At 41.6% G+C, this 68,088-nt stretch overlaps 1 long non-coding RNA gene and 1 other non-coding gene across 2 annotated transcripts in view; both read left to right on the top strand.

Annotated features, from left to right (window-relative positions):
* Positions 1-51,069: 51,069 nt before the first annotated feature.
* Positions 51,070-51,152, top strand: trnal-uaa (transfer RNA leucine (anticodon UAA)). Its single transcript has one exon. It is a non-coding gene; the product is annotated as a tRNA-Leu (tRNA).
* A 13,879-nt stretch (positions 51,153-65,031) lies between these two features.
* The window catches only part of LOC143104314 (uncharacterized), a 4,657-nt gene continuing 1,600 nt past the window's right edge, over positions 65,032-68,088 (top strand). Inside the window, exons 1-3 of the long non-coding RNA XR_012983054.1 lie at positions 65,032-65,116; positions 65,936-66,065; positions 66,230-68,088. The exon at positions 66,230-68,088 is cut by the window's right edge and continues 1,600 nt beyond it. This is a non-coding gene — a long non-coding RNA (uncharacterized LOC143104314). The remainder of the gene's footprint in view (positions 65,117-65,935; positions 66,066-66,229) is intronic.

The following is a 68,088-nucleotide window of genomic DNA, read 5'->3' on the forward strand; positions in this document are numbered from 1 at the left end:
TTAGGCATAACAGTATACAACACATTAATAGCCTAAACAAACTATGCAAGCCATTTGGAAATCTTGTTTTATTTAAACTACTCAATGCAATCTCAAATCCTTACCAGAAACACCAACAGTCAATATATTCATCCAAATCCTAGTTTCGTTTGTTTTATGGACTACTAGGTGGTTGTGGAAGAGATCGTTAAAACATTATTTGTCTTGTAAGCGGAACCAAAGTTTCACAGGCACCGTTGTGGTAGAACAAAGGACCTACAAACTCGTCCTTTCATTGGAGAGTCGCCTGGCGTTCAACGGATTCATTTGCATAAAGCTGGGCATCGGCCAGCTTTTTGACGCGCGACATTATTTCAAATGCAGCGCTGCCTTCCCGGAATGCTTTGCGGGCGCGTTAAAGTCGCTTGACGTCACCCATAGGACTAGAGTGGAATGCGACACGACAAAAAGAAGTGTCGTGCAAGTGGATCGGTACCGTGAGCGTGTCAGTGACAAAGTTGACGGCAGGCGGCATTTGTGCAGGCAGCTACAGACACTGTTTCTGACGTGATTCAACTAGGGGTGGGCGATATATATCGTCTGCGATAATATCGTGATTGTTGTTTTAACGATGTGCAAATTGACATTATCGAGTATTTAAATTACTTAGAAAAAACACTCGAAATCACGCTGAAGACTCATACATTCCCAGGAGGTAGGCTATGCGGGAGAAGTGCAGCAGAGCAAGTGTCACATGATCACTAGTGGGTCACAACGTTGTCCCAAGCACGCCTAATGTTTATTTTGTGCAGCAAGAGTAGCCTACTTGAGATTTTATGTGGCTACTTCTGTTCAAGTAGCATTGACGAGACAGTCACGTTTAGTCCTACACGGTATTATTTGGAGAGAAAACATTAGCCTTTGAGTATTTTAATATTCAGTTGTAAACAAATAACTATTCTCATGTAACACTTTTGTAAATGGACTGAAGTTCGCTCTAAATATCTACGTTTACTGATTATGCTAACCGTTAGCATCTCTATGGGATTTCTCATATACATTAGCCATAAGCTAACGCATTAGTTTCTATTCTGTAACTTGGAATGCTAACCTACGTGATTGCTCTAAAACAAAACATATAAGGAAATAACTGAGATGTAGGCTACTCTGTTGGTCTGCTCTTAGTTTTACAGTGAATCCTATGTAAAGGTTTGAAAGGAACTTCAGCTTCAGACTTTCTCTTGGGAAACTGTTGGACCATGTCATTGCCACACACACAAGTGGGGGCAGAATTGGAAATGTGTCATAGAGTGACAATGCATTGGTTGATTTGGTTAAAAAGTCACAGGTTAGGTTATTGGTTATTATTGTAATGATGCTATTCATAAATAATGAGCTGTAAAGTAACTCAGACTTTAACAAGAAATTTTTTTTAAAGGATATCGACTAATTATCGTTATCGTCAAAATCACAAAAAATATCGAGATATTATTTTTTGTCCATATCGCCCACCCCTAGATTCAACATAATATTTTGATTGAACGGGTTGCACAAATCTGCATATGATTAGGGAAGTGCGGACTGCCTTTGTAACGTGATCAAACATAACATTTTGACTGTGCCCAGTTGCCCTAAGGGTTTATCCGGCCCTGTTTGTGTGTATGTGGCATGTCACAATTATAGATTTGTGTGTTAGGTGTTAGATAATGTTAGCCTGGCTCTGCCTTCCTACGTACTTCCGCTCAATTTCTATTTCCCTTCAGTACGTCGTTTGGGCCTTCGGTATATTCGCGGGTTTTCTCCTGCAAAAATCCGCAGGTATAATCAGCGAACCAGCAGCGAACAGAGGGAGGGCTGAAGGTTATCCCTACTTTCTCCAGTTGGTTGAATAACACAGTGTAGCGCCCTCTAGCGTGTAAACGAATGCCAATTCAGAAGTTCCAGACTCTCTGTACATTATGAATGTACGAGAGGAAGGCAGAGCCAGGCTAAGATAATGTTGAGAACCTTGTTCTTTGTGAACTGGTGAAATGCTTTCTTCAAAATAACTTGCACATGTCTTGATGGACCCTACCTTATGCCCTGTGTACAGTTATGCTGTACCAAGTTTTGCTTGGACTAAAAATCGTAATGCTTTAGTATACTGAGACATTATGAATGGTTTTGTACCATTCTAATCTTTTTTTCTTTCTTCCTCAGGTAATCTTGTATTTTCTGTTCTATTTAAATACACTACTCAAAGGTAAGAATGGCTGATCAAATACATTCTTTCAAATCTAATTAGAGACGCAAAGCAGTCAAATCAGTGTCTAATTTTCTGCAAGGTATTGAGAAAGACGGTAAGCTTGGTGACGATCTGACCGATGACCACACTGTACATGACTTAGACGTTGTTGTAAACTGTGATGACAGTGATGACTTGATGCGTGACTGGAACTTTGACAGTGACTGTGATGATAGAGAGGGCCCTTCTCAGCATAGACCTGACCTTGCTGATGATTTAGTTAATTGGGCTTTGGAGTTTAATATCACCATGGTTGCACTTACTGCCTTGTTGTCTATCCTACATTTTCACCACCCCAATTTGCCAAGAGATGGGAGGACACTCCTCAAAACAGTCACCGACTACAAAATCCTACCTGTAGCAGGAGGTGCCTTCTTTTACTTTGGTGTTTTGAATGCTATAACAGGCCTTCTTGAAAATGTATGGATGAAACTCCCTAGCAGGCATTGCCTGCAGTTACAGTTAAACTTTGACGGGCTCCCATTGTTTAAGAGTAATAATCAGCAGCTGTGGCCCATTCTAGGTTTATTGAAGGAAGTAGGTAAATGTCCTGTCGTGATTGGCATTTTTGGAGGGGTTTGCAAACCAAAATCCCTCACTGAGTACTTGAGGGACCTGGTGAGTGAGTTGATTAGTCTTCAGTCTGGGTTTTGGTTCAAAGGAAAGCAGTTTTTTCTGCGGGTCTGTTCTGTTGTGTGTAATGCTCCAGCCCGGGCTTTTGTTAAAGGCATAAAGAGTCATTCAGGCTATTCAGCATGTGATAAATGTGTACAGACAGGTGTGTATTTAGGAAATCGCATGACTTTTCCACAAACTGACTCCACCTTACGAACGGATGCTAGTTTCAGGCAAATGTTGGATGAAGATCATCATGTAGCACAGTCTCCTCTGACTGGACTTGGTATCGACATGGTACTTGATTTTCCTCATGATTACATGCATTTGGTGTGTCTTGGGGTTGTACGTCGGTTGTTTGACCTGTGGTGTAGTGGGCCTTTACCAACTCGCTTGTCTGGTCAGCTGGTTAAAGCACTATCTCGGAACCTACAGGAATTGAAGAATAACATTCCGTGCGAGTTTGCTAGAAAGCCTAGAGCTTTTGAGGAAAGAGGCAGATGGAAGGCTACGGAGCTACGACAGTTCTTGTTGTATACAGGCCCTGTCGTTCTCTTAGATGTTCTGGCTGTTCCAGTCTACCACAACTTTATGCTGCTGTCAGTTGCTATCTTTATGCTGGCTAATCCTGAGGTGGATGTAGGGATATGTGACTGTGCAAAGACACTACTTGTGTCATTTGTTGAACATTTTGGCGGACTTTATGGTGAGGGCTTTCTGGTGTACAATTTGCATGGCCTTGTTCATTTAAGCGATGATGTTAAGAGACATGGATGTGTTGATGTGATATCTGGGTTCCCTTTCGAAAATTTTCTCGGTGAGATAAAGCGCATGGTGAGGGGGCCAAATTTCCCAGTTGCCCAGGTTGTCCGTCGCTTGTCTGAGCGCACCAATAGCAGAAGGGTCCATGATGGCCATGTGAAAGCTGGAACTGTGTTAAGGAAAGAGCATGTTGGGGGCCCCTTACCACAGGGTGTTAGAGGAGGAATACAGGAGTTTAAGGAGTTGCACATGGATCAATTTTGTGTTAAAATTACAGAGGGGGATAACTGTATTAAAATAGGTAATGACATTGGTTTGCTTCAGAATATCCTCTTGCTTGAAGGTAATATGCACTTGGTGTACTATCAGTTCCATGCTGTTGAGCCATTCTACACATATCCCCTCAGTTCATCTAGCCTGGGTGTCTTTCTTCTCTCACAGTTGTCAGAGAGCTTGAAGTGCGTAAAAGTTGATGATGGCCTTCGAAAATATGTCCTCCTCCCCTTCAAAGACAAACATGTGGGAATGCCTTTGTTGCATTTACATTAGGCTTAAAGTGTAACTCTGGCGAAAATTAACCGACAATTATGTGATATGTGTCCTTCGTAAGTCCAGTTGGTAAGTGTTCTTAACACTCTTCTGAACTCCAGGTTCGCAAACTACATTGTTGGTGCTTCGTTTTATGTGTTTGGACCCAGAGCAAGCTACTGACAAGGTTTGATGCTGTTTTGAGCAAAATTACTGGTTAAAAATTATATTTTGAAAGCGTTTAGCTCACCGCCCTTAGCTAATCCACTGTTTGCAATTTTGGGCTGTAGCTTATGCCGGTGGTAGCTCTGTAGTGCTTGATCAACTAAAAATACTGCCTTCACGGCTTATTTGATGTATTTAAATTCAGAAAAACACCCTTTGGTCAATTTTTGCCGGAGTTACACTTTAATTGCGGTCTTGAGATATATTAAGTGAAATTTGTAGAGTTCTGGCTCATTACTTCTGCCACTGATTACCACTTAGTTAGGAAGGTTTTTCACCTGATTTGTTACTTTGCATTTTGTGTTGCGTATCTTTTGTTTTAAATTGTTGCTGTATATTAATATGTTGTTGTTCTAGAGTTGGTGACTTACATTTCTTCTTCTTTATAGAATGTATCATGTTGTCGAGTTTATCAACTCAAAGGAGGTTGAAGTTGTTCACTCCCATTGGCTGAAAGGAGGCCATAGTTTCTGGCCCCCTTTTGTATCTCTTGCAAAGCTGCATAGGGCAACTAAAGATGGGGTGCTGCCAGGTGCTGACTGGACTCGATTCCCAGTCCGCGTGATGTATTCACATGGTATAGTAATGCTTAATTTTCAAATTACGCAATTCCACATTTGAATTGAAACCTTACTGAACAAGTAACATAATAAAGAGTCCTTCCATTGACACCTATTCTACATTTGTGTTGACAGATGTGTATGAGATTGCCTGTGCGAAGCTGCAAGAGGCTACAGTTACCTCTGATCTAAACACTGAAGATGAGGACAACAGGCCAGAGTACATGAAGAGAAAGAATAGGTACTACGAGTGGCCAATAATTTCCTTCAAAGCATTTGAATGGTTACAATACATCTAGGAAAACAACTAGGCCGCAAGCTAGAGGGCCTTGCAGTGCACAACTTGTTAAAAATGTATTGAATATTATTTATTATTATTCACTTTAATGACAAACTGACACCCCAATGTAATCAATGATAGAGGCTGTAGAAGAATAGCAAGCAGCAGTGAAGAGGAGGTGGAAGTGGAGCAGGGCAGGACTGCTGCACCTCGTGGCCCAACCAAAAAAAAAACGTACACTCCACTTACACCAGCCCCCTGCATCCCATCTCTTGGTGGTAGGCCTGTTACAGTTGTTACAGTGGTTTCCATTCATCTTTTATTAAATATCTGGGTGAAGCTAACATAACTGCAACTTGCACCTTTGTGACAGGTCTAGGTGAAGGGAGTCAGCCAGCTGGTCAAGGTTTTTGGTCCAATGGCTATATTTCAGAGACCACATTTGATGATCCCCCTGCCTTTGCAAACAGCTCCGCAGCAGGTCCGTGGGCTTCTACCCATTCAGCGAACATCACAGCGACTACTACACCACTGTGGTCTTCAGTATCTACTACAAACAGCCCTGTAGCTGGTCATAGTCAATGGGCTACACCTCCTACTGACACCCCAACCCATGCAGCAGCTGGCAGAAGTCAGTCATCAGGCCAAACTGGATATCAAGTACGAACGCTTGAAAATTCTATAGCTTATTGGGAAGAAATCACTTTGGTATTATGTGTGATATTAAAACATATTTTTCTTTTCTTTTAGCACACCCCACCAGGACATGGCACACAAAACAGGTCTTGTGAGGAGGCTGTGCCTACAGGTAGGAATTCTGTAGGTCCGTGGGCTTCTACCCATTCAGCGAACATCACAGCGGCTAGTCCACCACTGTGGTCTCCAGTATCTACTACCAATAGCCCGGTAGCTGGTCATAGTCAATGGGCTACACCTCCTACTGACACCCCAACCCATGCAGCAGCTGGCAGAAGACAGTCATCAGGCCAAACTGGATATCAAGTAAGAACGCTTGAAAATTCTATCGCTCATGGGGAAAAAATCGCTTTGGTATTAAGTGTGATAAAAATGAATCTTCTTTATTCTTTACTTTTAGAACACCCCACATGACACACCAACCAGGTCTTCTCGGGAGGCTGTGCCTACAGGTAGGAATTCTAGTGATCTCTTGGTTTACTCTGACATATCTACGTACCATGTTTTGCTACTAATCTGCTATGCCTGCTTTTTCTTATGTGTTACAGCAATTGCCAAGGAGATCCTCATCCAACTGGATTCTATCAGAGAGCAGCAGTTGCTCATCCTGGTGCAGCTTCAAAAAATCTCCAGCAGTCAAACAATTCCAGACGTCACGCCAGACCCAGCACATTTCGGGCTCCCACTTTCAACTGTTGAGGAGCTAAAACGTTTGGAGGAGAAATTGAAGAATCCAGAGGAGGAGAAGAATTTGGTGAGTTAAATGATGCATTAATCAGATCAATCCTAAAAGTCAGTCCCCACTCTCACTCGTGCTTTATTCCTTAAATAACTAATGAGATACATGTCTTGTTTCAGACTGTTCTCCTTGGAATGGTCGGAGGCATGACTTTGAAAGATACTGTGGGGCGGGTCCTGAAAAGAGCCATGAACACCTCGCTGGCGAGACTAATTAATTGGAGTGGGGCCAACCAAAAGCCTGCATTCAAAAGACTAATTTTGAAAAGTGTGGTCGTGGGTAAGTGTCAGTACTGGATAACTGCAATGTGGTGATTGCAGTGACACAAGTGTTAACTGCAAGGTGGTGTGGTTGCAGTGACATAAGTGCTACACTGAGTATACATCACATGATCATGCTGCCCTCTTCTTGTTTTTTTCTCAGATGCAGTCCGCCGGAATGTCCTAACCAAAGATTCCTCCGAAAAGGAGATAGAGCTCCTCATCACCAGATGGCTGCAGCTGGCCTGTGACCGGGATGGTGGCCGAAGCCAGAGGGCAAACCGGCAGACATCATAGATAAGGGTGTCAAACTCAAATGCTGTAAATGTTCAAAATAGTTTAAATCCTTGTTGATTTTACATTAATGCTGTGACATTTCACGCAGTATCTGTTATTAAAAACTATTTGTTTTGTATGTGTGTGTGTGGGGGGGGGGGGGAGTTGTTGGAAATGTTTGTTAAACAGTGGACCTAATTTACCTCAACATGGATGTACTTTATTCAATATGAACGTGAGCGGGAGGGGGGGGCTAACGGCCTGAGTGTGCAACGTTACCGTGGCAATCAAGTTTGTTTAGATAGTCTGAATCACGAGCCCTGTCGAGCCGCGTTTGATAAGTTAAGGACACTACCAGAGTGGAAGGGGAGAGTGAAGTGTGCTCCAATAATAATAAAAAAAATGTTTTAAACATGAAAACGGTCTACTTATGATTTATTTTCAGTTTATCTTGTAGCCTATAAAGAACGGCTGTTTAGCGATTCTGGTATTATCTTGACAGGAATGAAAATCAATAAAATTAAAATAAACCCAAACAAGGAACTGGATTGGGAGGGGGCTTTACGTCCTGTCACTCGGGGTTCCGCAATAGGGCCTAGATTCATGCCGAGGATCGGCCGAGTGTATTCGCCTTAATCGGGCCGCTTTCGGCCCGCACAATTTTTGCTACCTGGGCTCTTAATGGAGCTGCTTTGTATACCCGGGTTAGTCGGATCGCTGGGCCGGGCGGTTACGTTATGAGTGCGAGTCAGCCGAATCAGCCGGCTACGTTGTCATGAGTGGATCAGTAGACGAGCGAGTAACTCCTCGTCAAGGTGAAAAGCAAATCCACAACAAAAGCCATTCTTTCACTTCTGAAATAACATACAATGTTCTACACGTAGACATAGCCTACTTTTAAATGCAATTAGGTCGCGAAGACAGTACGAAACATTGCAAGCTCTGTATGGAGCTGCTCAGGCTAGCCGGGTCAGTTGGATCTGCAGGGCGGGCCGGTTACGTTGTTATGAGTGCGAGTCAGCCGAATCAGCCGGCTACGTTGTCATGAGTGGATCTGTAGACGAGCGAGTAACTCCTCGTCAAGGTGAAAAGCAAATCCACAACAAAAGCCATTCTTTCACTTCTGAAATAGCATACAGTGTTCTACACGTAGGCATAGCCTACTTTTAAATGCAATTAGGTCGCGAAGACAGTCCGAAACATTGCAAGCTCTGTATGGAGCTGCTCAGGCTAGCCGGGTCAGTTGGATCTGCAGGGCGGGCCGGTTACGTTGTTATGAGTGCGAATCAGCCGGCTACGTTGTCATGAGTGGATCTTTAGAGGAGCGAGTAACTCCTCGTCAAGGTTAAAAGAAAATCTACAACAAAAGCCATGCGTTCACTTCTGAAATAACATATATTCTGCACGCATAGCCTACTTTAAAATGCAATTAGGTCGCGAAGACAAGCTCTGTATGGAGAGTAGGCTAGCCAGTCGGATCAGCCAAGCGGGCCGGTTACGGTTACACCACTAACCACTCAGTGAGTTGCACAGTTTTGAAAACGAATGTTAAGGGTTGTTTTAGGACATGTTTCAGCATGCTTGTAGGCAGCCACTCTGCTAAATACCGGAATTTTCCTTTAAAGGACACGCTCGTAAAGGTTCTACATTGTTAATTAAATTGTTTTTATCTTAACATATAAATACTGTACTTTAATAATATATTTTTTTTCATGCAGAAGAATGAATTTCAGACTGTGGCCAAGAAGTTTCTATCCGATTTTTCAGAATATAAGGAGGTTTGTGACTATTTCCAGAAGCATTGGGAACCAATCAGTCATGCATGGGCTGACTACGGACGCCGCTATGACCATGGAGACTCTGAGACAAATAATCTAGTAGAAAGGTAGCATTCCAAAGTAAATTATAAGTATAAACACCATATGTCCATGTTAAAAATAACACCCTTAGCAAACAGATGATGGCTACAAATGATCCTAATAGAATGCACCATATATTAGTTCAGCCAGTATAGGAGTATTGTTGAATGAAAAACAATTTAAAAAAAAATTTTCAAGATGTAACATAACAAAATATTGAAAACTTGGAAGGGTCTTCAAAATATTCAATTTGCACTGTATGCTCTAATATTAGGACCATTTCTTTTTTTTCAGGTTCTTTCACCGACTGAAATATCAGTTTTTATCTGGCATAAGAAATCGACGTTTGGATGACCTACTCCATGTTCTTCTTCAGAAGACAGAGGCTTACTTCCAGGTTATAAAGAACCTGCAATCAGCCGGAAGGATAGTCAACAAGCTTCAGTCAAAGACTGAAGAAACATTCAATAGAGCAACTGGATTGCTGGAAAAAGGTTGGATTGACAAAGTAATGTTAACATCATCTCAACCTTACATCTACAAAGTGCCTTCTGAGCAGAACCCAAGGCTATCCTATACAACATGCCCTGCTGAGTGCTTTTGTAGTTGTCCTGTGGGTATGAGGGGTAAAATCTGCAAGCATCTAACTTTACTGGATTTAGCTCAGGATAAAGACAGTAGATTTGTTGACCTTGCTCTTCAAATGGAGGTTCATGCAAGAGCTATACAAGATACCAGCCAGTTTTCTGTGTCTTCTGAAGTGAACAAGGAAGTTTGTGTGCAAAGTCTGTGTGGGAGAGAAACATACCATGCAAATGTGGTAACACATTACTGCACTTGTTGCACATTTTCTTATTATGGTATATGCCCCTGCCTCATTTTGTGTGGACAGCTGTTTGACATAAAGGACAGTGGAGAAAATGAAAGTTCTGATGGTCTTATGTGTAGGCCTAGTGCTGAATTCATTTCTGAGGAAAAGGATGGAAGTGCAGAGATTGTAAAGATGCAACATGTTCTTGAAATGGTTAAGACATGGCAGAGTATTCCAGAGACCATCAAGAAGCAAATAGACAGTCTGCATGTTAATGTATGCAAAGAAGATAGCAGCCTTCTTCTGTCAAGAAGTGACACAAACACCTCAAGGAAGATAAAGCCTCTGTTCAAACACACAAAACAAAGTAGAAGGACTTCAGTTTCCAAGAAGAGGACTGTGAAACAGGTCAGCCCAGAGGAAGGGTTTCTCCCAAAATCAACACCTCCCAAGAAAACAAAATATAGGGCCAAGCAACATTCACATAAGCTCTAATGACTTCAGGCTACTTGTGATCATGTAGCATCAGTTCACCGTTAATGTATTGTTATAATGTTAATTTGAAGTAAATATATTGTTAGAATGGTATAAAATATACCTATAAAAGAAATGTCATTTTAGAGAATGTTCGATTTGTTGTACAGTATTTTTTCTTTTAATGAATTCTCTGTAAAATCTTTACATTTGATATAGACTACTCTTGGAATCCTGTACTTTTAGGCTACTTTGTGTTTATTAAACAAATGTATTCAACCATTTATGTGAATCTCCCATCATCACATTAACACATGAACAGGCTCACCTGAACCTAAGTTAAACATGATTCTAGCCTATTGAAATGATTTGACCATGATTTCTCCAAAATGATGAAGGTTTGGACTGAAACATTAAAAACAAATGTCGCTTGTGGTTATACAAATCCTGGAGTCAGTGTTGCAGAGTATAGTTTAACACAGTATAGGCTACAGGACACTGGCACAATAGGCTAACTGAAATGCATATATTTTTATATTTATATTTATTATTATTTTTTATATTATTTTTTATTATTTATATTTATTATTATTTTTATATTTATATTTATTATTATTATTTAGACCCATAGTAACATACCATTGTTTTCTCCAGACAATGACAACAAAATAGGTAGGCCATTAATGAACAAGTGAGGGGTCATATCTTGAAAATGCACATTATCAGCATTGGTCCTCTCTTAACAAAAGCATATTAAGAGGCTAACTAACCACATAGGGCCTAAATGCCACCTTAAGCAGTTTTAAGCAGTCATTAGGCTTAGTTCGATCAGTGCAGTGCTTGATGGTCTAAACTCATGGGTAGCCTACTAAATCTGGACTAATGACACCATTGTAGCTTTCAGAAATGTTTTTATGAGCCTTCCTGTGGCCTTTGACATGGAGGATGTAGGCAGGGTTTAATGGATTACATGTTATCTGGATTACATTAATGGAAAAATGTGTTCACTTGGCAATATCACCACAACTTTAAATTAAAGACTGTAGAAAATAATAATGTGTATCTTGTGCAAGTTGTGTAAAATCCTAGTAATCAGATTATGTAACATGTTTTGGATAACCCTATTGATTAGGCTATTTTACTGATTCCTAAAATTGCCATGTTATCAGTAGCTATGGATTAAATTTCACATCTTAATCTGACCCAACCCTGGATCATGTAGGCCAGTGGTCCCCAAACTTTTTCTTCCGAGGGCCAGCTCACTATGCCTGGCTCTAAGAGAGGGCCAGAAACTCGGAGTATATCAGTAACCATAAATAGCTCAGTGCTGTGAACAGCAGTCTACCTTAGTTGAATATTCCATTACATTTAATCATAGGCTATTGCAATTTAATACCATTGTTAGCTGTGTTTATATTGCCATCATTGCCATATCAGTGTAAAATGTAGCTCAAATTAAATAATAGGCCTACTAATAAAAATACTTTTGCATTCCCAAAAGTATTAGCAGGGAGTCCCAAAAGTATATTTTATTAAATGTGTGAACTCTGAACTCTGTGTCTTTGAATACAAAGCACATGCTGTGAATATCCTACAAATAATTTAAAGTTCTCAAACTCTGAGAATTTTAGGAAGTGCTGAAGTGGTCGGAAATTACCACCATTCTAACTTTCACTCACCTTATGAGAACTTTGTGAACTCTTTGTATGAACATTTGAACGAGTGAATAAAAAATAGAAATAATTATCCCAGAAAGTTCCAGAAATATGACTTGAATAGACGTTAGTTAGTTATTAACAATTAATGGATAAACTTTTAGAATACTTTGAGCACTGATGCAGTCAGCATAGGCCTCTTACATTGTTTGCAGGTAGGCCTGTACATTTCATTCCGTTTTCGATGGCAAACGCGAAACAGCGCCAAAACAACCACCAGTGGACAAAAAGAGTATTACATGTGTACTGTTAAGACTCGCCATAGAGAATGAATGGGGGAAATTGCGGAGGTTATAGTTTGACGATGCCGTACTCCCGTGCGGGCCGGATGCTACATACCACAGACATGTTTTGGGGGGCCACCCAAAATGAGGTGGCGGGCCGCATCCGGCCCGCGGGCCGTAGTTTGGTGACCACTGATGTAGGCTATGAATTTAAGTAATACACAGTAGGCTATTAAACCAGAAACAAGTTCAACATGTTATAAAATAGCTTAATAGTATGACAATAAAATAGCTTAGTATGACAACATTGTTTAATGCCATTTGCTCAATCTACCTTAAATTTTACGTCACTATTATTTTAGTAAAAATACTATGATTTTAGCTTGTCACTTGCCGCCAATCCATTCACCTGATCTGCAACTGACCAATAACGTTATTGGCCTCCCCTGGGGAGGGTAGGGGGAGTCAAGATGTTGTGCATAGACCTCTCCAGAATATATCCCGCCTCCTAACTTCCGTATCCATCCAACTTCCGGGCGTGGATTGTCTATGGGAAATAACATGGCGTTTTGAAAGATCGTACCTGTCAAACTCTGTAGGTGACAAAGTAGAAAAAGCTGCTGGGCAGATTGGCCTACACACTTCTGCCATCTAGTTTCCACTGGATTTTTTGATTTTCGGTGCCGTTTAAGTAGTATAGTCTATAGTATACTACTTAAACGGCACCGACAATCAAAAAATCCAGTGGAAACTATATGGCAGAAATGTGTAGGCCAATTTGCCCACCAGCTTTTTCAACTTCGCTACCTACAGATGTTTTACCGATATGATATTTCGAAACGCCATGTTATTTCTCATAGACAATCCACGCCCGGAAGTTGGATGGATACGGAAGTTACGGAGGCGGGACTTATTCTGGAGAGGTCAATTGTCTATGTTTGCTTGCAAGTCGACGATTTTGCTGAAGACACGGTGTTGATCGTTCACTCACGTAAGCATTAAATAGCCTGTTTAAAGCAATATATGACATCTGAATTTGAATAGCTAACATTGAACTATGCATTGAAAGTTAATCATGTCGACGTGGCCATGCCTTGAAGTGGTTTGCATTATGCCCAAATTGTTAATAAGAGTTAAGTGGTAGCCCGTATTCTACTAGTGCAATGCCTTTTGTGTATGGAGTTCGCCACTGCCTAACCTTGGTGGTGAGGACACAGGGCGTGAAACTTTCGAAGTTCTGTCCAGGTTATCGACAAATAGACAAATAGATGCGAGGTGTCTGCCAGTCAGTTAATGTAGGCTATGTTAGCAAGCAAACTTCATACAACTGCATAGCCTAGGCCTACAAAATCGGCCTAGGCTACTGCTTGCAGGTGCTAGTGCTGATTTCAAATTGTTACTGATACTGTAAAAAGACACGTTGTAAACGGATAATGTCATATTTGAAAACATGTAGGCCTAGCCTTGTGTCTTTCCTATATGTCCTCTCTCATTGTCCCTGCCTGAATGTACTGTCAGTGACCATGGATGTGATTGCATGTGTTATGTACTTCCTTGCCTATACCTATTTGTACAGTATCCTTGGGTACCTTAAAGGGGTGGTTTTAGGATTTTGGACATAGGACCTCATTTCCAAGTAAGCAAGTGTGATATTTATCAGTGGAGACCGTTTTCAACACGTTTCATCCAGTCCTTCTAATTGCAGAGTTCACAGGTGCTAGGCTAGCGCAAGTCAACGGTATGTGCTAGCCTGCCACTAAAAACAGTCTTACCCACTCCAAAGTACACCCGAGGCAAATAAATTATAACGCCAGACTATCGATGTAAATGTCTGTATTGATAGTGTTATTTCTAACGTTATTCTATCCTTGCATTTCAACGATCGCATTACATTTTGAGGGACTAGTTTCTTAGCAGCGGCGGAATTATACTTGCTCCGGTTAGTAGTACTGCGCCGAAAAGTAAACAGTAAAGCGCACTCCAATGGGGATACCTAGTAGTAGCCTTGGTAATAGCAGTCCGCCGCTGAGTTGCAAAATGACTACTAACAACTTCAGGGACCAAAGTATAACTATTGCAACGCGATGCAAGGGTAGTTGTATTTCTTACACTATTCTATCAACATAGACATTTACATCGATTGTCTGGAATTTGCCTCAGGTGTACTTTGGAGTGGGTAAGACTGTCTTTAGTGGCAGGCTAGCACATACCGTTGACTTGCGCTAGCCTAGCACCTGCGAACTCTGCAATTAGAAGGACTGGATGAAACGTGTTGAAAACGGTCTCCACTGATAAATATCACACTTGCTTACTTGGAAATGAGGTCTTATGTCCAAAATCCTGAACCACCCCTTTAAAAAGGCACTTTTCTAAATAAAATGGATTAATGGAAGCGTCAGCGTTAAATTCTGTCAGGAAGACTCAATGCTACGTCACTCATTCATTCATTACTCCTAACCAATCAGCGGCGTACAACTGTCTTTAAAACTTCTTCACTCACGTACCTGTTTGCTGTCTCCAGGTAGCGGCTTTCGATAGTCAGTCATATTCCGCTTCACAGCTCACTATGTCCTCCTACAACTTGCTCGACTTTCAAGTATCTGACTCCGACGATGATGACCCTGTTCCACTCGCCAATGTACGCCGGAGCTCTCGCGTCCTCGCACGGGACTCCCCATGGTTAAACCATCCGTCTGAGCAGATTCTGGAGTTACTGGAGAAACAAGGGATCCCCGTCAAAAGCGGGACTCCGAGAGAAGACCTGCTCTCTATTGCCCTGAGTATTCTGGGTACTCCCTCCATATCCGACCAGGAGGATATCGCTTCCCCGGAGGCCCCAGCTCAGCCGAAAAAGGCAAGCAGAAAGCGCCCGGCTAAGCCTCCTCCATCTCAGCCAGGAAAAAGGGCGTACAAAGCTCCGACGCGCCCCCAGCCTTCGGCCTCCCAAATCCAAACTTCGCGGGCGTCCGATCAATCCATCGTGGAAGCTATCCTGTCTCTCACATCGACAGTGAAAGGCCTCGAAGCAAGAATGGAAGCCTTCGAGAGACCATCAACTTCCACACCGGCAGCCTCTCTCAACATCTCAGCGTTTTCCCACGCGCCGCTCCCCTCCACTTCCTCCTTCTTGCCAGCGGCGTTTCGCCCTCCCGCTCACTCCGCGGGCGCACCCCTTACAGAAGCCTCCGCCCTAGCAGGTCTACATACCTTCAACCTCGCTTCAGCGCTCCCAGCTCAAGATCCGGGTAGGAGGTTTGTTTCTCCCGCCGCAGCTGCTCTCTCTCCCATTATGAGATCTCACATCATCCAAGGTAAGGACGTTAATCTTGCCTCTCTCTTACTGCCATCGCCCGCCATCGATCGTCAGTTCATAGACTGTGGGGACGTATCTGTTTTACTCAAAACATCCAACCCTAGGCTGCTCCGCAATCTCTCCTTCGGGGAATTTGTTATTGTGTTCAGTGTCTATAGAGATATCATGTGCCAAAGTTACCCTGAGCGCATAGCCGTGGGAAGTGGGGGTGCTGGGGGTGCGGCAGCACCCCCTGCAAGAAAAGCATGCGTATTTATGTGTCATACCACTCACGATCAGAAAAAAAGAAGCTCTCCGTCCCCCTGTCTATTATTCTATTATGCACTAAAAAATGTTACATTAGACCTGGGAGATCTAAACAAAAACTAAACAAATTAACAAAACAAACCGGAGGGAGATATCCTATGACGCTAGCTTTATGGTATAAGTAGCTGAATATTACCGTGAGTTTCCCAAGGAGCTCAATCTTCAGCTTAAAATGATGCATAGTGTTATCGGGGAGACTCGGTGCACCACGGTGAAAGGTGGCATGGATATTGAGTAAGCTCCATCCACAAACAAGAGCTCTCTTCAGCGAGGTAGATGAATTTATTCATCTGTGTCTTTGCGTGCCTGTTTCAGTGGCCTCCTCAGAGCGTTCTTTCTCTTCTTTTTGAAAGTGTAGGTTAAAGGCTACACTGTGCGTTTATGATGTTAGCATTTGTTGTAGGCTATATTTGTGATATGTGGATCAATTTAATGTAGGCCTAGGCTAGCCTATGAATATTGCGTTGTGTAGGCCTATGTTATGCATATGTTTTGAGTCTATGTGTTCTGTCTAATAATATGCTGTGCGATAGGGTCTTTAGCCTGTTTTGACACCCATGTCAGAAGCGTCAATAATTATTACGTTTTATTAATGTTGGTGTTCAACAGTTTTATATTTCAAGTGTTCACCGTCGTTTTCGGTGCAAGGCTACAGCAACTTTGTTACCTTACTAGTGTAGTGTCAGATAGCAGACGGTTACTTTGTTTGCGTTATTTCAATCTGTGGTTTGCGACATTTTGTTGCATTTTTTCTATAGTGTAGCCATAATGTTCTTGACAGTGATGTATGCCCGTTCTGTCTGTCATGCAATGCCAGTATGCTGTTGTCCATTAACAGAGAAAGGCGTTTAAATAAAATACAATAACTTTTTTACCATTTCAATAAAGCCTATTTTTCCTGGCAAACTACCCCCCCACCCCCCCACCCCCCCGACTACAGCACCCCGAACCAAAACTCACTTCCCACGGCCCTGCCTGAGCGGAGGGAAGAACTGGACCTCTACATGGCAATGATGGCCGACTTCAGCCAACGCTACGGCGGAACCTTGTTCTATGAATACCATTTAGCTTTTGCAGATAAATCTGCCGCCTTTATCACACTCCACAACACCCGAGTGGACTGGGCAGTCACCGACACTGAGCTTCTGGTTCGGCATTTTGGCGGGCATCGAGTGCTCGCGTGCTCCATCTGTAGCTCTCATGGCCATCCCGCCACTTTTTGCCCTAAAAGCGTCAACAGGAATCCGACGTCTGCTGCTATCCATGGTGCTGATCTAGTAAGCCCTAATCTCGACAGAAGAGGGCGCCCCCTGGTCGTGTTTAATGGTGCAACTGTGTGTAATAATTTCAATGAATCTGTCTGTACTTTCCCTAATTGCCGTTTTTCACATGTTTGTTGCTTTTGCAAAGATCCCCACCCAAAGTCGGTCTGCCCCCGGCAAATGAGGCCTCCTACGAGAGGGAAGCCTGCAACAACATCAAAACAATTCTAAGCGGGCATCCCTCCACACCAATTAATGTGCCTGCCCTCTCTCACTTTCTGTCCTCTCACCCCGATCCTTCTTTTGTTAATTTTCTAATCACAGGGCTTTCTCAAGGATTTCGGGTTGGCGTCCTCTCCCCTTTGAGGACTTCCTATGTGCCTAGGAATTTATTATCTGCTCTGTCCGAACCACTTACTGTGTCGAGCCTGCTGGCCAGAGAAGTCAATAAAGGCTACGTGGTTGGACCGTTCTCTTCTCCTCCTTTCTCTCCTTTTAGAGTAAATTCAATAGGAGTCGCGACCCGCAAATATTCAGGGAAAAAGCGCCTCATCTTTGACATGTCATCTCCCCACTCTGAACGCGTAGCCAGCGTTAATGAGTGCATCCCCCTTTACCCTTTTTCCCTCTACTATGCTTCTGTCGACAATGCTGCCCACTTAATCAAGATAGCAGGCCAAGGTGCATGGCTTTCGAAGGCCGATATCACAGACGCTTTCAAAGTCATGCCCATTCATCCCTCTGAATGGCCCCTTTTCGGGGTTAAGTGGGAGTCAAAATTTTACTTCGCAGTTAGGCTGACATTTGGCTGTAGGAGTAGTCCACACATTTTCAACTGCTTGTCAGAAGCATTGTGTTGGATCCTGCTTAACGTTTACAAATTACCGTTCGTTCTCCATCTCCTCGATGATTTTTTGCTCATCGACTTCCCGTCCGCCGAGACTTCCGTGCTAGACACGCTTAGACAAACTTTCAGCACCATAGGCGTCCCGCTCTCTGAGGAGAAAACCGTGGGTCCTCTTACGTCACTCGAATTTCTAGGCATTATGCTGGACTCCGTCAAAATGCAAGCTTCTCTTCCAGAAGAGAAACTCCTCAGAATAAGGGCCATTACCGCTTCGTTTGTGTCTTCTAGCGCGGTTTCTAAACGCGAACTTCTTTCGCTACTAGGCCATCTAAATTTCGCCATGAGGATAATTCCAGCTCCTTATCAATTGGAACGGCATTTCGTTTTTCTACAACGAAGTCCCTGAATCTTCCGCTTCCCTCGATTTGTTTACGGACGCGGCTCCTTCAGTGGGCTTTGGGGGGTCTTCCAAGGGCAATGGTTCGCAGAGAAATGGCCAGCCGAGTTCTCTACCTTTGCCCTTGGATCTGCCTTTTCTGCTCTTCATGAGCTCTATCCCGTCGTGGTTGCGAGTGTTTTATGGGGTGGCTCTTGGTCTCGCAAATGCATAACTCTTCATTGCGATAACACGGCAGTCGTCGGCATGATAAATAAAGGAAGGTCTTCATCTGCCATTATCATGCCACTACTTAGACGTCTAACATGGCAATCTGTGATGCATAATTTCATCATTAACGCAGAACATATTCCTGGTTATTGCAATGTACTTGCTGATGCGCTGTCTCGTTCTCGTTTTCAGGAGTTCAGGCGGCGATGCCCAACAGCCAACCCGGAGCAGACACCATGCCCAGCGTTCACAGACCTAATTCTGGACTGAACGTCGATTTGGATTCTCTCCTAGCGTCAGCTAGAGTTTACATGGAAAAAGGGGTAGCCCCAAATACACTAAAAGCTTATAAATCGGCATGGTCTTGGTTCACTATTTTCTGCGGCTCACTCCAATTACCCTTGTTTCCTGTTCTTATTACTACTATTTGCGCTTTCATCGTCTACAGTTCCGAATCACGTCGTCTTAAAATTCCTACAATTAGAGGAATGTTAGCAGGGATACAATTCTATGCCAAATGCCATGACCCTAACTTTTCTAGTTTATTTTCTGTACCTTCCGTTCGCTGGCTTCTCAAAGGTCTCGCTAAATCCACTCTCTCAGTCCCTGATAAACGCCTGCCTTTAACCCCTCACTTATTACGTCTTTGGGTGTCTAAATTACGGGAAGGCTCTCTTTTCACTCCCTATATCAATTCACTCCTCGAAGCCGTATTCCTCATGGCTTTCTATGGGTTCATGCGCCCTGGGGAATTTTGCTCTGACAGCCAGGTTTTTAACCCTTCTCAGGATCTGGCTTTCTCAGCCATCCTCTTCTCCTCCCACTTCTATAGCGTATTTCTGAAACATTCTAAAACGGACACCTCAGGTTCTGGTGTCAGTTTAAGAGTTTCTAAAGTAAATAACTCTTTCTGTCCCTATACTTCCATGTCCTACTATCTTAAACTTCGCCCTCACACTTCTCCCAATTCACCACTCTTTCTTCTACCTTCTGGGTCATCTATGTCTAAGCAATGGTTCAGGATCCACTTGTCTACAGTGGTCGGTAGCTGCGGGCTCTCAACCTCCCAATATACTGGCCATTCCTTTCGCATCGGTGCTGCAACGTCAGCAGCCGCTTTAGGATTACCTGCATCCTCTATCAAGTTGCTCGGAAGATGGTCTTCGTCGGCTTATGAGTCCTATATAAGACCTCAGGATCAAGCCTTCTAGATGCGCAAATAGCTCTCGCAAGTGTCAAATAAGGTAAGCTACCTTTCAAAGGTCTGGTGGTGGTTATTCGGCTCAGCTAAAGCATTATATTAATTACGATGGACCCGAGCCACTCTTCTCCAGTCACTACGCACAGCCGGCACTTTAGGCACAGAATAAAGCGTTCACTACGCACCTTGGTCTAGCTTCTGCAAGCAAAACCTCGGGTAATCTCACGTCACAACAGTTAATTTCCTTTAGCCTTCCATCACCCCACTTCACTCATCATATACATACGCAACTCGACTCGACAGTCGACTCGAATCGCATCATCAAATCGCAATCAATCGTTATCGAACCGAACGATCATTAAGCACTTACCACGGGGATTTGCACCACATTGCATTACATCTTACGAAAGCTCTGAGCTCGTGCAGCTCCCCGACTCGCTGCAGACCATGCTGGTTATGTCTTCTGTACCCGCAAGAGAGTACACTTTTCTATCATCTGTTCTTGGTTTCATTTCCTTTCATGAATCACTTTACTATTAACGAAGGATTTGTCTCATATTAATGTTCTCTTTGATTATGCTCTATTCCAGGAAGTGTCCCAGCCTCACGTCTACCCTCGGGTAAGCCTTTCCCATCTTTCTCTTTGGGATTAGGCTCCGCCCCTGCCGTATTCACCCGGCAGGATCTGCGAGGGTCTCCACGCTTCGGGTCCTGGACTGAGGACGGGGCCTACGCCAAAGACTTTTAATAATTTCCATTTATTATCTCTAAGTTATCTATTCCTTTAAGGATATAACATTGTTAACTTCAATTAAATATTGTAAACCTCATGTCATGCTTCCCGAGTCTTTCTGATAGAAATGGAAGCATCAGCGTTAAATTCTGTCAGGAAGACTCAATGCTACGTCACTCATTCATTCATTACTCCTAACCAATCAGCGGTGTACAACTGTCTTTAAAACTTCTTCACTCACGTACCTGTTTGCTGTCTCCAGGTATCGGCTTTCGAATACCATCCCTCCTTCCCCAACCACCACCAGTTCGGTCCCTGTTCTACTGTCCAGGGGGTAGGCTCCGCCCCTGCCGTATTCACCCGGCAGGATCTGCGAGGGTCTCCACGCTTCGGGTCCTGGACTGAGGACGGGGCCTACGCCAAAGACTCTTAATAATTTCCATTTATTATCTCTAAGTTATCTATTCCTTTAAGGATATTACATTGTTAACTTCAATTAAATATTATAAACCTCATGTCATGCTTCCCGAGTCTTTCTGATAGAATTATTATTATTAGTGAAGTTGAACTCAATTATCAATTACATTTGTTTAGTTGGTTAATTAAATATCCAAGGGAACAATTAACTTTGAATTGTTTTTTTTCTTCGGTAAAAACAGCAAGTCATGTTTGGTCTGGTTATGTTTGCCTAAGATTTAAATTAGTTTGATTGTTAGAAACATTTCAGTGTTAATAACATGCTAAAATAGAAGAAATTGGGAATGGGGCAAATAATTCTTCACAGCACTGCATACTAAATGATACAGATGTACATTCATCTTTCATATTGCAACAGTCACACAAAGAACCCTATTGATTTTGGTGACTCCTGAGCTTTAAAATAATAAATGACATGCTTAAAATACTCAAAAGTGAAGCACAGGTCTAATTTCAAGGAAGTCTAACGCATAACACAACTCTTAAATTACAGGAAGACTCTGCAACAAATGAGAGACAATCTTCGGCAGGCGCTGACGGAGTCTTCAGAGTTCTCATTGAGAACACATACATTTGGACTGGTGGCACTTGATGCCACCATTTCATTTCTATGTATGAAATTGGACCAGTTTAAATAATTATGTGTTTATGGCCTTGTGTGTTTACTATTCTGCCTTTGTTGCAGAAAGATTATTTGATTTATTGATTTGATTTTTTATTATATTCTTCTCACACTTCCTTCGCCTTCAAAGTCATCAAACTTAAACATATATTTATGTATTATTATTAATATCATCCTCACAAGTGTTAATGTTGAAACTAGGCTACCAGACATGATCATTTTCAAACACAGTCATGGTAAATTACATACAATGGTATTGTAGGCTTGTTCATGAGTTTCCGTGCTCACAAGTGATATCAAGTCGTGTTAATGTTGAAACTAGGCTACCAGACATGATCATCTTCAAACACAGTCATGGTAAATTATATACAATAGTATTGTAGGCTTGTTCATGAGTTTCCGTGCTCACAAGTGATATCAAGTCGTGTTAATGTTGAAACTAGGCTACAGACATGATCATCTTCAAACACAGTCATGGTAACATAGAATGGTATTGTAGGCTTGTTCATGAGTTTCCGTGCTGGCGGGACTTCCGGCAAGACGGCGTGCTGAGCAGTCACGTCAAAAGTTTGCTCTGCAAGCCAAGTCCCAACTTTCAGGCAAATAAGTATCCTCCTGACTTATAACTCCACAATTGTCAATTAAGTAATACAAAATGATGGGAGAGACTAAAAAGCCGGAAAATAAGATAGCGTCAGTACCTGAGATAGGGTTTGAGGTAAATCTTACGGCTACGGCTAGTGAAGCTAACGTTAACCAGGACCATTGCTATAATGAAGATATGGAGATTGCAGCCTCTACACAACGACGACGACAAATGAGCCCCCCGACCAACTAAATAGTCCAGAAGGGGACGCTGAAACCACCCTCAATTCAAGAGAAGGTGTCAAACTCTGACTTAATGGAAGCTTTGAAAAACCTATCATAGAGGGAGAGCAGATAGCTAACAAACATTCAGAAAAAGTCCTGTTGGCAAATTTGAGGAAAAGTCGGTAAAGGGGCTACTTCACACAATTTGAGGGTGCTGAATTGAAATATTTTGTTTACCAAGCTCAATTTTGAGTTTTAAGCTTGATAATTAGCATAATTCACATACTTTTTGGTTTTGCCATCAGATATCATAGGATTTGCAAAAAATAAGGCATTAAAGGAATTATCCGGAGTAAAATGCACTTTAGATCGATTTCCGGATGATTGGGGGTACATACGTTGAGTTGACATCAAAATTATGTCATTCGGATGTGTTTTGAGAAAGTTCGATTGTACCGTTTTCAGTCACAACTCGTAGCCTGGAAGTGAGCGGGGCATTTCAATTGTGCCGCTACAAAACTATACCTCTTCTACAGTTCCAAACAACATAACACTTACGTGGTAGTGAGTAGAGGGTCCCTAAAGCCAAACCGAAGTATCCCGAGGTCTTTATGTGGTCGAATAGAGAGTCCAGAATGAATTTCATCAAGCCAGTACCTTTCCGGGAATGTTGCCATCTTTGCCGCCACCTTGAGGGGAAAGTCCGTAGGAGTCTTATTGCTGTGTAACACGCTCTGGAAATTCACAATTTCATCGCCGTTTAAAAAAAAAAACATAGTCCAGTCCATACAACTTCATTTCAATTTCGAAAGAAATACTGGACTATGTTTTTTTTTTTTTTTAAAAACGGCGACGAAATTGTGAATTTCCAGAGCGTGTTACAACACACTCAGCAATAAGACTCCTACGGACTTTCCCCTCAAAGTGGCGGCAAAGATGGCAACATTTCTGTAAAGGTACTGCTTGATGAAATTCATTCTGGACTCTCTATTCGACCACATAAAGACCTCGGGATACTTCAGTTTGGCTTTAGGGACCCTCTACTCACTACCACGTAAATGTTATGTTGTTTGGAACTGTAGAAGAGGTACAAAAATAGTGTTTTGTAGCGGCGCAATTGAAATGCCCCGCTCACTTCCAGGCTACGAGTTGTGACTGAAAACGGTACAATCGAACTTTCTCAAAACACATCCGAATGACATAATTTTGATGTCAACTCAACGTATGTACCCCCAATCATCCAGAAATCGATCTAAAGTGCATTTTACTCCGGATAATTCCTTTAATATACTCTTTATATGGCTAACGTCACAAAGTTAAGAGTCTGCGCACTACTGGGGGGACCAACTGAAAAATCGTTCTATTTGACTCAGTGCCCTCCCATTGAAAACGACGGAGTCTGTTCGTCCATTTCTTTTACTGTCTATGGTTGAACGGTGCTGGAAAGCTTGTCCCTGTTTCCATGTCATTGCTCTCGTCTCATTGACTCTGGTTGTAATCTCACCCGAAGTTGCTGCACCTTCCAATAACGTTGTCTGAGCTGTTAGATCTATAGAACATCTACTTCCGTGGATAACATGGGCTGATACTAGGCCAGTCATTACTTTTATAATCATGGAGCAACGCTTTGGGCGAAACAGGCATGAGACTCTTACACAGCACAGCCGAACTCACTGCTCACTCAAGAGTAAAAAGGGACATTACATGCAATCACATCAGTCTCAAAAAGTCTCCAAGAACGCCAGAAAAAGTAGCTAGATTTGTCGCTAATCGCTTTTTACAAAAAAAGTCGCTTGGGGGGTCTGAAATCTCGCTAAATATGGCGACAAAGTCGCTAAGTTGGCAACACTGGTGCTATGGAGATTGCATTATTTGCAAAAAATTTAGACAAGATATCCTTTATAGTGCAACAAAAAGAAACATTCTCCAGTGCATCATCGTTACTGCATATGATTCTGAAAGGGAAGTGGACCTAGGACAATGAACTGATTATTGTCCCTGTACTGTAGCTATTGCAGATAGCGATGGATATTTGTGAAATGGAAATAAGTCTATCCTCACTCAAGTGCTGTCTAGCAATGTGGAATGTCCAGTAATGATCACTGCAAAAACTGCTCATTCAACACTGGTAATAGATGCTCAAGATCTAGTTATGTCTTTAGGACACCCATCTGACTGCAGCACGTTTAAGAAGTATGCAGGAAAGTTTGTAAGGTATTTTTGGTTGGCTATTTAAAGGTAATTTATTGCCAAAACATCACACAATATAAATGAGTTATAACAAACAATAAAGGACTTAATCACACACAATTATGTAGGAAGTTTAGAAGTTTAAAACCAAGAATTGACCAAAAGTGCACCAAATTCAACACAAATGACTCAATACACTTGGAGGAGGCCTGCGTCCTTTCTTTTCCAGATATTTTAGGATTTGGATATCGTTTCAGTATCGAGTATCTAGATATTTATGGCAGGTATTGTATCGAAGTCATAATTTTGGTATCGTGACAACACTATGCCAGAGCCACTCTGTTTTCTAGATGTCGAGGATCGGAGGCTCTACCACCAACAAGTTATGCTGCTCAATGGCATATTAGAAGAGCACATTATCAAGCTCTAGTATGGAGGCAAGCACACATACCAAATCCAGTGTTACTACAAGTAAAATGTTTTTTACTTGTCGGTTGTTGCTGACGGTAGATGCAGTTCTGCATTAGGCTTATTCCCGCTATCTAAGTTCATATGTAGTGTAGGATATATTCTGAGTTGAAGGTTATCTGTGCAATTTGTTATTGTGATTAAATGCATTAAACACCACGAGTGACTCACTATGTTAGCAATAAAAATATGGTTGTGTTTTGATTAGAATTTCCAAGTTTATCACATGTTAACTGTAATCATGTTCCCATTAAATACGTTAATAAACTATAGTATGGCTTCTTTAATGCTCAAACATGTATTTAGAGAACACTTTTATTTGGTTTTAGTGATTACTTTTGAAATCAACCCAATTTAGGGAAAAATAAGCAAAAATAATCGCTATTTTATGTTAAAATGCTGATTATGCAGCTTAGAACTCAGAATTGAGCTTGGTAAACAAAATATTCAGAATCAGCACCCTCAAATTAGGTAAGAAAGGTGGTTTACCAACTTTTCCTCAAATTTGCCGTCAGAAGTTCTCTTCTGTGAAGCTGCTCTCCCTCTATCAGCACTAATGGAGGACTTCGGAATGCAGCTGAAACAAAATAACATCATGATAGCTAATGTCGCCAAAGCTGTCAAGCTCAATGCGGCTGAGATAAAAGAATGGAAGAAGTCTAAAGTTATGGAAAAGGACATACAGGAGCTGAAAACGGAAAATGCAAATATCAAAGAAAAAACAAGATTTAGAAAGATACCAAAGAAGGTGGAATCTTCGTTTTAAAGGACTTCCAGAAATAAAGGATGAAAATACATGACAGAAGGTGGCAGAGGTGATATGCAAGAAGGTCAGTGGATCTTCTGGCCAATCGATTTCCGTTTCGAAAATGAAAATTACAAAACAAAAAACGAAGGATTATTTGATTTCCGTTTTAAAATACAAAATCGAAAAACGAGAATCAAGTCGTTTTTTGTTTTCCTAATCGGTTTCAAAACATCAAAATATCGAAATTAGTCTTACATTTATATTTTCGTTTCGCAAGTTTTTCTTTTTTTTTATACAACGCTAGTGACGTTAGAGCTTCTCACATTAAAATGGCGCATTTCTGGTTTCGAGTACAACTTTCTGCTGAAAAATACTTTCTTGATAAAAAGTACTTTCTTGACGTGCCAAATTATGTTTAAAAATGACTGATGTCATATGCGGAATTCAACATTCCAACGGGACCAGAAAGAAAATAACAAAGTAGAATATTTTCCGGACCGGAAGCGGATGTCTGGTGAAGCGAGAAAAAGTCGCTTTCCGCTTCTTTCTTTCTTTCAATCAAGGAACATGGATGAGATAAACATGTACACACTTTTTTGGGGTGGGAAACGTGTTAATTTAAGGGAAAATGACTTAACTGCTGAAAAAATATCCAGAATATTTCAAGTAAGTACTCATTCCTATCCAATGGTAAGATAAAATAATGTGAAGCATGTTAACCTTTGCTGAAGCTGCTACGTCTATGGTCTCAAATAGAGGCCTGGTCTTTTTAAGTTTCGGGTTGTATTTAATCTTCTAAAACTTGTCAGATCCTCTGTTTAAGTCAGTATGCACTGCTAACTTCAATGCATTGTTTCTGTAGGTGAACAGCAACAACGTGTACATCATGGACCACTGAAACGTGGCGTTATTTCCAGGCGCCAACGGGTGGTTTAGCACACTAGCACTAGAATTGGCACCCGGTGGCCATTATGAAGTAAACGGAGAGGCTGCAACCCCCTCGTTGGCGCCTGGAAATAACGATGGGCCTGGACCTTCTGGGCGATTTGCTTTTAGTACTTCGACCCCAGCAGCAAGTCCTGCGAGTAAAATTTTGTAAGGTAAGTTTAAGGTAAAGGTAAGTTTTAATTGTCTTACGTCAACTGCCATTTAAGCAGGACACTATAGGAAGATACAGCGATTACTAATGATTATATATAAAATGCTTATGTAAATATATAGTAGTAGTATATTTTTTTTTTGTATCAATATGTCTACTCTAGATCACTACAGACTGCAGCTGACCTGAGGGATGGGAAACCCATACCAAAGGAAACCTTCATGGTGCCGTTCTGAGAAGCGGAGGCAAGTGTCCCTGGGATAGCAGCAAAAGCTGCGGAAGCACTAGCATATGATGAGCCTGTTGTTTTAACAGATGCACAGGGAAATCAGCTTCTTGACACGAGTGGAACTACAGGTACCCTATTTACTTTTTGACTTTGTGTAATTCTAGGTTAATTGCATACACTTTTTGGGGCAGCCGTGGCCTACTGGTTAGCACTTCGGACTTGTGACCGGAGGGTTGCCGGTTCAAACCCCGACCAGTAGGCACGGCTGAAGTGCCTTTGACCAAGGCACCTTCCCTCACTGCTCCCCGAGTGCTGCTGTTGTTGCAGGCAGCTCGCTGCGCTGGGATTAGTGTGTGCTTCACCTCACTGTGTGTTCACTGTGTGCTGAGTGTGTTCACGGATTGGGATAAATGCAGAGACCAAATTTCCCTCACAGGATCAAAAGAGTATACTTATACATTAATCTTTGCCATTGACTAATCAAGCACTTGTGGCACACTTCGCTTCCAATATCACATTACATTGTCTTCAATACACAGGCATGCAGACTCTTCACCTTTCGCTGTTTTGAGTCCAAAAGCGTAGACATCTTGAGGTGTCTGTAGGGATGGGCATGATTATTCGACAATCGATCATTGATCATTTTAACAGCGGCTTTTAACCAGTTTCCCCTCAAAGGTAGACTATTGACGAACTTAACCCCTCCGATAATTTATCGTAGCCTATCTTGAGTTTGGTGTGATTTAAACCTTATCCAGTTGTAGACATGATGCTAGAATATGAGAATTTTTATAAAAGGGAGCTACGAGTAGGTGTGCTGCACACTTAGGCATTACAGTTTATTTCCTTCAGTTAAACAAAGTGATGTATTTTGGCTCAAGCCAAAAAAGAAGAAAATAGGGAAGGCACTTTTATTTTTATCATACATATGATTTCCTTTGTAAATCTTTGGTTTGGGGCTCTGTGGAAGCTATGCACTGTTGAAAACAGTGTCACTCGCGTTTGTTGCACATCCCTTCTCACCTTTTTCACCCCTGACCAGTTTGCATGCCTGAATACCCCACACACCAGTGTAATTAATCATCTAAAGTGGAAGTGTTGCATTATGTCATAAATGTTAGGAATCCATGCAGTATTAATGCTATTCTACATTCAAAGGGTCAGTGTATTGAAAGCAGAACTCGAGGAGGGTGTTTGTTTTAAAGGAGTCTATGTTTCATTTGCTAAAAGAGCAGAGGGAAGCTAAAAAAAAGCAGAGCAAGGTACCACACAACCAGGATCAGAAAAGTAACAAAGTGTAGCTTTTGTTACCCCCTCTAGTTACACTTGGTAACTAGAGGGGGTAACAAGGTCTGTTTGAACCTGCCGCTAATATTATGTAAAGAACAGAATATAACAATATTACATATTATGTAAAGAACAGAATATAACAAAGGAACAGAAAATAACAAGTTGCCATTACAACACAGTTAACTTTCCACCGGAAGTAAATGAGCGTACAGGATGAGGCTTTCATACACGTAGGATGTGATTTAACCAGTTCTGTTTTGTCTTAATAGCCATGGAGATGTAGCCTGGTAAACCAGACCCTGGAATCTTTCAGATTAAGGGTCTGGCCACGAGTAATGAAAACGGCCCAAATCGAGGGGCGGCACCAAGCATGCATTTGAAACTCTCACTGCACGCAGTTGGATAACGCTACGACCAATCACAACAATTCACGGTGTGACGTATCCAGTTCTTGCAAAGGAACGATTTGAGGGCGATTATCTGCTCCTCTTTTAGTTGAAAAGCTAAATCTAAATCTTTTATTGTAGCGGCCAAAGCCGTTTCAAACAACTGGTGTTCATCGGTAGCTATCTTGCAATGTTTTCTAGATGATTCCGGACGTCGCAGCACCGTCGTCATCAGTGCAGCTCGCCTTTGTCCCGCCTACACCGATTTGATTGGTCCCTCTCGCTCGAGAGGTAGAAGAAATTTGGATCATTGCTCGTGGCCAGAGTATCTTGCGGGCACAATTCAAATTGTGCTCTCGCGAGAACTCTGGATTTCCAGGGTAATGGAGATGGAGGGGGCGGTCTAGAAGAAATATCCAGGAAAATTGAAAATGTGCTGTCTGTAGCACAGGAGCTTGGTGGAGTTGCTGCCTCTTTAAGGAGCCTGGTATAACTCAGCAATGCAACAACATGCCTTGTGATTTCATCACAGCAAGCTGAGGAGATAAAGGCGTTGTTTGCCTGTTTAGTCTGCAAAGGTACCTTTGATTAGTAGGGCATGCCACGCAACGTCCTTAGGAAACTGTGCAGTCAGGTGCTTCTCAGTAGGACAGCAGAGCACACTGATCGGTTGCAGGTTCACTCTGAGGAAGACACTATAGTGTCAAAATGTTCCATGTAGTCTTACCATGTTTTGATAATTATTGATGGAATGGACACTATTTTATCATTGCTATTTTACTTCATTTTCATTAGGCTATTGAATTGACGTTGTTGTTTATCATTGCAATTATCCTAAATGTAGTCTGACCAAGATTTTAAATGGTCCCCTGTTAAATTTAAGTATTGTTTTGTATTTGTATGTAGCTTTGGACAAAAACGCCTGCCAAATCCCATAATCATAACATGCATGTTGTACCTTTCCCCACAGGGCCAATGAATGAACCTGTGCTGTCTTCATGCTGCTCTAGTCTGGTAGGGTGCAGATTGTGTGTGGAGCGGTGGGGCCTAACCTCAGACATTTGTCTGAAATGCAGAGCTTCAAACTTCACCCTACAGCGAGTCAATGGGTTAGCAGAGCTGGTAACCATTTTCAGCACATATTACTTTAACCATGTATGAATACGTTGGATAGTGGCTGGTAGCTGTAGGTTTAATGTTTTAGTTATGTATTTTTGAAGTTAACAAGCTGCTTAAAAATGTAATGGAATTGTTAAATGTGTAGATTGTTATTGAAGTCTTGCACTTGATGTTGAACGTTTAATCTGTTATGGAACATGTTACAAACTGAACTGAACTGCTGACTGGAGACAAAGACAAAAATGAGCAGGCACCAACACAGGCTTGGGTGAAATGAGCAGAGACTGTTTATTGGTAACAGGTGAGGCTTAAGTAGAAGTCACATGACCTGGCCTCAATTAAGGTTGTCAATTTTGAGAGCACACAGATAGTTAAGGCCCTCAACGAGCATCAATCAACAGAACACCATACACAACACTTTAAAAAAATGTTTCAAACTGCGAAAGAGTGAGAAAAAGAACAATTTTATTAGAATGCATGGAGTATTAGAACACATGGAATATGAAGAATCTTGCACTGCATCTTGTACTGTATGTTACATTAAACAGAAAATGTAAAGAATGCTAAAAGCTGCTATAGTTAATTAATTTTCTGTATTTTACTATTTGTATAAAAATAAACAACTTTTGAAGTTGTTTAAATGTGTCTGTTTGTAATGTCAACAAGTAAGGGATAATGTATAGAACGCCCTGAAGGGACCTATTTCCCGACAATGACCGGGCGTTCTATACATTATCCCGCTTATTACACGGCTACCCACTAAAGCAATCAACACCGGCAACAAAATATTGATTTAACAATAATAATTGAATAATTGAAAGGTGATTGTCGCTTCCACGCAAAAAGAAGGGGGGGGGGATGCTAAATAGGCCGTTAAATAGCCTAATGGTAACGTTCGAAAGAACACCCTATTTATTATTGAAGTTGAACTGAACATTGCCATTTATAGTAAAATGGGACAATGAGAATGGGATTTCTTTGGGGATGTTGATGTTTCTTTCTTCATCTGCTTCTTGGCGGGCGCTGTCATTGACACACCTGAGAAAACAACAGCTGTTAGCCTGATGTTTAAAATGTCAACTCAGTTACGCTATGTAATTATGGCTCACCGGATTTGCTGCCATTGCCGGGATGAAAGGAGAGGACTTTGCTCCACTTTTATCTCTCTGTCAGTGATGGAGTCCAGTAGCTCCTCAGACTCCCCTCACATCTGTGCCCAGTCACAGACATTATTTCGCGACTCTCCAGACCAGCCTGAGACAGGAGTTGGACAGCTGTGCTGCGCAGGCTATGGTTTGTATATTTCCGGGAGAGACCCGCTGCCTGGCTGATTTGGGGTAACATTTATGTTATGACCCATGGGTTCCCGAGAGTACCATACAGCTTCTTGGTTTAGTATCAGCTGGTCCTTTTTGAGAGGGTGCAGGTAGAAAGATGTGGCGTCAGGGGGGCAAAGGGAGCGATACTTTTTAAAGCTGGCAACGGGACAGTTTGGGTTGTCAGGCTCCGCGAAGATGTAGCTTCGGTAATTTGCTCTGCACGGGTCTTTGGCATCTTTGTGATTTTTTGTCTCAGCATTGTATGCGAGAGTGATATATTCGTTGCCATTCTCGTCTTTCTTTAGAAGGAAAGAGTCTTGAGTGAGGTCCCAATTGCCCTCTGCCTCGTCTTGCCAGATGTAGCTGTACATCAAACCACACCTTCCTGACGAGTCCACGAGCTGTGTTGGGAGAGAGCACATCTGGGTTGCTGAGCAGCAGTTGTAGGTCTTTTGTCGAGATGGGGGGGTGATGCTGGCTGACGTCTTTGCCCTTTTTCCGTAGATCTTTAACTACAGATTTGAAAACATCATTGCTTGATTTGAACCTGGCACAGTTCATTATATCAAGGGTTGTGAAATGGACTACTTGCGCAGTAATATGAAAGACGTGAAATAGAAGCACAAAGCCCATTTCACCAAAGTATTTTTTATTCCTATTATCCTGGAAAGTGTCTGTAAGTGCACCTACTAGATCCACAGCCCTAGCTAGATCAAGTGTGCTTGAATGGAGCATGTCAGACAGACATTTGGCATCACCAAGCACTTTACAAAAGGTGACTAATAGCCCTATGAACTGTAAATCGATCTGAGAAAGAAGACCCCTCGCCTCAACTGACCTATCTCCACTTCTTTCAAGTCCAAGATCCTGCAACAGTCTAAGAACGACTGGAAGTCTGTCCCTCAGATTACGGCATGCTGTGTATCTGCATGCCCACCTTGTGTCTGACAGTGCCTGTAGCTCCCTAGGCTGCTGCTGTGGGTACAGCTCTTTCTGAACAGCAAGCCACTTCACATGCACATAAGAGCCAGATACAAAGTTATACAGCTGCTGCAAAAGTACAAAAAAAGTCAACCACTTCAGGCACCGCTTTTGTAGCATCAACAAGAACCAAATTCAAGCAGTGTGCATTACAATGCACATAAAATGCAAATCTGGCATTGCTTTGAATCCTTGCAGACACCCCAGAATGTTTGCCGCTCATGACAGCTGCACCGTCGTACCCTTGCCCAACAAGGTTATTTCTGTAGTCCAGACCATGTCCCTCTAAACAACTGATAATCATTTGACTAAGACCAGCTGCATTGAGGCTGTCAGCTGCTTGGAAGCACAAGAAACTTTCATTGATGGCACCATTGTAATAATACCGTAAAACTATAGACATTTGTTCCTTTTTTTGCAAGTCTTTTGTTTCATCGGCTATCACTCTGAACACTTTATGTTCTTTCACTTCTCTTATTATTTCTCTCTGTACCATGTCAGCTAAGCCCTGAAGAATTTCATTTTGGATTTGGTGACTGGTGTACTTAGCATTCCCACATTCTTCCAACCTTTTCTCAATAAATTGGTCAGGCCAAAAAGTTTCCCTTATTGTCGGAGTCCTCAGACTCTCGATGCCCCCTCTAGGCAATATTTTGTGTTGCAGTCAAAAGCAGTACACTTGCTATCGTTTTTATGTCATTTCTGTTTTCTTCCACTTTCTTTTGACGGTTCTCATTCATTGAATTTAACATTGACGTGTTCATCTCTGTACCCCTTCTATACATGCTCCAAGCATACATTGCATTTATATGAAGTTCAGATTTTGAGTGGAGATTAAAACCAGAGTCTTTATTCAATGCCTTCTTCCAATTGCAGAAGCCTAGCGGTGATGCAGATGGCTGAACAGGACCTTCCGCTTTGAAATGGATCTTGAAATGTCTGGAAACAAATAATAAATGGTTAAAGAAACAGTTAAGGGATCCAGAATTTTAATAATGAACTGCAGCCATAAAGCAAATTTAACTGTAGGTAAGTAGGCCTACCACTGGGTCCTTTTGGAGGAGCAAACGTGGATACAGCTGGGAAGTGGTCCACTGCAACTTGAACAACTGGCTCTAGATCATCATCCTGGTCAGAGGTGTCTGTGTCCTCCCTCAATGAAGCTACATTGTAGAAGAATATTTTAATACTCAGCCATCATTTTAAAAACACACAATATCAGTAACCAACAATTTAAATAAAAATTCTGAAGATTCTTTAAAATCTAAATTCTAAAATTAAAATTAATTACTGAACATGGGACTACCTCTGTAGTTACTCTGACCTGGTGATGGCGGGCTGGGTATCTCATGTTGACTCTCCTGACTAGTGTGCAAGCTGTCATGACTGCTGATGCCAGGGCTGCCTGACTTGCTTCTCTTTGCAAAGTAGTTATAGAGCTCCCCCTGCCTTTTCATTCTCAACTCACCCTATGCAAAAAGTACACAAGTCTTGTTACTTCTCTATTTTGAGAATGATGACTCTTCAGCATTGTTCTAACCATTAAAACGAGGCAGATATGACAAGGCATTGCAACAGTGATTACAGAGATACACTGTAAGGTTGGCTGCAAAGATTATGCAGACTCATATGCCAGACGCTTTAGGCTATAGTCTTGGTACGGTTTAATTAATGATCGGTCTATTATAAGACACACTTTAACATTTTAGCATCCCGGCGACAGGCTTTTGTCAGGACTCAGGACACGCAACTCAAAATCGGGACTGTCCCAGTTAAACCAGGAGGTCTGGTCACCCTATTCTGTGTGCTAGTTGAATAACATGGCTTTCCAGATTAAATGTCCATACTGGTTAAGAAATGCATGTGAACGGTCTCTAAAATCAGGGTAGCTTCTTTAGTAGCCTATAGCGTCGTTGAGAGTTTGCATGTTCTTTCAAATTCTTTTAAAATCTTTTTTTGTCTCTCGCTCTCTTGGAGCATTTGCTCTGCTGCCAGCGTGTGCCTCGACATCGCCCAAAATGCTTGATTGCATTGCATTCTCCACATCTCTAGCTATTTTTTCATGTATGACATCAGCATTTTTGTTAAGTGAATCTTTTGTAAATTGCTTTACAATTACCTCGTTGTCTCCCAGCTCGCCAGCTTGCTGCCATTCACTCCTTCGTCTTCATTAACATTCCCTTCATTAACATTCCCGGTAGAATTCTCAATCTTTTTGGCCTCTATGTGTCCAGTTACATAGTCTGTCTGTTCTTGGTCTTGGATTTTGTGAAAGAAGTTTCTAAATAGATGCGACTCATGGCTTGTAGGGGAACATATCACCCGGGGTGTGACTTTCGAAACCGACGTCTCGAATCAGTGTCGAGGCTTCGAAGCACAAGTGTTTCGAAACACTGCTTCGAAACATGGTTCAAAACAGCCATGTCATGTGACCACTGCTTCGAAACATCGTTCAAAATCCCCATGTCATGTGACCAAAGTTAAGTGAACCTTCGGTGCATTTCACCGGTGTCGCCAGGCGTGCCCGTGCGTTCAATTAACAGTGTAGCTTTCTTTTAAGCAAGAGTTTTTATAAGAAGAAAGTGATTTAGAGAACACATAGTGGCAGCAATAAGATTCTCTTTATTGTGACTTCATGTGGTCTCCCATCCAGTAATTGACCAAGGGCATGCTGCTTAGCTTTTGACAAAGACTGAACACAGGTAACACAGCAAGCCACAAACTTTAAAGACTACATCTCCAATACGAAGCATTTGACAGATTTGTTTCACCCTAAACAGCTCTGAGGTGTCGGAATTGTTTCAAAGCTTCGGAACAATTCGGCACAATTGCTTCGAACATTTCAGTGTTTCATAAAGCCTCGCTTTGCCCATCCCTACATATCAGAAAAATGAAACTACAGAAAACGTTCTCCTAACTTAACATAAAAGTGACTTTAAACAATGATTCTTTACAAAAGAAAACTTACCTTAGAACGTGTATTTTACTATCCGTCAAGTAGGCTGCTGCTGTCCTGTGCAAAAAATCCTCCCTGCCGATATTCTCTGTGAGCGTTTGACTCTCTTCTTCTTCTCTGTATAATGCTTGCTGGTGGACAGTGGGTGAATGACAACTCTTTGTGATACATAGCGCCAGCTACTGCACAGGAGGGATATAGCAGTCAACAGGTATTACCGATTACAAAATGCAACAGGCTCTTTTCAACAAGACGTGCGGTGCCGTGACATGTCAATCATCTGGGGTGGCACCTGGGAAGGTCCAATCAGATTTCAGGGGTGTCCAGTGCCCCCCCGGCCACCCCTTTGGCTCCGCCCCTGTCCACAAACACACAGGCGACGTGTGCAGCTGAACAGAACTGTGTGAACTGAACGAACTAACGCTGCATTGTGTGCCCACACATACACTCTCGCACTGGAAGGGACATTGCACTGCTGTGCATTCCGTGCACGCACACACACACGCAAGCACGCAAACGTTAACAGCACCTACTGAACTGAACTGTACAGCAACGGTTACGGCACTGACACTAACACACACACTGGCAGGCACGTGCAGAGAAGGGGGGCTACAGGGGCTCTAGCATCTGCCCTTTTGCCCCTTTGATGTCCAAGTGCCCTTTTGACAAGACCCGTTTTTTACTTTTTAAAATTTGAAATACTTCCGCTAGCTCCAACGTGAATATTCGCTAAAATGTCTCATTAATAGTTTGTGAAATTAGAAATTTACAAAAATAAAAATGTTCTGTGTTAATTGAAATGCCTTGCGGCCACCAATCTGTGACGTCATACATTCAGTGAACTCTCAGAAAGTGCACGCAGGCACAGTGCTGCAGGAGACTTTTGGGAGCACGGTAAGGTCACTTGGCAGTTAGCCTATCTGAACATGCAATAGTATTCAGCTTAGAGATAGAGAATAAAATGTTTAATGAAGTAGGCTATCAAACCCGTTTTAACCATGTCATGGTCCATCCATTTCAATAACCTGGCAGCTTCGAAAATCTAAGGCTGAACGTTCATAACATATTCTGTTTAGGTTACTATGTAATAGTAGCTTAGGTTAGTAGACCTAGTTCATAAAAGTAGAGTAGGCAAACCTTTTCTAAATCGTCATAAGCCGACGACATAGGCTACTGTAGTTGTTTAACTAACCCAACTCCACACGTCGTTTTCTGTTTACAGTAGTCTACATTACACGTCATTTCACTCAGTGGCCACACGCACAGCACGTGAATCTGCAAGACACCAGCTTGCTAATGGTGGTAGTTCACGGTGATAAACATTAAAATTATAGCCTGACAAGCCAGACTAGGCAATAACATATTTGCTGCCGCTAGGGTGCTTCTAGATTTCTAGGCTATTAAAATTAGCTTTGAATTTAATCAATAAGATGTAGCCTTATAGCCTATGATCTCTGAGTAGACAATAGCCTAATGAAAACTGAAAAGACCTATCTGTCTGTGCCCTGGCTACAGTAGGCCTACAGTACATGCACTCCTATTGAATTTTCAGAACCAAGGAGAGAAATGAGAAAAATGTGTTACAGCTCTGTCTGAGATTTCTTACTAAGTGACTGTATTAATGAAACCATACAATTTGGAGCTTCCTGACCCATGGGGATGTTAACCATTTTGTATTTGAATAATTTTCCTTAAGCTCTGTGTTTATTCTTGAGTAAACATTAGAGGGAATAACAGCTGTAAATGTTTGTTTAATTTACTCTAGTGTCCATTTAATTTACTGTAGTGTATTGTGCTACTTACCTGGGGGTAGGGGCGCCTCACCTGTTTAGCTAGACCTAAGTAAAGTAGGGGGTTACCTCACACACACTTCAGACGGCCACCTTCTGAAGCCCACTTTACCCTGTCTAAGAAGCTGTTGTCAGGCCAAGCTGCTAAACAGTAAACAACCTGTTCACTCACCTGAACATTGAGGCCATAGGCATTGAGTGTGGGGGACCTAGACTAGATCCTGTCCCACTCAGTCCTCTCCAGAGTAAGTACTTTGTAACCCCTACAAGCAGAGTGCGAATTACCCCACCATAATTGGGGGGTACTGCTCCTTCACTTCTTCTATGACCATCATCCACTACCATATCAATCCCCATCGTGATCGCCAAATGCAACATGTGTTGTGCAACACACATACAGGTCTAAACATGCGACAAACTGATAATCAGTAGGCTACAGAATATCTCATTGTTATTATATATCCAAAAGAGAACTTTTTGATCAACTCTCAAAAGTTAGAAGTTAAGTGCACTGAAATACCATTCTAATTAGTAAAAGTAATACCAAGAAGCCTATTGCCTATTTCATGACATTGATTTGGTTTATTTTTAGATTGGGTAAGGCTATTTGCACCCCTGGTACAATTAGTAGTGTATGCTATTCGTACCCTGGTGCAATAAGAAGTGAATTCTATCCGTACCCCGGTGCACACAGCAATGTGTCATATTAGTACCCCGTCTGGTACAAATATCAATGTATGCTATTCGTACCCCGGTGCACACAGCAATGTGTTCTATTAGTACCTCGTCTGGTACAAATATCAATGTATGCTATTCGTACCCCGGTGCACACAGCAATGTGTTCTATTAGTACCTTGTCTGGTACAAATATCAGTGTATGCTATTTGCACCCCTGTGCATTTAATCTGGCATATTGATCACACAATGTAATGATATTTTTTTTTTTTAAAACAAGCAACATGTTTTTTGTTGTTACATAACAGAGTGTGAATAGCTCAGCTGTGTAATCACTCTGAATAAGGTATGCTGTTTGCATCAATGTACAGTTAGAAGTTGATGCTATTCGTACCCAGGTGTTTATAGTACTGCATGCTATTTACACCCTGGTGCATGAACTAGCTAATTGTTGCAATCAAAACTTCCGTTTGAGAACCGATTTCTTATTCAAATTGCGCGCCTTCTCTCCAGAGACGTTGGTACACATGCAAACTCACTCCGCCAAAACGCATCATACGGGAATCGAACCCCGGTCTCCCAGGTGCCAGCCCTTGGCTGTGACCACTGCACTATCTGCTTCAACAAGAATTTGAGGTTTGCAGGTAAACTTATAGTTTATAGGCCTGAATGTCATATTCACGAAATTTCTGTTAGCTAACAAACTGATGGTTGTATGTGTTCGCTTAACAAAGATTATGAAAATAAAACACAACTTTTCCATCTCAACTTTAATATGAACAGATATTAGTGCTGAAACCGTTCAGAATTCTTCACTTTCTGCTGACGAAAAAACAAATGTCGGCCATGTTTTTTGGGCACGCGAGCAACATGTTTTTGTTGTTATGTAACAGGGTGTGAATAGCCCAGTTGCGTGGCCAAGGCTATTCGTACCAGGGGTACGAATAGACACTCCGTTTTAGATTTCATAAGACCTGGAGGTAAGATCCAACCCTCTCTAGGCCTACTGTATAAACAGAAACCAATTATAGTCTATGGTAGTCAGTGTCAAATCAACACAATTGTGTAGAGATATGTGAAACCTGAGCAATCTTTAATGTGATTAAGGAGCATACTATGAAAAAAACATACTAGCCTACCACAGAAGAACTACAGAGCGGTAACCTACAAGAATCTGATAACCAGAATGTAAAAACAATACTAACCAATTAAAAACAAATTCAAATACTAGCATGTAGGCCTGCTATTTATTTGAAGTAGTTCTCTATCCATAGACAGTAAAAGAAGTCTCTATCTCCGTTGCTTCTAGCGCCACGGTGGTTATAAATGGTACGGTCCATTTTAAGGGTGTCTGAAATCGCTTTACATTAAAATTTTCCTAGTGAAAATAGGAGTTGACTTGTATTGTAGCCAAATGTAATGATATTTTTTCACAATATCAGAAAACTTATCTGCCCCCCCCCCCCAAACTGATATTTTTGTCTCTTTGGGGGGTACTGGGTCTTCATTGTCTCTCGAGGTAAAGATATCTGTAACGATATTTGTAGTACATACTGCTGGCTTGGGTTTTTGGACACTGCAGTACAGCTTGCAAATCCATTGTCCAAACAGATTTGAAAGAATTTGCAGAATCCTTGTCAGAGGATTTCTTTTTCCTTGCTTCATCTTTTTTGGTGACATGTGCATTTATACAAATACTCCAATAACCAAATTGGCCTCCATCACTCAACCAATGCTAATGGTAACATTATTTTACCTAGGTCCCAGGCTATTGATATTAACTTGTATAAGATTAGCGTAGCCTACCTGCAGTAAAAACCAAGCATGTCTGATAAACATTCTCAGATTTATTTTGGCTTCAAGATGAAATGGGAATTACATTTCATGTCAAAATCATCCTACCCTTATTAGACGTTCTCTGCGGTAAACTACAGTGTTGCCCTTGTAGGAAGCGTCTATTGTTGTTCCAACCCACTTTAGATTAACTTCCAACAAAGTTACGTCTCGCTGCAACGATGCGCCATCTGGTGGACAAACTACTAGTAACGCCAATACTGGAAATGCAGCCAAATTATTATGATGAATATTTGGTTTTCCTTTAATCCTACTGAATTTGTAATTATGTATCGGCCCTTCTAATTGCCGGTACCGATGGTATGTGCGTGCCTGTGTGTGTGTGTATATGTGTGTGTGTTTGTGGATGTGTGTGTGTGAATGTGTGTGTTTCTGTCTGTGTGTGTATGTGTGCATGCGTACGTGTGTGTGTGTGCAGGGCTTAATTTGAGCCGGAACATGTTCCGGCACCTCCGACGTTGGATCCGGAACCTTTTTTATTGGATCCGTCAACTCTTACGTCAATATAAAAAATAAATCGCCTAAACGAAAAATAAATAAATTACTGTTTGTGTAGTGTTCAATGTTGATATCTTTCTTATTAGTCTTTAGAAATAGGGAAGACCAAACAGGATACAACAAGCTAATCGAGGATTTGAAAGTGCTTTATCCATTGGCCACAGGAGGGTGACGCACTGTTCGGGGAGAGAGAAGTTGAGACGCTCTGCCAGCAGGTTTGCATCGATAGCCCGCGGAATGTCATCAGGGCTTTCAGGGAATACCACCTCTACCATCTCCTCCTTGCCTTGTCGGCCCGCTGCTTGCCCGGTTCAACCCCTTTCGTGAGGTCATGGATTTCTAAAGGACATAGGTGTAGAGAAAGAAGCAGGGTAGTGGAGGCCGGGGGTCTGGATGCTGTATGGGCCATTTTGGACAAGTAGGCCTAAGCTACGGTAGGAAGAAATCGCGCTTCCACGCTGTATCTAGTTGATCATTGATTACTGGGTGTGGGTGGTCATCATTGCATCATTGATGTTGGCCCTTGAGACCAACTTACCATAAAAAATTCTTCATCCTCAGTGGCACGGTTCAGGTAGTTATTTAGGAAAAACTGCATTTTTTGGTTTTCGGGGGGCCCAGAGCAGGGGTGTGGGGGGGGGAGGGGCCCCGGGGACCAAGCGGAATTTTTCCGTAAAAGTCTAGTGGGGCTACATACCCACCAAATTTCATGTGTCCCGGTGTTTTGGTGCCCCAGGTATCGTTGACCAAAAATTCAGGAAGTAGATGACGGGGGGGGGGGGGGGGGAACGTTGACAATCCCTATATGACCGCTTCGCTAGCGGTAAAATTGCCTACACCCTCAGTTGATCAGTCATGTGATTTTAACCCTTTAAGATAATGGCCTATATCAAGTGTGTGACTTAGGGCTAGTCCACACGTACGAAACCGATCTTTTTTTCCTCCGTCTTTCCTGAAACCGCATCAAGAATATTTGCGTCCAAACGGATCCATCTCAACACGACTCAACACGTTACTTCATACTCCAGGCCTATAGGTGGCACTGTTTCTTTACAGAAATTGACCAAAATTTGCGCTTTACAAACAGACAGAATAGGCTACGACCAAATGGCTAGTGCAAGGAAACCAGAATTGTTTGTGTGGACTGATGGTGAACTGTCAACTGTAGTCAACTGTAAAACTAATAAACTTTATTTTACGGTTTGTGAAGGGTGCAGTCCCGTCCTATATTTGGCTAATGCAGGTAGGCCTACTAATCACCTTTACTTTCTTTGGTTGTAGGATAGTCCGTGATTCACATTAGTTTTGGCTACCACCGCAATTAGGCTACTAAACGCAAGGCTTACCCAAGTTCTAGGCTATTCTGTCGCCACATTTATACTATTGCTATAAAACCTTCATTAGTAACAGTCAATACTTTTGCCGGCATCAAATCGCGCATTCAGTGTGCTACCATCGGCTTAACGTGAGTTCTAAGCGTCTTTGTAGCCTATGCTTATATCTGATTTCACTCGACTGTGAATGCATATGTTGTAAGACATGTAAAATAAATGAATGACACTGGCACTACGCACAAATTAATGTAGCCTAAACTTACACCGCACTTTCCTAATAACTTAAGTTCTCTCGCGTCACTGACAGTAGCTAGAATGCATAAAAAAACACCGGGAAAAACAGTGTTCAGTCCACCAAGTCATAAGCTATCGGTGCTGCGCAGCACCAGTTGTGATATTTATCTTACGGAGTGTAATCGTAGGTAATGTCATGTATGAAAACTAGTATTGTTAGGCAATACTATAAGTGCAAGTCCAGGGCAGCTGAGGTGTGGCAATGACATCATCGATACGCAAGTAGGATGTGCGGTTTCGCTGTCTAAACTAATTCAAACGGGCTACGGTTTCAGATTTCTCCACTCTGGGACCAGGTTTCAGAAAGGTGCGGTTTCGGGCAGTGCGTTTACAGGATTCGTTTGGAAGCTCGGCCAAGACGAAGCAAAACCTCTGCGTTTAACCTAAAAAGCGTCTCCGTGTGGACAAATAAAATCAAAATCAAAATAAAATGTGATTTAGGCCATTTTATTAGTTTTCCAAGATGATGGCTACTTTTGCAGAACTAATTTCCTTGATTCAGAGCTCGCCCCCAATTGGTAAATGATGACATTCTTTGCTATAATACACATTTACCTCTTATTAATAAAGGCTAGGCTATGAATTATGCAAAGTTGTTTAATCTTATTATTGAGTTTTATTGATATTTTTAGTCTGCATTTTAGTCAGTGAAATAAGTCCATATAGCTAGCATAAGCAAGGTATGGAAATGCTCTAGAACTTGTGGCCGTTAAAATGTTGACCATTTTCTGTCTTTTCAATCATTATTTCTGCCACTTTGAACATTCATGATGTAGCTTAATTCAACTGATCACAATACAATGAATGCTTTTCATTGAGACCATACACAAAGTGCTGCAATGTTTTCTTTTTTCCTTTTTTGTAGATGATGACAATTCAGACACCAATCAGGTCCAATTCACTGATGACAATGAAATCAGCATTGAACCAATACAAGATCCTGTTTTTGATGCAGTACTCTTTGATGAAGATGCCAAGCTGACAGGTTGTGAAGAGGACACATCTGATAATGATAATGTAATCTGTGATCCAAACTATTCTCCATCCTGTGATGAGTCTGAAAATGAAGATGTGGTGGCAACAACTCCAGAACAGGAGGATGAAGAAAATGTCAACAAAAAGAAAAGAAATAAAAAAACTTGAACATGGAAAGAAAATGAATCCAAGCAAAAACGTCTCAAAGGAATGTCATACAAGACCAAAGATGGTAAAGAAATTACTGCAAAGGCTATGGGTCCTCCCTGCAACTCTAAATTCTGTCAGCAAGCCTCAACTCGACACTGTCAAGACATTACAGAAGAGCAGCGGCAGTGGATATTTCAGAAGATATGGGCAATGGACACCTGGGAAGAACGTCGGTTATACATTACCACTTTGGTCTCGAAGATTAACATCAAGCAAAAGAAAGCTGCTGGAGTATCCCGAGGCAATTCATCAATGTCCTACCAACTGAAGCTTCAGGATGGAACAAGCCTAAAAGTGTGTGTAACGGTGCGGTTGCCCGTTACGGCTACAGTTTATTTCATACGGGAGCTAAATCCAAAGAACGGACAACGTGATTTACAAACACACTTTATTTGCACACACAAACACGAACAGCATCCAGCATGGTTGCAGCAACTGCAAACCACAAACGCATACGGGACAATATAAGCCTTACTTTCAGGGTGGCCAACTGAAGGTTGAGGGAACACGGACATTCAGCAAACTTTTCATTGTGCCGGACAATAGCGCTTCCTGGTCTGGGGACGGAGAAAAGACCCGATGGAAAGTCGCAAGGACACAGTTGTACAGAATATTGGCATTTTGCTATCGCTAGTCCTTCGCTAAGCTAGTAGCATTTCTCTAGCATCAAGTATGGAATTTGAGGACGTTGATGTTGTCCATATTCTCACGGCCATCGAGAATGCTCGCAATCTCGAAGCCGCTTGGGTTCCAGCGCCAAGCGTTGATTGTTTTTTACGGTCTGACGTGAGGGTTCCCCTTCACGCCAGCACCGTGTGCCAGCCCCCCTCCTTTTTAAAATGTAGTTTCGACATTGACGGCGTCTATGTCGAGCTCGAAGAGGTCACGGCCGTGACCTCAGGTTTGAATTACCTGTTTCTTCCACCGGACCTCAAGGTCCAAAACCATTACTTCCTTGTTAGGAAGCATGTAGACCTGCAGGCCTACTCATTGAAAGGGTGGAAGGCGCTCAGAAACTGTTGTGGTGTTGTCCTGGCGCACCTCGATGGGGCTTTGTTTTTGAACATCACGGCGATGCCAAAAGACCCCAAAGACCCAAACGCAATCCTTGAGCAGCATCTGGCTTACCTGCATGTTGCCACCGACGCGTTAAATGAAGTCAGGGAGAATTTTCTCGAACAGCTTCAGATGCTGTCTGAAGACGACTTAAGAAGGCCTACCTTCATGAAACAGTGTTTAACACAGACTGCAAAGTTTGAGGTCCTGCCTCAAGACCTTAACTTTGTTTTAACACTCGTGCAGCGTGCAATCATCCACGCCAATAGGGATGATGAATACGTCATCCTTGTGCCTAATATCACAAAGTTTGGGCAAAAGCTGCAAGGCCGGTTTGAGTTGGAGGGGTTCCTGGACCTGGAAAAAGTCCTAATACGTTCGTGGAGTGTGACGTACTGCACAAGCAGAGGTCAAGTGTGCAGGGCAAGAGGGGTGTTTGGGACGTTCTGGTTATGTATGCTATGTATTAGGTTATGAAATTAGATAATAGGATTGCCTTGTTATGAAACTGGGTTTTATGGTATGGAATGTATTATTGGATATTTATATAGAGAAGATGCGTTTTGTTAGTTGATTGATTAATTGATTGTGCATTGGTTTAGTCGGCAGAGTTAAATTCTCTGGTGGGACTATGGTTGAGGGCAGAAGGAGGTAGAATGGTCTGAGGTGAGCAAGTGATTGGCCCTGCTTATAGGCCTAACACTCGTTTTGTGATTTGCAGCAGTTTGCCCTATGATTGAAAAGGGTTGTCAAAGTTAATTTTTATATATTTTGGAAGTTTAGTGATTGATTTGAGATTATTGTTTGGAGTTTTTTTTTTTTTTTTTTCTTTTTCCAATTTCTCCATACTGGTACGCATGCTCATCCGCAAAGGTGGAAATAAAACCTGGCTATTTTTGAGAAACATCACCACTGTCTCCTATTTCCATCACCGCAAGTGCAAGGGACTTTTTTCCTCCACTGTTGGTCTCCCTGAAAGAACCATTTCAGAGTGGCTTAAAGGAACACGCCACCCAAAATCAGTAGTGATATATGTTCTTACCGTAACTTTCACGAGTTGAGTCGTACCTCTCCCGCGTCGGTAGGTGCACTCAAACGCTCTGTCGCGCGGCGCGAATGTGTTAGCATGTTGCTATGCTAGCGGGCTCTGCCGTGGCCGTAGAGAGAGGCACATAGCAGTATTCAAACACCTCCACGTTTTACCTACTTAAATACAGTTGCACGAGTAGTTGATGAAAAATGTTAGGGCACACAACATGAAACGTGACGATTTTCCAAGCGAATGAACATGAGAACTACAATGTGTGGCGCAATAGCACTTGGGAGTACTTCGACCTAGCGTGGTAATATTATTAACACCTAATTGTAGATCCTATCCACCACAGAGTTTAGAATCCATGCTGGATCGACCCTCAGCCTCTCCCTCCCCTCTGAGCGAGAGAGGCACACACACTAGAGATGCGCTGATGGGCTATTATTTCAACCATAACTGCATAGCAAAACTTATCATCCATCAGCCATCCATCAGCACCAAAGTTTGTTGACCAATTTTCAAAACGGCACCTGCCCACCATCCGCTGGTTGTTTTAATGTAGGCTATATGGGTGATGCAGCGCTGCTGACGTGAGGCTAGAAAGCCCTTGCCTGTTCTAGAAAGACTGATCTAATGCAGCAAATATATTAAAAGGCAAAAGTCGTACATTGGCTAGGCCTATCCCCAGAATATCAGCAGCAAACTCAGTCTCTGTCGCGCAAAACAGTCTCCAAATAAAACGCACATCGGCCTGTTGCCTATTCTGCCAGCTTGTGACAATATATCGTCCAAAATGCTTGATTGCATTGCATTCTCCACATTTTTAGCTACATTTTCATGTACCACATCAGCATTTTTGTTCAGTGAATCTTTTGTAAATTGCTTTACAATTACCGTCGGGCCTATAGGCCTATTGCCTGGCTTGCCTCAGCTTCGGTCACGTCCTTTTACAATTTTATCATTGTAATAAAAAACGCAATTTGCCACATAATTTCAGCATGCTCCTGGCCTACTAATTAATGCCTATTGTACTTTATTTTTTGCAAAAAGAAAGAAATCCTTGATAAAATAACAAGTCATTCACATTATAGGCTACTTTACACACTGTTATGTCAGGTTGACTGACAAGCCTGTTCTGAAGACTCCCATTCATTTTGACTGCACGAGCGCGTCTTTTTCAGACAGACATTGCAATTCATTTTATAGCAGGCCATCGGACAAATATGACGCCTCGATATTAAAGAAACTCCGACTCCATTCATTCTGAAAGTCCACCGCACAACAATGCAACGTGCATGTTCACATTTTTAGTAACAACCGCCAAACTTGCTTGCTTGCCTTACACATCTAAGTTTTCCGACTATTTTTCTTACCTTCTTTTTCCGCTGTGGATGTTAGTGAGTTTGTAGAAGTTTTAGCTCTTACGTTCTGAACATCTCGCACTGCCATCGCCCGATGTCATTTCTTAGTCATATCACTCTCTGTCTCTCTTTTAAATGCCTATTCCCTGAATGGTAGGCTACAATTATGTGTTTTATATATAGGCTAATATCTAATCAAAATAACCCAGGCAGTCTCATCTAGGATATAACACAGGTTGAAGTTGGTTCTATTTAGGGAGGTGAACATCTGTAGATGACTCAGAAATGACATCGGAAGACAAGGAGTGAATATGGCAAGAGGCAAGCCGAAGTCTGCTGACAAGGGCCCGACGGTAATTGTAAAGCAATTTACAAAAGATTCACTGAACAAAAATGCTGATGTGGTACATGAAAATGTAGCTAAAAATGTGGAGAATGCAATGCAATCAAGCATTTTGGACGATATATTGTCACAAGCTGGCAGAATAGGCAACAGGCCGATGTGCGTTTTATTTGGAGACTGTTTTGCGCGACAGAGACTGAGTTTGCTGCTGATATTCTGGGGATAGGCCTAGCCAATGTACGACTTTTGCCTTTTAATATATTTGCTGCATTAGATCAGTCTTTCTAGAACAGGCAAGGGCTTTCTAGCCTCACGTCAGCAGCGCTGCATCACCCATATAGCCTACATTAAAACAACCAGCGGATGGTGGGCAGGTGCCGTTTTGAAAATTGGTCAACAAACTTTGGTGCTGATGGATGGCTGATGGATGATAAGTTTTGCTATGCAGTTATGGTTGAAATAATAGCCCATCAGCGCATCTCTAGTGTGTGTGCCTCTCTCGCTCAGAGGGGAGGGAGAGGCTGAGGGTCGATCCAGCATGGATTCTAAACTCTGTGGTGGATAGGATCTACAATTAGGTGTTAATAATATTACCACGCTAGGTCGAAGTACTCCCAAGTGCTATTGCGCCACACATTGTAGTTCTCATGTTTATTCGCTTGGAAAATCGTCACGTTTCATGTTGTGTGCCCTAACATTTTTCATCAACTACTCGTGCAACTGTATTTAAGTAGGTAAAACGTGGAGGTGTTTGAATACTGCTATGTGCCTCTCTCTACGGCCACGGCAGAGCCCGCTAGCATAGCAACATGCTAACACATTCGCGCCGCGCGACAGAGCGTTTGAGTGCATCTACCGACGCGGGAGAGGTACGACTCAACTCGTGAAAGTTACGGTAAGAACATATATCACTACTGATTTTGGGTGGCGTGTTCCTTTAATACAGTGGTTTTCAAAGTGGGGGCCTGGCTTAATAAACCCCCTATCCACCATGATGAACAAGCAGCAGGGTGTCCGTCTAAACCTGGACCTAAGAGTGGTAAGCATGCAAAGCTTGAAACTGATGACAAAGATTTCCTTAAGGACTGGTTGAAGGGCCTACCCACTGTTGATTCACACTATTGCAGAAACACAGAGACCTACAAAAACAAGTATCAACTATCTCCCACCTGCATCGCGAATATCAACAGGTAGCTGCAACTGCAGGAGTGAGGGCCGCTGGAAAACAACTTTTCGCAGATGTGTTCCATGAAGAGAACTACTACTACTGATGTTTGTGTTTCATTCAAGCATGGGAATATCAGTAAGGAGGAATTAACTATATATACTCTTTTGATCCTGTGTCTCTGCATTTATCCCAATCAATGAATTAGTGAAACACACTCAGCACACAGTGAGGTGAAGCACACACTAATCCCGGCGCAGTGAGCTGCCTGCTACAGCGGCGCTTGGGGAGCAGTGAGGGGTTAGGTGCCTTGCTCAAGGGCACTTCAGCAGTTTCTACTAGTCGGGGTTCGAACTGGCAACCCTCCGGTTACAAGTCCAAAGCGCTAACCAGTAGGCCATGGCTGCCCCAAGAAAGTAGAAAACCATAAATGCGGTTACCAAGCAAATCTTTCGACTGTCATTTCATTCTTTTCTGACCATAGTAACAGGAGCTAAGTGAGTTAGCCACAACGCGTTTTCTAACGCAATGGTTTTTTAATGGAAAATATACCTGAAAGATAACCTGTCTATGAAGCATCCTAAAGGCTGGGACATTTCTGCTTGCTAAATAGGTTTTTCTGCTGTTGATTGGCTCACAGTCCTTGGTGGCCCTGTCAGTGCTTTGTAAAATTTTGCATTAAGACCACAAGTCTCAAAAAGCATCTGCTAACATTCATTCCCAAACACCCACTAGCTACTTCAATCCTCTATTTTCAAAGGTGTTTCAAGTAAGGAAGAGCATGGTTCAAAGTAAAGTAGGCTAACCAGGACTGAGGCGACGTAATTGACTACATAAATTCGGCAAAGTGATTAATTTGTGTCAACTCGTCACAATGTAGATTTATTAACGCACCCGTGATGATCTACATCTCCATTTAAACCAAACGTTTTAAAGGGCACTTTGAGAGATGTATCCAGGGCAGGGCTGTACCTGTTGCACGTGCTACAAAAATCATTCTGTGCGATGGATGATTTACCAACGTTATGTCTGATACAGTTTTGCCTATGGCTATACATGTGTGAGACTGAGACGCTTGTTTGTTTGTTTGAAGTTCGTGTTTAGGGCGTGAGAGGGGAATCGATGTGCTTGATTCCACCTTGGTAGTTGTAGTCTATGCGATTAAAAAGCATGTGCGTGTGAAGTATCCAAACAATGATAACACCTTCATTATGGCTGCTTTAGCCACAGACCTTCAGCTACTGTACAGTGGGTCCCATTTAGAAGTTGCCACTTCATATGCGCTTTCTGTGATTCACACAGCTGCGTGAAATGTATTACAACTTTTCACCAAGAGGTGGCAGCTTAAGTCCGCTTGATACTGTAAGCCAGGAGCTCTGGCCAGGGGTTTTCAACCAGTGGTCTGCGGCCCACTTGTGGTCCGTGAGGACATTGCTGGTGGTCCCTGACCATGGATTCAGTAGTTGCAATGTGGGAATCAGTATTTTTATTCAGTGGTGGTCCTGGCGTTACGTAATTAGTCAGAATGGTGGTCCCTGGTTCACAATCAGTTGAAAAACCTTGCTGTAAGCCACTGGTTCCCAAAGTAGATTTTATTTGGGTCGCCAGCATAGCCTAGTGACAATTTATGTGTAATAGGCCCAGCTTATAGGGCTTAGGAGAGCTAACAGCTTTCTAGGATCTAGTTTGTTAACAGTCAGTGTTTTGTCATAACTCCTTCTATGCATTTTTGCATTTAGAATAGCTCTGAAACTGGGGGGCGAACATGTCGCAGAGAGGACGCCAGAGCGTGGATATCTCAATCGCAAAATTAAACAATATTTCTATCGGGAAATCGACAGTCTAGCAACGCACACAATCTAGCAACACATTTCATGAAGGCCCTTTTGGACATGTCAGTTATTTGTACCACTGGCTAGATGTAAAACTGCATTTCGTTTTAGACTATTGGTATTTAATTTGTGCATTGACAATGAAGTTGAATATCATATGAACTAAAGATAAAATCTTGCATATGTAGAAGAAGAAACATTCACAAACATCCATGGCATGACCTATCTTCTTGATGAAAACTGCATGGAAATGACAGGGATTGTTTTGTTTATTAATAAATAAAAGTAAAACTGATACCTTCAGCTTTCCCCTATACAATGTAGCCTACAGGTGTACATGACCTTTCATCAGTCCAGTTGCAATGGATGAACTGCCCTACTTGTGATTGTTTAGAGATTTTAAAGGTTTTATAACAATGCTACACATTTTTTGGCTAGTGCTACAAATCTATTCACCTTCGCAGCGACAGTAGGCCATTCTGTGTGGCCCGCACACACACACACAGGCATGCCAAACAACACAAAAGTTTCAAGAGTGGGGGATGGAGTAGAACATGGAGACAAATTGATTAGTGTGATTTATGTACAGGACTGAGCGGCGGTCATATTTTGTACCGCTATGCAGTACATCTAGTTTTCTTTGTGGCTGCCTTTGTGTAACACTACAATCTTATATAGCCTACCATATAGAGTAGTAGCTTAGGCCTACTCATTATAAATGTAATACAAAAACAAGCAATCCACATTCTAATCACACAGGCCATTAAGTTACATTATGCAGTTACTGACTGCTGACAGTTGTGCTCTAGGCAGTGTTGTAGAAGTTCATACTCAAGAGCTAGAGGGACGTTGGCCTATTTTGGAAGAGGTAGCTTTAGTGTGGATCATAAAAAGGGGCTTGGGAGGGTCCAGGGGCTTCTCCCCAGGGAATTTTTTGTTTTTTTAAATTCTGCCTGTTAAATTCTGCATAATTTCACGTCAACAATGGAGATGTTAGGAAAACTAGGTTTTGATTAACGGAGATGCAGGTCATCTCCCTAATTCATTTATTTGCGCAACAGGCCACATTCTACGTTCATTTCAGCGAGATGAGTGAAATAAATGTTTATTTTTTTTGTTTGTTTTTTTTAAAGCTATTTGCTACAATATTATTCACCTGCTAATTCCTTTTTTCATGCAGTGGATTAGGCTATCAAATCGCTATGCTCGTTTCTTGAACAGGTACAGCATGGTATACATCTGTGGCTGTGGTGCGTTCTTGCTAGCGTTAAAGGTCCTGTTTCAAAACACAACATGTGCTGCCAAGCCAAACAAACAAGCAAAATTATATATTTTTTGCACATACAGTATATAGATGTACATAACGATGATGTCATCACTTGTATTTTCAAGTTTGAGCACCAGGATGGCCGAGTGGTTAAGGCGTTGGAGTTAAGATCCAATGGACGTATGTCCTCGTGGGTTCGAACCCAGCTCCTGGTATCCATCTTAATGGTTGAGTGGCTGGGACGGCCCGGATTATTGAATTGCAACTAACAGACCATTATTCTCATGTCCTGCATGGTATACATCTGTGGCTGTGGTGCATTCTTGCTAACGTTAAAGGTCCTCCTTCAAAGCACAACATGCCAAACAAGCAAAATTATAGTTTTTTGTACACACACAAAAAACTATACATTTGAATCTCACTCCTGGTAATCATCTTAATGTGAAAGAGAATGAGCCTGATTATTGAAAAGCACTTGACATAATGTCCTGCATGCTGTAATGAACCCAGCTCCTCTATGGCTTTGGAGATTCTGCCAAACATATAAGAAACGTAAGAACCTTGAGTTTATGTATGTTATGCTGTTAAAACTAAACCATATAGCTTCATGCCCTCTATAGTCAGTCCATCTCCTCCAATGAAGTGAAACCTCAAAAAAGCCATTCATTGAATCATAGAGCAGTTTCCTCCTGGCCTGACCAGAGCCATATTGATTTCAATTTCTCAGCAATGTATATGTACAATGTAAAGAGAATTATCGTACTTGTTTATGTAATTGTTCCTTGAAATGTAGTTGGTCAAGCACAAGTAATATCTTTCACCAAAATGTTGATTTTGGCTTGGGCAATGGGCTCATGAACTCACGCCCTCAAGGGTTGTAACCCCACTCTTTGTAAACACTTTAAAGATAAACAGAAGCACTGCTGACTAAGGCATAACAGGTCATTCAAGTTATAATCAGCACATGTCCTCTATGTGTCTGGCAGTGGCATGTGTGTGCACTGTTACGTCAATAGAAAAATAATTGACACTGGAAAATTATTTAATCGTAAAAAGGAATTGTAAATATTAACTTTTAGAAACCGTGAATTTAGACCAATTTATAATTATAATGGTGACCTTTAAACACCTACAGTACAGTATTCAGCTCCCTGTCAGTAGGCCTGCTGTAATATGAACCAACCACTACATTTCTTGTCCACTAGAGGCCAGTAAAATGCAACTAAACTCATACATGTTGCAAAGGTGACAGCTTTCTGCATTGATTGGAGAAAAAAGGATATCATCCTCACTTTATAATTAAACAGGACATGTTGCAAAACATCACAGCAGAATCTCCGCGAGTGAGATGATACTTCCTGCTGCGGTCTTTGTTTTTGCCATCCTCAGCAGTTTGAGTTTCACAAACACACAGACACACACACACACACACATTTTTATTTCTAGCTGCCTCTAATGAAAGTTATGTTTCTGTCATGGTTGTTGTTGTTGTGAAAGGTCAAGCCTGTTTGATGGGCACAAGTTCCATCCTCTGTGCTGTCAGTGTCATGAAGCTACATTCCCTCTGACGCAGTCCCTTCGTATTACACACCTGGTGCCATCACAAAACGCACATACACACACTCACTCACACACACAAGACGATAGGATAAAGAGATACACATCTTGCTGTAAGATTTACATTTTGGAAATCATCTCCTTTTTTCAAGTCATTAAAGCACTTTTCACCTAGCCTGACGAGCCAGACGCACATCAAGATGTTGGGTCTGAAAACATTGGCCGGACTCAATCCGAGGGGCGGGATAAATGGTTGTCTTTCAAATTCCCTCTGCATGCAATAGGATAGCGCTACAACCCAGGAGTCACATGCGTTTTCCCACCGGTGGAGCTAGTTGGTAGATCAAACTTTTGTCGTATCCAGTCAGCAAAACTCTGAATACATCTTTATTTTTAAGGAAAGTCTAAGAGTTGTGGCCAAAGCTGATTCAAAAGACTGCTGTTCGCCTAGCCTAGAAATCTAGACGCGCCCCTAGCGGCAGCGAATTACATTTGCTGCCAGGGCTAGTCTAGCAACTCTCCGTTGGCTTGTGAGCTCCAGAAATCGAAACTTAATCAGGCCAATGAAATCGTGTATAGAGTCGTTAGGTGGGCTTAACATAATGATTGATGGCAGAGTTGCAACGGTTTGGCTTGAATTCCCTGCTACTTGAAAACAAATAAGATGGATGTTGCTGCTGGCGAACAGTGTGACACGAGTTAAGCTTTTATTAAGTTGGCAAACGTTTGAACTAGCCAACTGTCATCATTATGTTAAGCACGCCCACCGACTCTATACGCGATGTGATTGGCCTGACCGAAGTTCAGCCAACGGAGAGTTGCTAGGAGACCCTGGCTGCAAATTACATTTGCTGCCACTAGAGTGTGTCTAGATTTAGGCTACTTTTCGACAAAGATGTTATTGAATCTTCATCAGCGAAGCGGTGGTCATATATGTTTAGTCAGATTTTTTATTTATTTTTTGTATGGCCAATTTTCCGTCAAGGATTCCCGGGACACTGAAAGACCGGGGTACACGAAACTTGGTGGGCATGTAGCCCCACATGGATAGCATGGAACCATTTTTTTTCGTTTTGATCTGTAGCCCCCCTGCTGGACTGGACCCCCCGAAAGGAGGGTAGGGCAGACACAGTTTTCTGTGAATATCTCAAGAACCGTAGGGTTTAGGAGGACCACCTTTTTTTGTATGTTGATCTTAACCCGTTTAATCCCAAATTTTTCCCAGACTTGAATATATCAAAATCATGTGTCTTGACTAACCCTTTGAAGTAATCAATTACTATTTTTTCAAATTTTCCTGAAAAAGTCCCAGCCACAAAAAAGTATTTTATGCTTGGTCACTATTGTGACCGCTGGGAAAAAACATAGTCCGATTTTAGGGATTTTCACACATTTCATTGTGCAATCATCTAATTTTCAATAAATTCCAGTCAGAGATGATAAGGGGACATTGTCCCAGGTCTGTTCTTTACTTTTGATTTTGTATCACAATACAATACTCAACATTGCCTCTGCAATTCTCTATTATATTATAAGTGTGCCGATTTTTACATAGGAAAGGCATTATATCACACTACTATAGTGGAAACAACACCACCCTACAATACAACAGCAACCACAAATGTTACAAAAAGTGATGTTAGTTGTCTGTTTATTATTGTATTATTTAATTTTATAATTCATTATTTAATTAATTAATTAATTACACAACAGATTGTCCTGCAAGTCTACTGCCATACTTCCAATGCCATTAATTGCCTTTCCATTGGTCTCCTTTGGTCAGTGGTATTGTTAAGGTCACTAAATGAAGTGAACCTATGTTACCTGATCCCTATGATCCAAAGGCCTTTTATTCATAAGGCCCTATGTTCCCAGTGTCCTATGTATCCTGGAACCTATGCTCATTCGGGTACCTATTATGTGCTTTATAAAGCTGGAGGACCCTGGAAACATACAATGCTTGACCTGGGGAACACAGGACACCTGTCCATGATCCCATCACATATACACCTGAGGAGTAGGAGCCTGCTCTGACCTCAGTTATTGGTCTAATCTAGTGTCAGAGGGGTGTGATGTCCACTATATTGCTAAATTTGATTAATTTTACCACTGGATTAAGTAAGGTTCTAAATGCATATACCACAGCATTACCATATGAGCCTGTCTGGCATCAAACACACAAGTGGAGAGGTGTGTTTGGTGAGTGCTGTTTAACATATTTTCATCACAGCATGCAACTAAGTAACTTGCCATCTTCATGAGATAGATAGAATATAGATAGATAGATAGGTAGATAGAACCCTATAATTCTAAGGGGACGAATTCAAGAATTTCTCAGAATTATGAACAGGCAAGATGGGGGTGGGGTTGAATAAAATGTGAAATCTATGAACTAATCATGTTTTGGTATTTGTTGTCTAGCAGATACCAGTGAGAATTGAGTGTGCATAATGCAATTCAGTGGGACAGTTAGAATCCTATATGCCTTTCACCTTTTGTTTTTAGCCAGCAGCCAGACCAGCAGATACCCTGACTTTGCTGAATTACTGAAGCTAAGCAGGCTTAGTTAGTACTTGGATACAAAACACTATACACAAAAACAACCACACACTCTGCACACACTCAATTACAAACATACAAAAAAAGGAACAAAGTAGGAAATTAACACAATTTGACAAACGTGACTTATTTTTCTGGAAAAAATGTGCTGGACTGGGCGGCGGTCATAATTTTTACCGCTCTGCGGCACATCTAGTTTCAAATACATTCAGGCATTGCATTTATTATAGCATATTTACTTGATATTTACTGAGTAAATATCACACGGCCATTCACTTACTTACAGTAATCCTGGACCCATGCACATGCTGCATCTCTCCCTCTCTCTCTCCCTCTCTCTCTTTCTTTCTGTCATGTATACACATGCCATGCCATCCTTTCCCACATGCCATCCTCTGAGTGCTCCTGGGTTTTCCCACAGTGTTGACTGAGGCGAGGAGCACATGCAAGTGTGTCTCAGCGAGGGTCTCACACAGAGGCCACAGGATCTACAGTGGTGTGGGATGCAAGTGGAGAGAGATAGACAGAGATAGAGAGAGAAAGAGGGAGAGAGAGAAGGAGGGAGAGAGAGCGGCAGAGAGAAAAAGAGAGCAAGTGAGAGAGATGGATGGCGAGAGAGAGAGAGGCCTGCAGCTTTTTATAGCACTCGCTCCAAACCCCTGACACCTGCGCCTCTGCCGCAGTTCTGTTCATCGCAGTTTATTCTTATTCCACTTGAGCTGGGGGGGTGAAACAGAGTTCAAGCCTTTGAAGTCATGCAAGTGCACGGCACCGCTCCAGCTTTCTGCCACCACCAGGACCAGGAAAGGTCCCTCCGACCTCACCAGCCAGAGCCACCCACCAGAGGCCGTGGATGCCCAGTGGCTCCTCTTTACAGAAACTCATTGTCTAGGGATGGAGTAGAGCAGTGTTTCCCAAAGTCTGGGTCGCGACCCACGGGTGGGTCGCAGGAGATTTTATTTGGGTCGCCAGCACAATTTATGTTGTGTTATAGGCCTAACTGATACCATTTGTCATTTGATACCAGGAAAGCTAACAGTTTTCTATTAGGATGTAGATTGTTAACTACCACAGTCACGGTTTTGTCATAAAAGCTCATGAAACTGGCGCATGAAACGAACGCATCGCAGAGGGGGTGCCAGATATCTACCTCTCAAAATGAAACCGTTCTGTGGGGCGCCTGCCATGTACCTCGCAGTTGCAAACTGCAAGGGACATGAATCCGCCTATTTGCACGAACATTAATAGATACCAGCTCCTCAACTTTATTGATTAAAATCTATTTGACCGTGCTGTCAACTAAAGCAGACATCCATAGACCGGACATAAGGCCATTCAATTTGCATACAGTTTCGATTGCAGATGCAATCTTTAAAGTTAATAGCATCTAACCTTATTTCTGATTTAAAATGCACAACAGTGCATTATAGTCTACAATTTAAATGGGCATTTTAAAACACTATTCCTCTCGTTTTCTACCTCGCTAACGCCAAGGTAAAGGCGCATTCTTCCGGCTATTGCACAAACGCCTCTTGTTCTGATATAACGGCTATACAATATAATATAATACAACAATACAATATAACGACTTGAGTTATTTGCTGTTTACATTGGAATTGACGTCCACAGTGTTATGGACCCATTTGTCTGCAACGCAACGTGGCCTACATTTTTTTTTTAGAAATACAGGAACAGCTTACTATGCTGACGAATGACGACTGCGCAACATGCGAGAATTTCCCCTACTTTCGGATGCGCATTAAACGCTGATGGTGCTCAAAATGCAACACAACCGTGTTCAAAGCAGGGATCCTAGAGCAATGTATGGTTGGGGGAGGCATAGAAAAGTTGGAGAACCTGTGGCCTAAAACAATATTGGGGGTTGCAGGGTAGATTTGAAGTGAAATGGGTCGCGATGGTCTGTCATTTTTAAAAAGTGGGTCGCCAGAAAAAAAGTTTGGGAAACACTGGAGTAGAGGAGGGTAGGCGTTTGCTAATGATGATAGACAAAATATCATGACGTGTTGAGTGAAGGCAGTGCATGCCATATAAGTTTTGCTGAAAGCTAGATGTTGAGGTCATCACTGGTGTAAGAACAAAACAGCACCAGGATTGTCGAGGTGTTAGACTTAAGATCCAATCCAACTTAAGATCCGTGTGTGTTTTAACCCCACTCCTGCTAACCATCTTGGAGAACAAACTAGTCATGTTACATTGCAAACACTCTTGTGTGCCAGCTCCAGACAGTTGCCATTGAGTGCTGCTATGTAGATGGTGTCACTCAAGAAAACCAGATCAAAAGTCTTGCCACTCGGCAGCCATCTTGGTGATGTCTCAGACTAACAAAATCAATCTCCTATTCAAGTGAATGGGATACAGCAATGACATCACAATGGTCTCATCACTTGCTTTTGCACATTTAAGCACCTGGATGGCCGAGTGGTTAAGGTGTTGGACTTAAAAGGGAACTTGGCAACTATTTCAACGTAATAAAGCCGTTTAGAAATCATTTTGATGGTTAACCCTTAGAACCCGATTGACGCAAAGTGCGTCAAAAAACACACCCTTTCTTCTCTGTTACATTGCTCCGGAATGGTTCATCGCAGCGAGATGAAACCTTTATTGCACGACAGAGCAGAAGTGGGGCTTTCCAACGAGAATACACACTTGTCTGTACGATCAAGTATGAAAATTAAAAAAAATCATGAAATTAAATCAAATTGCATCATATTTACAGTCTATACTTCTCTGCGTTCACCTGCACACACATTACTCTAGTTTGAATTACTCACGAACCCGTGATCGCATCGATATGGCAAGCATATCAGATGAAAGAGGGGGCACAGGGCTATCCATTGGTACCATGTTTATCGATCCTTCTGGCTTATAAAACCAGACGAAGTGACTGCAAAATAATAACGTCATGTACACAAACCAACGCTGCACACTCATTACTCTCGTTTGAATTACTCGCGGACCCGTGATCGCATAGATATGCCACGCATGTCAGATGAAAGAGGAGACTCAGAGCTATCATTTGATACCAAGTGCATCCTTCTGGGTTATAAAACAGACGAATTGACAGCAAAATAATAACTTCATATAGCTGGACTTACCCCACGTTTTTGTCTGTTCTTGTGGCAAAGCATGTTTATAATCCAATGCTATCATGTGTTTCTCTATGGCAAAGCATGTTCATATTCCGGTTTTGAGATCCTAGCAAATTCCTGCATGGCATCCAATTCAAGGCTCACATTGCATCCCAATTTCTTCAACAAATAAACACCTTTTTTGCCTTTACTTTGTTCATGGCAATGCAGTAAAAAGTTGAGAATTATTATGACTGCATACACACAGGTACGCAGGCTAACACGCAACCTCGGGTCAAGTCAGGTCAGATCAGTTCGTGTCACAGATATGGAGCGCAGAAAGGTCATTTTTCATCACTAAATACAAAATGGCATTTATTTCCGTAAATCACACAGCAAATATTTCTGTAAATTGCTCAGCCCCAGAGTATCCCTCCAACATGGCAATTATATTGCCCGATTCAGGACAGTCTGCCCTACACACACATGAAATGCATGTAGAGCTGTGAGCTTGCTGTGGTGAGATACATGTCGAAATATAAGAATTTTTATAATACACTTTTTATATTTTAATTCTTTAAAAATCAAAATAAAATCAATGCTAGTATTAATACATGAAATGATATCTGAATAGCCTAGACTCTCCTGAAAAAAACAATATATAATATATGTGTGTGGCACTTAGACTAAACAGCTTAGGGTTCTAAGGGTTAAATGACCTGTTCCGGTGAAAATGGTGACTTTCCCCGCTGCGCCTAGCGTCCCCAGGCGGAAAACCAACCTTGCAACATTGAGACTACCGTCCCGGAAAGAGAAGTGAGAAACAAGAAACTCGTTTTAAATCGTGTTTCTTACCTTGTAACATCCACATAGTTCTGCCAAACTTATGCTAACCGTTCGCTAGCTTGTAAACAAATCCATGTGCTTTATCATTACCTTTTCCCACAGTTTGAAATAGCATAATGCGCAATTTCTCCAGCAGAGGGGGAAATCCTGCCAAGCTTCCCTTTAAAGGAGAATTCGGTAACACTTTACTTGACGGGTGAGTTCATAACATATTCATAGCTGTAATAAACTGCACATAAAGCATTCATGACTGTTTCATGAGACATGACTCAACATTCATACCAAACCTTTCATGAATGTGGAAGACACAACAACGACAACTTGTCAAAATAAAAGTCCAACAATCGCAAAGCAGTATTGCCATTTTTCTCTCCAGCCTTTGTAAATATGTCTAGCCTGGGTTTTCCCATGCTGCCTTGCGCGCGCGATTTATCCCGTCTCATTTGAGATGAGGGTATGACGTTAGCCAGGCTAAAATATTTCATGAATATCTTATGAAGTCTACATCAAATGTCACTTTACTATACAAGTAGTGAAGTGTTCGTAATCACTGACTTTAAAGAAGCCCTATGCAACAATTTTAGCAATAATTACCTTAATTATGCAGGTTGAGAGTCGTTCTGATGGTTCTACAACACTTTTTGGGTCATTTGGTGGGTGCTTCGTCTCCCCCTAGTGCTTCTCGATGGAAAAAAACGAATATGCAACTTTCTGGTCGCGGTCCGAACACATCCGGATGTGACTCAGCGGAAGTATCCAATCGTGCCTCAAAAATGTAGTCACATTGTAGTTTCTAAGAAGACTGCAAAACGGACTCCGACTTGGCTTTGTTGCTGTTGAAATTGTAAGTAGCCTACCCTTGGGTGAACTTCGTTTTTGTAATGTGGTTTGATAGTCTCTTAAACAATGTGTTTGCTCGACCATTTTATTGTGAGCCCTGTATGTGTTTAGCTTGGTTTCTTGATGGCTAGCTCGCTAGCTAGTGGGGGTTTAGCGTAGCAGTCACTTGCTACCGAAGCTGCAGGGGGAGCTATGTCGTGAAAAAATGCGAGCCCAAATCAGGCGAAAACCCAGAAACAGCGAAGGAATAACCAGACCTGCATAGGGCTTCTTTAACACTGGGAGGTAAACTAGCCTACATTCAGATGACCCGTATTTGTGTAGCCTGGAACGGTTGGACATTCCTAGTATAGCAAAAGATGAGAAATCATCTGCAAAGGTTACATCATAAAACAAATAAATTTTTATGAAACAAAAATTATTTGCTTGACCATGTTCTGTCTTTTTGGAACTGGAGTAGGCCAATGACTCAGATGTGACATGATCAGGTAGGTTTGGAACAAAAACGGCAATGCTGCTTTGCATTTGTTGGACTTTTATTTTGACAAGTTGTCGTCGTTCTGCCTTCCACATTCATGAAAGGTTTGGTATGAATGTTGAGTCATGTCTCATGAAACTTGAATGCTTTATGTGCAGTTTATGACAGCTGCTATGAATGTGTTATGAACTCACCCAAGTAAAGTGTTACCGAGAATTCCTGTGTGATATTGACCTAAAGTGTGTTGAAACATGATACCAAGTGTGAACGTATGTCTCAGCTCATCTTGGCTTGTCCCCTGCACTCTGAAATCTGGCGCTAGTTAGCCGATGCTACCAACAGCTTTTTCAATGTGGGTGCCTCGGGCATCGCCTAGCCATGCAAATAAATCACTGTTTTACACCATTTACGAGGCTCAAAGTATCTCCACACTTCATTGGTAGACTTCCGAGGGCCCTGACATTTAAAACGAGACATTGAAAACTTTGAAAAAGCACTGGTAGTTTATTTACAAGACAATTTATACAGACAGTACCTTCAGGAAGTTTATCGTTCACAGCCATCTTGAATTTAGTCACGATAAGTCGAGCGACGAGTACAAATGAACAGGTATGATAAGGGATCAGATTCCAAAAAATAATTCATGGAAATGCATGGATTCCAGTTGCTTCCAGTGCCCGAGGCACCCCCATTGAAAAAGCTGTTGGTAGCATCGGCAAAGTCCTTTTAGGCAAGTCTCTCCACTCGGCGGCCATATTCCCTAGCGGAAATTCCAGTAGAAATCCAGTTGAAAATCCAGTTGAGATCCAGTAGGAATCCAGTTGAGATCCAGTAGAAAATCAGTAGGAAACCAGTTGGAAACCATTTTGAAACCAGTAAAAAGTTCAACTGGTTTTATTGGTTTTTATATGGAAATTGGAACACTTCTACTGGTGGGTAACTGGTCTCTACTGGATTGTATTGGTAGGGTCCAGTTAAAGAAACCTACTGGTTGATGAACTGGTGTTAAATGGTATGAACTGGTTTAAGATTATATTATATTTTTTTACTGGTGTGTAACTGGTCTCTACTGGATTGTATTGGTAAGGTCCAGTTAAAGAAACCTACTGGTTGAATGAATTGGTGTTAAATGGTATGAACTGGTTTAAGATTAAATTATATTTTTTAACTGGTGTGAATTGGTCTGTAATGGTTTTAACTGGTGACAACAGGTTTGTACTTTAGAAAAACAAAAATAGATATGACTCAGCTTAAAACTCTAGTTGTTTTACATAGGCCTACAAATGTTTTCAATTATCAACTTCTCCTTTTTTAAAATGTGCAATTCTATTTTCCTACTATTATACCTACTCCCAGAACAATTAACAAAGAACAACATATTTCAAAAGGTATGATTAAGGCGGTTTTTATTTTTTTCTGTTAAGATCTATGATTTTTTTCTGAAATGAATACTCCTATTTTCTTGTGGCGTACAGCCACCTCAGCTTCTCCTACGCCATTGTCCACAACCCATCGCTTGAATGTGTCTGAAAAACAAAAACAAAAACAACAAAAATATCAGAAACAATTCATGTTCATGTTTTTGTTTTGTTATATTTTTTAATAGAAATAGAATCGGTTCTCTGTTAAACGTGAATGAATTGATACCCTTTACTGCCTGATATTTCTCAGGAGTGAGGGGAGGTTTTGCTGTAACTGTTTTGGTAAGCTATGGTTTGAATGTATCTTGCCATCTGAGCAGGGAAGCGATGGCAAGGTACATTCAAACCATAGCTTACCAAACCAAGCATAGCCTTGACATACAGTGATCTGCGACTCCGATTGGGCTGCACAGGATATTGACAAAACATATTGTTAATCAGTTTGATTCAATAGACTTCTTTTAAAGAGATTGCATTTGAACTTGCATTTTTTTATTGCATTATTATTCACTCACCCATAGGCTGACCTCCCAACACGCGGGCAGTGTTTGTATGAATTGCCTCTATGGTTGCCCGAAGACCATCCCTCTCTTTTTTTATTTTTGTGTTTCCAAATCTTTGTATCTGTCATTTAACACGTTTGAGAGAAAAACACAAAAAACAAAACAAAACTCAAATAGTTATCCTTTCTTACACAAGCTGAGCGTGTGCGTGTAAAATAAGATCTTGAATTTACCTTTGTTTGAGGTCTTCATTTTCGGAGGATATTTTTTTGTTTTTGGTCTTTAATTGCTGGTAAGCTTTTTTGATGTTTCCAAACATCCTTTGGGGAACAACACCATCATCTGATACATCAGAATCCTAAATGCGAAGTAAAAATAAAGTATGTAATTTATGTCAGCACAAAGGGTCATCAGAATCTGTTTTTCTGTAAAACCATACACATTTTCTTGTAAAAAACTTAACATGCAGTCATCATGTGCAAAGCACTTTACCTTGTCATCAGAGACATCCAAAAAGTCCTATAAACACAAAAACCTTAGTATATTCAAATGCAGTTTATAATAGTTGGATCCATCTAAAGCAATAGTAAAGATGGGATATATCCCCACAATTGCAAATGGACATGATAAGCATTTCATTACCTCAGCATCAAAGAATGTGGGATTCCGACTGGATGGTCCGACTCCCTCCAAAGCATCCTAAAAACAACCAATAAGATTTTTTGCTGATTGCTTCTTTTCTGTTCTTATCGTTTACTTGTATGTCCAATTTCATTCATGTCAATAAGTGATGCTGTAACTGATGTTCCTTTAAATTACATGGGCCTTAAGTGCTGAGGTCTTACCTCATATACAAGGAATTTGGTCTCTGCATTTATCCCATCCGTGAATTAGGGAACACACAGAGCACACAGTGAACACACTCAGTGAGGTGAAGCACACAAAAGCACACACTAACCCGGAGCAGTGAGCTGCCTTGCTACAGTGGCGCTCAGGAGGCAGTGAGGTTAGGTGCCATATTCAAGGACACTTCAGCCGTGGATGTGGACATGGGAGAGCAGTGCAGTGGTTGGGGATCGAACTGGCAACCCTTTGGTTTCAAGCCCGAACCCCTAACCAGTAAGCCACAGCTGCCCCTGCCTGTGTTGTGTGTCATGAAGATTTGAAGATATGGGCATTGTGTGAGGAAGTCTTACCTCAAACTCAGAGGGGACCAGAGCCACTTGGTTGGGAGATCCCTCCACACCATGCTATATGACAAAAACCTCAGTAAACTAATATGTATTCATCATCATTCATCAAATATATGGTCAATGACTGTAGAAGTCTTACCTGAAACTCTGAGGCTGTTTCATTTTTTTTGAGAAGTTTCTTTTTTTGGGGGATGGGTGATCTCACAAAGGTTGCGTCCTGTAAATAAATACCTTTGTAAAGGGTTCGTTTTTCGTAAAGACTGCAGTTCTATTTGGTATGTTGTTATGTATCTTGTTTAATACTATTTATCTTAGCCTTGTTTAGCCTTAACTTTACATTAAAGAAAGCAAACTTACCAAATCTGACTTTTGACAAAGGGGTTTCCTTTTCTTGGCAGCTAATTTTTTTCCTATTATTTTCTGCATGAATTGTCTGTCCCCTTCTCTTTCATGTGTCTTAATTATCTGAGAGGTGATTGAAATACAATGTGCCGTTTTGGGCTTGTTAGTGTCAAAGTGGCAAATTGCAACTTAAGACAGTGTTACAGTTTTCCTCAGTTGCTTTGGTGCGTTTCTCAGATCAGGAATGAAAATTCTAACTATTCACAACTATTAGTTCAACCTTCACAACATTTATTCATTTGTGCACATCATAGTAGCAATTTCTCCTTCCTCTGAACAAATTGCAAATGTGAAGCGTACATATTCACTGCTGTGCAAATGTTAATAGTGATGTGAGAAAAGCATCAAAGTGACTGAGGAATAACTGTAAATGCTGTGGGGATGCAAATCTTCTTATTGCTTTTTCACAAATGCTAAGGTATTAGCAGGCTTAGTGCTGTGTTAGTGAATGGCAGGCTTACTTTTTTGGTGCCATGGAAGGCTGTTTTCTTTTCTTTTCTCATTGGCCAACAAAGGCTCTTGCCTGATCTTGGGCACAGGAGGTCTTTTGAGCTCCATTTGCTTCCTCAGATTGTCCTCATCCTCTGTAATACAAAAAGATAGATAGAAAGATAGATAGATAGATAGATAGATAGATAGATACCAGAGGGCAATTTTAGATATGCAGCAACTTATACAGTACATACACACATATCTCACACACATACAATAGATGTAATCACCCAGTTATATAAAAGTAAAGAGTGAGGATTACTAGGCCTGATAGTGCCAGTAGGGACTGCACCTATGATACATTGACCCTGATTGGTGCTAGGTGGAGTATGTGCAATGGTGGTAGTGCAAAAGTAAACAGTGCAGGGGCATCATCAGTGCAAGCACTGTTTTTGTTATAAGAATGTGGAAAAATAAGAGTATGATTAATTGACACAATTAATGTAATTACTTGACACAAAAAGATATACTAGGAGAACACTAGCACAACAGGAAGTCAGAATGACAGTCAGGCCTACATTGTGCATTATCTTATATATAATAGGCCTATATTATTTTGAACTAGTTAAAATCATTAGGCCTACTACAGCAAAGGCCTACCATGGCCTAGCCTACACTCATATGTCTACAATGGTTACAATGTGTGAGCCTAGTTATTTGATGATAGGCTACAGTCCAGAGAGGCGACCGCCTGACACAACATTAACGTTAGTGCGGCGACCGTCTGTATCAACAGGACATAAGGTAACCCAAGCAAGCTGTCACCCCTACTGCTCATGATGACTTCATGTAACTGAAGGTAAGCGATCAGGCTAGTGGACGTTTCATAAGCCTACACTCAGCAAATGTGTCATACCTAACCGCTAAGTTAAGTTACCTTTGGAACCAGATTTATGCATGAGCCTGTCTGACAGCTATGCTAACGTAACGCTAGCTAACGTTAGCGCTAACGTTAACAGAGTCTAGTATTTGTTACTACACCGTATCAGAGAGCTAAATTAATAATGACATTATAAAGTCTATGTAAGCCTTTTATACACATGGACTGTAGTGTGTTATTCATACTTACCAGACAAGAGCAGTAGCATTTGGGCTTGGTAGTATGCTCCATCAGACCACATCATCCACCACGTCAAACAAGGGATTTGTTTTGCTGCGTTAACGTTGAAGTCCTTAATGTCCTCGCAGGAAACAATTCTTCTATAGCACTTCTAATTGTCTGCTAAATATCGTACTAGGGCAAACATTTTAAAGTTAAAATGTATAGCTTCCACTATTGTACGTTAAGCTGTACTCGCTATGGCTATGGACACAATACGTTATTAACGTTAGTAATTCTAGAGTGCTGTAATTTAAATAGTAGCCTATGTGCGCGTGACCTTATTTTCGCGTGAGAATTTGGTAGTTTCAGGCTCGTGCAGTAGGCTACATTAATGCAGCCAGTGTTATCTTTTCGTGGCTCGTAGGCCTACTTGAATTCATGACTGGACAGATTAGGCCACATTGTCACTAAGCACGTGATCGTTTTCCATTTCTAAAAAGTTTTGTAATTATAAACATATTATAAACATCTAATATAAGCAGGCCTGTGTTCATTTACTCATATTTGTATTTATAGGCCTATGCATATCCAAGAAATGACCTCAAGGACTTACAAACAGTTTTTGGACCCACAGAGAGTGTCCTGAATTCCCAGGAATTCAAGATGGAGAAAGACCAAGACCAACACCTGTACAGACCAGACCAAGGTAGCCGACAGTCTGTTGATGGCAATTTAGGACTCTATAAGAAGAATAAATTAGCCTACTGCAATCTAATAAAATGTATATCTTTGACAGGAATGTGACAGAATGATCTGATGCTGTTCATTTCAGTCTAATGAAACTCAAGGATTTCTATGTTTTTTCAACAGAGACATGAAGAAGATGAAGAAGAAGGTGGATATTGTATAAGGAACAAGAGGTGCAGCCACACAAATAATTCACAAATTCATATTAAGGAACACCTTGCTAGTATTTTCAAAAAATGCATTTCAAATGATACCATTTTAGCATTCTGTCTTAATTTAACATCATGCCCAAGACTGAAAGTCGCAGAGGATTTTGATGGCACAACTGTTTTAGGACAGGGTCGCCCCTATGAATTAAATTATGAGGAGAGGGACCTCTTCTAGAGATTTGGCATCAGAGTAACATCAGAAACTGTCTACTTAAGAGCTATTTACCACGGTCAGAGAATAGATACCCTGGAGTATATTACCCTCCAGAATTATTGGCACCTCTGCTAAAGTTGACTAAAAACCGGTATAAAAAATAGGGCCCTATCATGACAGTCGAAAGCGCATCGTCACTCGTTAAAAGCTTATTCAAATTTAGTAGGATGTCCAGTCCACATTGGGAGTGTTTTCGTTATCAAACGTCGAGCGCATGGCGCAACAAGGTGTTCCATGGTTTCTTAATCATGTGTGGGTGTGTTTGGGGCGTAACATCATTTAAACCAATGAGAATGACATCTGTCATTCCCTTTAACGGCGCAAAGCGCAATCAAAGAATGCATCAGTATTTTGACATTCAACAGCGCATTTGAAGGAGGCTGCTTGGTATGGAATAGTAATTCCACTAAACCATGCTCTACTAAAACCTAGCATAGCCTTAACGCATTTGCACTCATCTATTATTTGAACTCATTGGCAAAGTGAAACTAACTCCACCATGGTGTCAGTCAACGACAAGACAGTTATATGCAGTTACTTTCACTATTGACTGACAATGGGTTACCATCGAAAACATAGGCTGGAAAAAGCAAAACTTACTGTACCCTAATATTGCTCAAATGACTGAATAAAAAAACACTTATCCTGCAGAGGAGTTGCTTATATATCTCGTGACAGTGCGTCTTCAGCTGTGCTCCATACGTGTCTCTCGCCTCTCCCCCTAATCACTTTTAACCGTCATTACCAATTTGCAAACGATGGTGAATAACTACTCATCATGAGATGTACAATATTTCGTAACATCTTTATTCTAATTATATTTCCCATTGTAATCGTGCAATTTGTAATGTTCTGCATGGACGTGCGCTGGTGTGCGTTCATGGATGATATAGGATGGTGCACCCGCCAATATGACTATTGACAATGCGCTCTTAAAATAACATATAAACAACTCGCCATAGACTTCTGACCAGGTGTACAATAGCGATTTTTAGACAATGCGCTAGGCCATTCCCTCGGTTGTTAATTGCCACACCCCTGGGCGCATTGTTTAAAAAATCAACGTGCAAAATAAGGAATTAAACTTTGCGCCGGCTGGAAAACAAGTTTTACGCCATGCACCAGGGTGCAAAATACAGCCCATAATCTGTTTAGATCAGGGGACTGAGATGGCAATGTCCGAAGCTTGATTTTGTGTTCAGCAAACCATATTTGTTTTGATCTGGATGTTTGCTTTGGTTCATTGACCTGATGAATGATCCAATCATGACCAACTTTTAGTGTCTTGGCAGAGATTGACAGATTTCCTTTTATTTGAAAATGTTCAGTTTTTTCTTGGTGTTCATGATACCATGCACCTTAATTAGGTTCCCAAGGCCTTTGGGAATAAAAACAGCCCCACAATAGCACAGCCCCTCCACCATAATTCTCATTAGGCATGGGGTTCTTTTCAGTATAGTCATTCTTCTATGTATGCCAAACACACCTAAAGTGTTTCTAGCCAAAGAGCACAATTTTCATTTCATCTGACAATAGACCACACTTCCAGACAGAGTCAC

Source organism: Alosa pseudoharengus, unplaced genomic scaffold (genome assembly GCF_046254945.1).
Source record: "Alosa pseudoharengus isolate Yale_2024_CS ecotype anadromous, Long Island Sound unplaced genomic scaffold, YU_APseudo_1.1 YU_APseudo_1.1_scf_5, whole genome shotgun sequence".
Lineage (NCBI taxonomy): Eukaryota > Metazoa > Chordata > Actinopteri > Clupeiformes > Clupeidae > Alosa > Alosa pseudoharengus.